At 42.7% G+C, this 58,893-nt stretch overlaps 2 protein-coding genes across 4 annotated transcripts; one reads left to right on the top strand and one right to left on the bottom strand.

The window, feature by feature from the left end:
- Nucleotides 1-30,166: 30,166 nt before the first annotated feature.
- On the bottom strand, nt 30,167-43,373 carry LOC149456475 (uncharacterized). 3 transcript variants are annotated; one of them, XM_089684909.1, is made up of 3 exons: nt 43,284-43,373; nt 36,249-36,346; nt 30,167-33,056 (listed from the first exon to the last, which is right to left on the bottom strand). In XM_089684909.1, exon 3 carries the CDS (start codon nt 33,037-33,039, stop codon nt 30,595-30,597), a length of 2,445 nt encoding a protein of 814 aa, XP_089541035.1. In that variant the 5' UTR covers nt 33,040-33,056; nt 36,249-36,346; nt 43,284-43,373; the 3' UTR covers nt 30,167-30,594. The 3 variants fall into 3 exon arrangements, with proteins under 3 accessions (XP_089541035.1, XP_089541034.1, XP_089541036.1); XM_089684908.1 differs by lacking the exon at nt 36,249-36,346 and having other exon boundaries at nt 43,284-43,358; XM_089684910.1 differs by lacking the exons at nt 36,249-36,346; nt 43,284-43,373 and adding an exon at nt 33,398-34,241.
- Nucleotides 42,615-46,897, top strand: SLC25A5 (solute carrier family 25 member 5). Its single transcript, XM_089684911.1, has 4 exons — nt 42,615-42,802; nt 45,456-45,942; nt 46,027-46,167; nt 46,383-46,897. Exons 1-4 carry the CDS (start codon nt 42,692-42,694, stop codon nt 46,538-46,540), a joined length of 897 nt encoding a protein of 298 aa, XP_089541037.1. The 5' UTR covers nt 42,615-42,691; the 3' UTR covers nt 46,541-46,897.
- Nucleotides 46,898-58,893: the final 11,996 nt, after the last annotated feature.

Raw genomic sequence — 58,893 nt, 5'->3', positions numbered from 1 at the left:
CCAGGACATGAATACAGGACCTGTTAACGTGTTTCACACGATCTCGTGCTTAATCCTTCTTCATCCAGAATGGAAGCACTCTAATACAGGAGGTGTGTTTCTGGCCAGATCACCAGGTGAAAACCGAGGTAAAAAGTCTAAAAAGACAACTAATGCAGCCACCACATCTAATGATTGGTAAGCTGCAATATTTTACAATTTGGGTTTTGGGTTTAATGCTTCTTTAATATGTGCAGCCAATGATCAATCATTTCATTTTTATAGAAAGGGGAACACATCTTAAACCACATGTATTCTTTAGATTATGATCGACTACCTTCTGCAAATATTAGAAATGAGCGCTCAGGTGCAACAGCTCTCAGTAGGATCACAGAAAATTTTCGGCATGCTTGAAAATTTTGTACTGTTGCAGGAGCACTCTACTATGTTGACTGCATGATAAAATGCACCTTCACAAAGTGTTACTAAACCCAGGCCCCTGCATTCACTATATCTGGTCTCCTACGGTACACACAAGAGAGCAGTCTTGTGACTTCTATCAGTGTCCAGCAGAGCACTGGTTAAAGCATGTAGGAGGGGTTTTCATTCTTCCCTGATTGTCCTATGAGGTTGTAAGACCCCTGACCCTCTTCTATCAGCAGATGGATTGGGGACAGCAGAAGAAGGGGAGGATCAGAGAAGACAGGATCAAACTGACTCTTTACACAATGCAGAGGATTAACCCCTTAGGTTCTACAGTGAGTATAACAAACATGCTTTACTGCATATACAGACTGATTTTACTGTTGCGGATTTAGTAACACTTTAAGTAAACGAACATTTATAGATGGAACAGATCTCTCTTCTTATAGAAACAATTGAGAAAACTGCCCGTATGCGACTTTTCTAATGACTAGCCAGTGTAGAACTGTCATTTGCTGTGCATGCCCATACCAGATGGTAGAACTGAGCTGCCTATTTGTAGCTGTTTAAGGTACATATACTGTAGATGTGCACAAGAGGCGTGCACCTTACAACACGGAGTTACGGACACAAGTGCACACAGTCAGGGTTGCTATGTATTTGCCGTTGCCATTATCTTTAGTACTTTTATTAGCCTGGTCATGCTTGGCCAAATTCTTGCAGTGAAACCTAATTCAAATGAAAAAAAAAAATATATGTCCGTTAAGTCTAGGGGTAGAGCAATAAGCTGTAACACTTTATTCCTCGCTTTGGCGTTTCCTGCATGCTGTCTGATGGGTTCCCTGAAGCCTCTTTTCTAAGGCACTCTGGCGAGTGGTTGCACTCTGACATCACCACATGCAATGCAGGTCCAATAGTCCTGCATCGTCCGGAGACGGCGAGTTCCTGTCCACGACCCAGAGTGTCGGAGAGAAGAAGTGAGTGCCAGAAGCCTGCAAGAGCAAGGAATGGGGTGAGTATTACAGCTTATTTCTCTACACTTAATGAGTATTTTACACTTGTAGTGCGTGTTTTTTTGCTTTTTTTAATCCAGGAGTTCAGCTTTAACCTTTTGCCCTCCTGAGGATTTACCCCCCCCCCCCCCTTCCTGATCAGGCTATTTTTTGCGTTACAATGCTGCGTTAGTTTAATGGACAATTGCGCGGTCATGCAACGCTGCACGCAAATTAAATGTACGTCCTTTTTTTTCCCACGAATAGAGCTTTCTTTCGGTGGTATTTGATCGGCTGTGCATTTTTTATTTTTTGCACTATAAAAAAAAAAAAATAGACCGACAATTTTGAGAAAAAAAAAAACAATATTTTTTACTTTTTTTCTACTAAACATTTCTAGTAAAAAATTTAAAAAAATCAAATTTCGTCATAAATTTAGGCCAAAATGTATTCTGCTACATGTCTTTGCTAAAAAAAAAAAATCCCAATACATGTAAATTGGTTTACGTGAAATTTATAGCGTTTACAAATGGCGGTATATACACTGGGATTTTTTTTTTTTTTTTACTAGTAATGGCGGTGATCAGCAACTTATAGCGGGACTGCAGTGGGCATTCTGACACTGACATCCCCAGTGACACCAATACAGTTATCAGTGCTAATAAAAAGCAAAACAAACCTAAAACACTATTTAATTTGTTTTTAACCGCTTGCCGCCCTGCCACTGTGTATATACGTGTGCAGGGCGGCAGTGGAGCGCAAAACCACGTTTAAAAACGGGTTCCGCGCTCCCGACACTTTCGCCGGCAGGGGGCGCGCGCGCGCGCTCCCGCCAACCCGCGGGTGACACTATTTGATCCAGGAGGGATCAATCATTAGATTTCAGCCAGTGATTTCTGGCTGAAATCACATGATCGGTCCCTGTCCTATCCTGTCCTGTGTTGACATACACACAGGGCAGGATATGATGTCATTCTTCTCTGCCTGGACACATTCCGTTCCAGACAGAGAAGAAGACATCCAAAAAGTGAGTACACAAGCACTACACTACAGTTAGAACACTCTAGGACACATTTAACCCTCTGATCGCCCCCCCCCCCCTCCAGTTAACCCTTCACTGCCCTGTCACCAGTGTTACTGATCAGTGAAGCGATTTTTACTAATCAGTGTCGCTGGCGACTTCCGATAGAGTTAGCGCCCCTCCCAGATAGCTCCAGATTGCCCGCCAGTACACCAGTAATCCCGTTTAACCCCTTGCTCGCCCCCCCCCCTCCAGTTAACCCCTTCACTGCCCTGTCACCCAGTGTCACTGATCAGTGAACCAATTTTTACTGATCACTGTATCAGTGTCGCTGGCGACTTCCGATAGAGTTAGCGCCCCTCCCAGATAGCGCCAGTACACCAGTAATCCCGTTTAACCCCTTGATCGCCCCCCCCTCCAGTTAACCCCTTCACTGCCCTGTCACCCAGTGTCACTGATCAGTGAACCAATTTTTACAGATCACTGTATCAGTGTCGCTGGCGACTTCCGATAGAGTTAGCGCCCCTCCCAGATAGCGCCAGATTGCCCGCCAGTACACCAGTAATCCCGTTTAACCCCTTGATCGCCCCCCCCCCCCTCCAGTTAAACCCTTCACTGCCTGTCACCCAGTGTCACTGATCAGTGAACCAATTTTTACTGATCACTGTATCAGTGTCGCTGGCGACTTCCGATAGAGTTAGCGCCCCTCCCAGATAGCGCCAGTTTGCCCACCAGTACACCAGTAATCCCATTTAACCCCTTGATCGCCCCCCCCCTCCAGTTAACCCCTTCACTGCCCTGTCACCCAGTGTCACTGATCAGTGAACCAATTTTTACTGATCACTGTATCAGTGTCGCTGGCGACTTCCGATAGAGTTAGCGCCCCTCCCAGATAGCGCCAGATTGCCCGCCAGTACACCAGTAATCCCGTTTAACCCCTTGATCGCCCCCCCCCCCAGTTAAACCCTTCACTGCCCTGTCACCCAGTGTCACTGATCAGTGAACCAATTTTTACTGATCACTGTATCAGTGTCGCTGGCGACTTCCGATAGAGTTAGCGCCCCTCCCAGATAGCGCCAGTTTGCCCGCCAGTACACCAGTAATCCCGTTTAACCCCTTGATCGCCCCCCCCCTCCAGTTAACCCCTTCACTGCCCTGTCACCCAGTGTCACTGATCAGTGAACCAATTTTTACAGATCACTGTATCAGTGTCGCTGGCGACTTCCGATAGAGTTAGCGCCCCTCCCAGATAGCGCCAGATTGCCCGCCAGTACACCAGTAATCCCGTTTAACCCCTTGATCGCCCCCCCCCCCTCCAGTTAAACCCTTCACTGCCTGTCACCCAGTGTCACTGATCAGTGAACCAATTTTTACTGATCACTGTATCAGTGTCGCTGGCGACTTCCGATAGAGTTAGCGCCCCTCCCAGATAGCGCCAGTTTGCCCACCAGTACACCAGTAATCCCATTTAACCCCTTGATCGCCCCCCCCTCCAGTTAACCCCTTCACTGCCCTGTCACCCAGTGTCACTGATCAGTGAACCAATTTTTACTGATCACTGTATCAGTGTCGCTGGCGACTTCCGATAGAGTTAGCGCCCCTCCCAGATAGCGCCAGATTGCCCGCCAGTACACCAGTAATCCCGTTTAACCCCTTGATCGCCCCCCCCCCCAGTTAAACCCTTCACTGCCCTGTCACCCAGTGTCACTGATCAGTGAACCAATTTTTACTGATCACTGTATCAGTGTCGCTGGCGACTTCCGATAGAGTTAGCGCCCCTCTAAGATAGCGCCAGATTGCCCGCCAGTACACCAGTAATCCCGTTTAACCCCTTGATCACCCCCCCCTCCAGTTAACCCCTTCACTGCCCTGTCACCAGTGTCACTGATCACTGAACCAATTTTTACTGATCACTGTATCAGTGTCGCTGGCGACTTCCGATAGTGTTAGCGCCCCTCCTAGATAGGGCCAGATTGCCCGCCAGTACACCAGTAATCCCGTTTAACCCCTTGATCACCCCCCCCTCCAGTTAACCCCTTCACTGCCCTGTCACCAGTGTCACTGATCAGTGAACCAATTTTTACTGATCACTGTATCAGTGTCGCTGGCGACTTCCGATAGTGTTAGCGCCCCTCCCAGATAGCGCCAGATTGCCCGCTAGTACACCAGTAATCCCATTTAACCCCTTAATCTCCCCCCCCCCCCCCAGTTAACCCATTCACTGCCCTGTCACCAGTGTCACTGATCAGTGAACCGATTTTTACTGATCACTGTATCAGTGTCGCTGGCGACTTCCGATAGAGTTAGCGCCCCTCCCAGATAGCGCCAGATTGCCCGCCAGTACACCAGTAATCCCGTTTAACCCCTTGATCACCCCCCCCCTCCAATTAACCCCTTCACTGCCCTGTCACCAGTGTCACTGATCAGTGAACCAATTTTTACTGATCACTGTATCAGTGTCGCTGGCGACTTCCGATAGTGTTAGCGCCCCTCCCAGATAGCGCCAGTTTGCCCGCTAGTGCACCAGAAATCCCATTTAACCCCTTGATCGCCCCCCCCCCCCCCCAGTTAACCCCTTCACTGCCCTGTCACCAGTGTCATTGATTACAGTGAACAGATATTTACTGATCACTGTATTAGTGTCACTGGTGACTTCCGATAGTGTTAGCGCCCCTCCTAGATAGCGCCAGTTTGCCCGCTAATGCACGGGATTTTTTTTTACCAAGATGTAGCAGAATACATTTTGGCTTAAATTTATGACTAACTTTGAGTTTACGATATATTTTTTATAGCTGAAAGTAGAAAATATTGTTTTTTTTCAAAATTTTTGTGGTTTTTTTGTTTATAGCGCAAAAAATAAAAAGCGCACAGGTGATCAAATACCACCAAAAGAAAGCTCTATTTGTGTGAAAAAAAGGACGTAATTTTCGTTTGGGTGCAGCATTGCATAACCACGCAATTATCATTTGAGTTAGTGCAGCGCTGTATAGCAAAAAAAGGCATAAATTACAGTATCTATACCATAGTTTGTAGACGCTATAACTTTCACACAAAGCAATCAATATACACTTATTGGGATTTTTTTTACCAAAAACATGTAGCAGAATACATTTTGGCTTAAATTTATGACTAACTTTGAGTTTACGATATATTTTTTATAGCTGAAAGTAGAAAATATTGTTGTTTTTTTTCAAAATTTTGGTGTTTTTTTTGTTTATAGCGCAAAAAATAAAAAGCGCACAGGTGATCAAATACCACCAAAAGAAAGCTCTATTTGTGTGAAAAAAAGGACATAAATTTTGTTTGGGTATAGCATTGCATGACCGCGCAATTATCATTTGAATTAGTGCAGCGCCAAACAGCAAAAAAAGGCCTGGTCATTAAGGGGGGTAAATCCTCTGGGGCTCAAGTGGTTAATATTCATTGCAAACCCCCCACCCCATCAATCCATGTCACCATGCTTTATTTTGTTGATAAATCACTTTGAAAAGCTCCCCCTAGCATTTCTGGCCATGATCATCTTGAGTAAGGGTAGATAATTCATGAAGCATTTACTTCCTGGAGTCCATCTGCCCTTAGGTCAGGCATACAGGCAGGAATGTGTGCTTAGCTGAGAAAACCCCTCCTCCCCTCCCTATGGCACCTGGGATGTATTAATGTCATTTGCCTAGACCTGGAAACCAGGGAGCAACTGAAAAAATGTGAAAAAAAAAGAGTTTGAAACAAGTAAATATTATATGCTAACTATAGCTATCCATTTACTAATGCAGCATAAGGATTAAAAATAGTCAATGTTGATTGAGAGATTGAAGTTCCACTTTAGGGTACCCATAGACTTTGCGGATCATTTACCCCTTCCAGCTGATTTCAGCTATTGATCCCATGGTCTATGGAAAGTGGTGATGACACCAGGCACCCCATACTTGGGGAAGGGGGGGGGATAATGCCCTGCTGGGTGTATTCAAGCCATACTTGCCCTTTCTGTTGCATCAGGCTATACAAGTAGGTTCAGCTTACTGGTGGATTGTGCAGGTAGGCCATAGTTGTTTATAAAGTTTGTTGAATTGAAATTTGAGATTGAAACAAAATATGAATGTGAGGATCTGTTTTAAGGCCTGCTATAGACCTATCAGGAACAAAGGCAAGTTAACTAAAGCATATGGAATTTACCAATAATAAAAATATATAAAGATGCAACATCATCTGGTACCTTCACATGCCTTGCAGTGTCTTCTTGAGCACCCCAAAATGCAGTAGTTACCATTTTTGTGCCAGGTTCTTACATAGTTATAGTTAGTCTGGCTGAAAAAAAAACAAAAGTCCATCCAGTTCAACCATTAAAAAAAAAAAAAAAAAGATATAATCCTATACCCACAGTTGATCCAGAGGAAAGCAAAAAAAAACCCCAGCAAAGCATGATCCAATTTGCTCCTGCTGGGAAAAAAAACCCACCGATCACCGCCGCGGATGTCAGTCGCCGGGTCACAGCCGGTCTTTACCGGCTGTTTCCCGGCGATCTACGGCAAACAGTGACAGACAGCACAGCTGCAGTAGCTGTGCTGTCTGTCACTTCCCTGACAGCTCGAGGACGAGCTGATCGAGAAAGAAGAGTTTCTCTCTCTCGATCAGCCTTGTCCCGTCCAGCACACACCCCCGCCCCCTAGTAAAACACTCCCCTCACTCAGATAACCCTTCCCTGCAAAGTAAAGTTAACCCCTTCCTCCTCAGTGCCATTAGTACAGTGTCAGTGTTTTTTTTTTTTTTTTGCACTGATCACTGTATTAGTGTTTTTGGGGATGTCAGTGATGTCAGTGACCCCAAGTCAGTACCCCCCAATGTCAGAATGTCCACCGCAGTCCCGCCATAAGTCGCTGGTTGCTGCCATAATTCACTGATCGCCGCCATTATTAGTATAAAAAAACCCCTAAAAATCCCAGTATCTTTCCCGCCATTTGTAAACGCTATAACTTTCACGTAAACCAATTAATTTACACATATTGGGTTTTTTTTTTTTTATTAGCAAAGACATGTCGCAGAATGCATTTTGGCAGAAATTTATGACTAAATTTGATTTTTGCATTTTTTTTTTTACTGGACATGTTTTATAGCAAAAAGTCCAAAATATTGTTTTTTTTTCCTCCAAAATTGTCAGCCTTTTTTTTTATAGCGCAAAAAATAAAAACCGCACAGGCAATCAAATACCACCAAAAGAAAGCTCAATTGGGGAAAAAAAGGATGTAAATTTCATTTATGTACCGTATTGCATGACTGCGCAATTGTCCGTTAAACTAGCGCAGCGCTGTATAGCAGAAAAATGGCGTAAATTGCAGTATTTATACCATAGTTTGTAGACGCTATAAATTCCACACAAAGCAATCAATATACACTCATTGGGATTTTTTTTACCAAAAACATGTAGCAGAATACATTTTGGCCTAAATTTATAACCAACTTTGAGTTTACTATATATTTTTTATAGCTGAAAGTAAAAAATATTGTTTTTCTTCAAAATTTTTGGCTTTTTTTTGTTTATAGCGTGAAAAATAAAAAGCGCACAGGTGATCAAATTACACTGAAAGAAAGCTCTATTTGTGTGAAAAAAAGGACGTAAATTTTGTTTGGGTGCAGCATTGCATGACCGCGCAATTATCAGTTGAATTAGTGCAGCACCAAGTAGCAAAAAGAGGCCCGGTCATTAAGGGGGGTAAATCCTCTGGAGGTCAAGGTGTTAAAATGCCCCTGTATGGTACATAACCTATTAAATAGGTGGAAGGCTGCTAAAACAGTTGCACAAATAAGTTAACCAATATTCTATTCCAGAAGTTTTTTATTGTTCAAAGTATACTAATGTTTATTGTAAAAAATGTACATGGTAAAATATACTTTCTTTGTTCAAACCAGTTTTGTAAAACTGATCTCTTTGCATCACATTACTTTAATATGAGCTGCTACACCAGACACGTGGTGGTAGATTTATTAAAACTAGTGCACTAAACATCTGGTGCACCTGTGCATGGTAGCCAATCAGCTTCTAACTTCTGCTTGTTCAATTAAGCTTTGGCAATAAAACCTGGAAGCTGATTGGTTTCTATGCAGAGATTTTGCACTCTCCAGTGTTAGTAAATGAACCCCGTAAACTCACACATTCAAGCAGCTGATTTCCATCAGTCACACTATTCCATCATTTAGGGTATTAAGCCATAAATGTTACTTTCACCAAACCACTGCAGGTGAATCAGTGACTGTAATTCAAACACACGCAGCAGGAGAATTTTAGTGAATGTCACATTCACTGCTTTAAAAATATATGCTCTAATCGTGCAGCAGAAAGGACTATTCTCCTCTGCTCAAAGATGTGAATGGCAGTAGCACATCATTAAAGCTGGCTATACACTGTAAGTTTTTTCATGCAGCCAGCTAGCTGAACAAAAAGGGACTAAAAGATTGAGTGGATGGATGAATCCCCACTGCCAGGACATTGTACTCTGACAGCGTCTGGCTCCGCCATTAATAAATGGAAAATTTTCCAATATATCCTTTCCATCAGAAGTCGATTTAAACAATGTTGTCTCCAAATATCACCCAAACTGTCCTCTCCGCTCCTCCCACAACCTTCTGCTCTCTAGCTCCCTTGTCTCCTCCCATGAGCGTCTCCAGGACTTCTCCAGAGCTTCCTCTTGAACTCTCTACACTAATCTATTCTGACTATTGCCTACTCTGCCCACTTTTATGTGATCTCTGAAAACCTATCTCTTCAGGGAAGCCTGATCCTGCCTTCTCTAATAACCAAATCTTTTTCTCCCATCAGTTCATCCCCTACAGTTATTACCATTTTGTACTACTAGCCCCTCCCTCCTAGATTGTAAGCTCCAAGGAGCAGGGCCCTCCTAACCCTCTTGTATTGAACTGTATCATTGCTGTATTGTCTCCCTTTATACTGTAAAGCGCTGAGCAAACTGTTGGCGCTATATAAATCCTGTATAATAATAATAACTTCTGTCAAACGGGAGCCCACACACTAATCGAAATTCGTCTGCTCCTTGCTGGACCGGACAAATTTCAATAAGTGTATGGCCAGCTTAACTCGGCAATTATTTAGGAGAGTTCTTTTTTTCTCATGACCCTACAGTATAATGCTGATCTCTAAATAATCACCCAGTAATTTCCTGAAGTAGCATAAACTGTTAATACTGATAACAAGAGATTTCTTATGACTCTGGAAAATGCCAAAAGAATGGCAACTCTATAAAAGAGGGGGAGTAAACTCATTTTGTGATCTGATTAGTATTTTTTTTTCATGAAATCAGTTTACTAATGACATCACCAACCAGATTTTTTAAGTACCGTAGTTTGGCATCGTTCCACAAGCAGTTTTAAAATGTGACATGTTGGGTATCTATTTACTTGGTGTAACATAATCTTTTACATTTTACCAAACAATTGGATATTATATTGTGTTTGAAGCATTAATTTGCTACACAAATATTGTGTAACATAAAAAATGCAACACCTACCATTTTATTCTGTAGAGCCTCTGCTTAAAAACAGTATATAATGTGTGGGGGTTCTAAGTAATTCTCTAGAAATAAAATGTTGATTTTACATGTATGATAGCAATGTCAGAATTGGCCTGGGGCTGAAGTGGCAAAAGCAAAACTAAACCACCAGAGCAAATTCTGCCCCACCCCTGCCCTTCGGAACCTTTTGCCAAATTGTGCAATTGCTCAGTATATTTGTTTTCACATTATGGCACACTTACTCAGCAAAGTAAAGTCTTCCAGCACTGCAGTGCCTGTGCTCCCTTCCATGGCCAGTGTTCCCATCTTCACCTGGTCTTCCGGGTTTGGAGTCTTCGGCCATCTTAATTTAACGGGCCGGGATGATGTAATTCCTGCACATTACAGTTACTTCAGAATAATGCCAAAACTGTATTGAACTGCACATGCTCAAGTCTGTGTACACCTACGGAAAAAAGTGGCAGCAGGCAGGTTGACGCATTTATGGCACAAGAGGCATACACATTTTTTCCTGTACAATACAGATGCCTGCCTGTCAGCACTTTTTAACAAAAAGATTTAAGTTCCTTTTATCTGTGTGTTTAATTTCTTGGCTGCCATTCAGATTTAAACATGGTAACACGTTAAAGGAAAATGTATGTCTTGTATTCTTTGTCCTCACATTGATTGCATGCAAGAAACAAACTTTGTTTTGTGAGCTATCACTTTCCTCTATTTAGTCACCTAAATGTTTTACTGGCCTATGTTTTAGATCTTATGTCAGCTGTATCAGAGTACTGTATTGTGTCTGCCACAATGGAGTTTAAGTGATACCCTTTATAGATTAACTTAAGACAGAGATTTTTTTTAGCCTTCCTAGCCATTACAACCTACTTCCTGTGCGCCCTGGCTGTCATTGACACACCCCCTAGGGGTTTATCATCACATCGGCCTGGGCTCACAAAACAATACTGGATTGAGCTGCACTGACCTAAATTAAGAAGAACAAACAAAAAAAAACTGTGTATGTGTGCTGGTGGGGGGGGGGGTGTGGGGGGCTGCCAAACAAGGATGGAATGAGAATATCTGTTAAAGTTTTACTAAACCCAGGACCCTGTATTCACTATATCTGGTCTCCCACATTACACAGAACATGAAAATGCAATTATTTTAGTAAATATAAACTGCTAAATACCTTTTAATTATCAGTGGTTAGAGCAGTTTTGTGACTTCTATCAGTGTCCGGCTGAGCACTGGTTAAAGCTTGTAGGAGGAGTTTTCATTCTGCTCTGATTGTCTTTTGAGACTGCATGACCTTTGACCCTCTGGACACTGCTCATTGACCCTGCGCTGATCACATGAACCCTCCCAAAAGAAAAAAGGCTTTCTAGTAATACACACTAAACTGAGCATGTGCAGAGTGACTCTTAGAGCTCTGTAATATCAGCAGATGGATTGTGGACCGTAGAAGAAGAGAAGGATCAGAGAAGATAGGTTCAAACAGCCTTTTTACCTAAGGACTAAGCCCTTAGGTTCCGCAGTGAGTTTAACAAGCATGCGCTAATGTATTTACAGACTGATTTTATTGTTGTGGGTTTAGTAACACTTTAAGGATGAGGGAGGTGGAATTCTGCTTTAAGATTTAGACGATGCCAACTTTCAAAACAAGGTTTGTTAGATTTGTTTCTTTTTAACATGAATGGCACCTTTTACTATCCTAAACCAAAGTTCTGCATTTCTATATTTGTGTCAGTAACTGCATAGCATTAGAGATCCCACTGTGCCCTAATGTCGCGGTATCTTGCTGAGCTGGGATTATGTTTATTACTTTGCGGTTCAGAAAGGAAGCAATAGCATCTGTTTCTACCAAACCGTCCACTCCATCTCAGTAGTGTGACTGGTGAGGATTATTTTTATTCAATGCTATTTTACCACTTTGTTCACTAATATTGTTATATATTTTTTATATATATATGTAAAACTGCACATAAAATGCATTAAAGTCAAAGGCACTGTTCAGATTCATTTGTTTTTTTTTCCCGTTTTGTTTTTTTTCTTTTGTATTTTTTTTTTATACTTCTAATAGAATTTTTGCTACATGTTGACAAACTTTAGAGTTTAATAGAACTGTACAAACAAATTGCAATACGTGTTTTATGTGTAAAAGGAGGCTTACTTTGGAGAAATAGATACAAAACATAGACCTGGGAACTGTAAAAGTAGTGGCACAATTCATCATCATACAAAGCTTTTCACATACCATCTGTTACATCACTGGAATTTCTCTGCAGAGACAACACTGAAGATCAATTGGTGGTAAAGCTGGCACATAGTGGAGCATTATTTACAGAACACTAGTTGTGTGCCATCACAAGACAGGCAGTCTGCTGTTAATTAGGAAGTGCATCAGAATCATGGCTGCAGCACCTGTGAAGTGGGAAGCAGCTATGGCAGTGGGGTGTGGTAAATTGGATGTCTACAGAGGATTCAACTGTGGCTTCCTACTGAGTAAGCTACACAGGTAGCATGTACTAATATTCAATCTTGCATACACCCATGGTAAAAAAATATTGGCACCCCTGCATTTCTGTCAAATAACGCACCACTTCATCCAGAAAATTGTTGCAATGACAAATGTTTAGGCATTCTCATTTTTATTTCTTTTGTTTGTATTGGTATGACTACAAAAAGCCAACTCTGACACATTCCATGTAAAACCCCAAAAATGGACTGGAAAAAATTATTGCCACCTTCTCAAGATTGTAGGAAATAATTTCATTCCAAGTTTGTGATGCTTCTGTAATTTGTAATAAAACTTACCTGTATCAAAGAATGGGTACTGACAATATAGAAATCACACTGGCAACCAGTTAAAATGGAGAAAAATTGTCTCAACCTTTTTGTTGTGTGCCACATGGAGAAGAGAAAGAGCAGCAAAGAATTGTCTGAGGATTTGAGAGCAGACATTGTGGAAAAGCATGGACAATCTCAAGGTTACAAGTCGATCTCCAGAGATCTTAATGTTCCTGTGTCCACTGTGTGCAACATTGTCAAGAAGTTCACAGCCTTGGCACTGCAGCTAATCCTCCTGCACGTGGACGAAAAAGAAAAATTGATCAAAGATTGCAATGGCGGATTGCTCGAATGGTGGATAAAGAACCTCGATCAACTGCCATACAAATTCAAGCTGACCTTCAGGCACAGGATAACACTGTGTCAGCTCACACTATACATTATTATTATACAGGATTTATATAGCGCCAACAGTTTGCGCAGTGCTTTACAATATAAGGGAGACAGTACAATTACAATACATTTCAGGACAGAAGGAATGTGAGGGCCTTGCTCGTGGAGCTTACAATCTAAAGAAAGAGGGAGATGATACAAAAGGTGATAGCTGCGGGGAATGATCTGGTGGAGGTGATTCAAGTACAGTTTTTAGGTGGAGGCAGGGTAGGCTTCCCTGAAGAAGTGGGGCTGACCGGACATGCTGTGGTAGGGAGTTCCAGAGGATAGGAGAGGCTCTGCAGAAGTCCTGGAGGCAAGCGTGGGAGGAGGTGATGAGGGAGCTAGAGAGGAAGATTTCATGGGAGGAGCAGAGTGGGCGATTTGGCCGATATCTGTGGATGAGGTCGGTGATGTAGCTAGGGGCAGTGTTGTGGATGGCTTTGCAAGCTATGGTTAGTATTTTGAATTTTATACGTTGAGTTAGTGGAAGCCAGTGAAGGGATTGGCAGAGAGGGGCAGCAGTCGCTGATCGGTTGGTAAGGTGTATAAATCTAGCAGCAGCATTCATAATAGACTGAAGGGGGAATAGCCTGTGTAACGGTAGACCAGTGAGGAGGGAGTTGCAGTAATCGAGGCGGGATATAACCAAGGCGTGAATAAGTTGTTTTGTGGTGTCATTGGTCAGGAAGGGGTGGATTTTGGAAATGTTCCGGAGGTTGAGGCGGCAGGATTTAGCCAGTGAGTGGATGTGGGGTCCAAAGGAGAGGTCAGAGTCTAGGATTACGCCTAGCACCCTGGCATGAGGGGAAGGACCAATGGTTGTGCTGGTGATCTTAATGGTAAAGTTGTGAGTGGGAGATCGGGGAGGAGGAAATATTACAAGCTCAGTTTTTGAAAATTGAGTTTAAGGTAGTGATGTGACATCCATGCTGATATGTTGCTTAGTAGATTTGTGATACGTGAGGAAATTGAGGGGGTGAGCTGGGGAGTGGAGAGAGAGATCTGGGTGTTATCAGCATAGAGGTGGTATTGGAATCCATGGGAGGTTATCAGTTGGCCCAGGGAGGAGGTATAGAGAGAGAAAAGGAGGGGCCCAAGAATAGAACCTTGGGGTACCCCTACAGAAAGGGGAGGAGGCATTGTATGTGACACTGAAAGTGCACTGAGAAAGGTAAGAGGAGAACCAGGAGAGAGCAGAGTCACGGAGGCCGATGGAGTGGAGTTTACTCGGGAGGAGCGGGTGGTCGACTGTGTCAAAGGCAGCGGAAAGGTCAAGGAGTATGAGTATGGAGTAATGACCATTGGTTTTAGTAGTTAGTAGGTCATTAGTGAGTTTTAGTAGGGCAGTTTCTGTGGAATGTTGTGTTTGGATGCCAGACTGTCGGGGATCAAGAAGGTTGTCGGTGAGGTAGCAGTTCATACGGTTGTGAACAAGGTGCTCGAGAAGCTTGGAGGCAAACGGGAGCAGGGAGAAGGGTCTTAAGTTATTCAGAGAGGTGGGGTCCAGTGAGGGTTTTAGCACCCTACATACATCACCATCTGAATGAAAAGGGATGCTATGGTAGGAGACCCAGGAGGACCCCACTGCAGACACAGAAACATAAAGCCAGATTGGAGTTTGCCAACACTTACCTGAAGAAGCCAAAATCCTTTTGGGAGATTATGCTGTGGACAGACTAAACAAAATTATAGCTTTTTGGAAAAGCCCATCATTCTACTGTTTTTAGAAAAAGCAATGAAGCAATAGGGCCCAGTGTCAGAAAGTTGGCTCTCTGTTAGAGGTCATGGGTCTTACAGCAGGATAATGAACCAAAACACACGTCAAAAAGCCCCCAGAAATGGTTTCGGACAAAGCACTGCAGAGTACTGAACTGGCCAGCAATGAGCCAAGATCTCAATCCCATAGAGCACCTTTGGAGAGATCTCGAAACAGCAGTTGGGAAAAGGAACCCTTCCAATCTGAAATACCTGGAGCAGTTGGTGAAAGAAGAGTGGTCCAAAATTCCAGTAGAGAGGTGTAAGAAACTCATTGGTTACAGGTAGCTATTGATTTCAGTTATTTTTTCCAAGGGGTGCTCTACCAAATATTAAATTGAGGGTGCCAATAATTTTGTTCAGTCCATTTTTGGGTTTTGCATGGAATGTGTCAGATGTGGCTTTTTTTTCTCCACGTTTTTGTGTCATACCAATACAAACAAAAGAAATAAACCTGAGAATGCCAAAACATTTGTAATTGCAACAATTTTCTGGGTGCATTATCTGCCAGAAATGCAGGGGTGCCAATATTTTTGGCCATAACTGGTGCAGGACTACAAAATTCCATTTCCGGATGTACAAAGTACAACTTCCAGGTGGAAAGGTAGAGTTTGCAAGAAGATGATTTCATAGTGTTCAAAAATGTGGGATGACTGAAATCCAACAGGCACCTCTGGCTTAGGACCTAGGCCTCAGAAAGCAAGCCATTAACCTCCTCCCGCCTGCCGTATAGGCAAATGATGGACGGGCAGGAGTTCTCTCGTTCTGGGAGGATGTCATATGACTTCCCCCCACTCTAGCCACGCATGCGCGCCCTTCGCTGGTCAACTATGTCCCTTGGACACAGCTCATCATGGATCGAGGTAAAGAGTCATTGGCCATGGCTCTTTACCATGTGATCGGCTGTTTCCAATCACAGCCCGTCACAAATGTAAACTTGCTGTTACCAGCTTCCTCTCCTCACACATAGATCTTGTGTGAGGAAAGAAATCTTCTAACCGTGAGATACCGTTCTGTACACATCATTGTGCACAAACACAGTCACAGTACCCGCCATCAGTGTACCTGTCACCCATCAGTGCACTTGTCACCCACTTGTGGCCAACCAGTGCCACAATGTTTTATCTATTCCGACTTTGACAAGTGACATATGTTTGCCTTGGAGTATCATTTGTTACAAGCCTATTTGATCTTAGTTCTGGTGAATGCATAGTGGTGAAGGATCTCACGGATGCTTTTTCCCACATTTGGATGTCACTTCACTTTACCAAGGACTGCGATTCATATGGACTGTGTGTGCAGTCATTCATTCCAATGAGCATGTATTTAGTTTATGTGCACTGAATTTGGAAGTCTGATTTGTGTTACATCATTGCATCAAGGACTTTCATTTATATGGATTGTTTGTGCAGCCATCATTATTTACAATTGCACGTATTACAATATTTTTTGCTTGTTTTCACCTTTATCTTATTGATAAGTAGCTTGGGGGTCATTTATGAATGACGTTAATATTTATGGGCGACTGTATCATATTTCACTTTTATTCACCATTTGGTATTCTAGTTTAAGGTTGTATTTGTTATAGTTTTTTTACTTTTGTTTTGATATATTTATTGTGTTATGGAATGGGTTCACCATATGGGCTAGCTGCTCTGTTTTCTTAGCACTTACTATATACTGTTTGAATACTTCGGCTGTGCTGACCATATCCCTGCCTGCTACCTGCACTGACCCAGGACTTTATATGGACCTTGTTCTTGCCTGCTGCCTTCATATCAGCCTGCTGCCTGTACTGACCTGGACTAATGCTCTCCTCAAACCACAGGTAATCTTTTGATTACATTGTTTCCTGATTGTTTGTTTGTTGATTTTTTTGTGTTACACTTGTTGCAATATCGGACATATAATCTGTTCAGACATTGAAAAGGTCTTACACATGTGGTATCCCCATGATCATGAGGAGTAGCAGAATGTATTTTGGGGTGTAATTCTTGGTATGTCCATGCTGTTTGTTAGAAATATCATAAAGATTGACAACTTTGTGTTAAAAAAATAGAATTTCATTTTCTTTCCACATTTTCGAAAAACTTGTGGAAAAAAATGAAATGTTCAAAAGACTAATTATGCCTCACAAAAAATACGTTGGAGTGTTTGCTTTCCAAAATGGGGTCATTTTGGAAAGCAATGGGACCTTCAAATCGTGATAGGTTGTCAGGAAATTAGATGTGTAATTTTTGCCCCTAGAACACCTAAAAGTACTACTTTGATGTTGGGGCTCTCTATGTGGCCAGGCTGTGGAAAAGTCTCACACATGGTATCCCCATACTCAGGAGGAGTAGCAGAATGTATTTTGGGGTGTAATTTGTGGTATGTACATGCTATGTGTTGGAAATATCTTATAAACGGACAACATTGTGTAAAAAAAAAAAAAATACGTTTTCACTTTGTTTCCACATTTTCTGAAAACTTGGGAAAAAAATGACATGTTCAAAAGACTCATTATGCCTCATAGAATATATACGTTGGGGTGTATGCTGCTCAAAATGGGGTCATTTTGTGTGTAATTCCATTGTCCTGGTGCTCCAGGGCCTTCAAAAGTGTAATAGGTAGTCAAAAAATTTAATGTGTAATTTATACCCCTAGGACACTTGACGGTGCTCCTTGCATGGGTGGCCTCCCTATGTGGCTAGGCTGTGAAAAAGTCTCATACATGTGGTATCCCCATACTCAGGAGTAGCAGAATGTGGTTTTGGGGTGTAGTTGCAAGTATGTATATGCCGTGTGAGAGAGATAACCTGTTACTCTTGACAATTTTGTGGAACAAAAAAAATAAAATATTTATTTTTAAAATGCAAAGTGGGAAAAAATTACAACTTCAAAAAACTCACTATGCCTCTTACTAAATACATTGTACTGTTTAATTCCCAAAAAGGGGTCATTTGGGGGGGGGGTTATTTGTACTGTCCAGGCTTGTTATGCAGGCCATAGATGGGGAGAAAACTGGCCGATTTTTCTTTAAAAAAACGAAAAATCGGTTGTTCAAGCAGCCGACGTTACCAGGGGCGGTAAAAAAAATCGGCCGATTTTCATCCCTTCTACAGCCGGCAAAAAGTGTCCCTGCAGAGAGCTCCGCTATTTCTTTGACAGTTCTTTCACATTTATAGAGTCTGCAACAATGTATCTATCTGTATTCGGATACAGATGTTTTTATTCGGAAACAAATAGATAAATTGTTGCAACCGCTATAAATGTCAAAGAACTGTTAAATAAATAGCGGAGCTCTCTGCAGGGACACTTTTTGCTGGACTGGAATTCTTCTTCATCCTCTTCTTCCTCTTCTTCTTCTTCCTCTTCTTCATCCTCTTCTTCTTCTTCCTCTTCTTCATCTTCATCCTCTTCTTCCTCTTCTTCATCCTCTTCTTCTTCTTCTTCATCCTCTTCTTCATCCTCTTCTTCTTCCTCTTCATCCTCTTCTTCATCCTCTTCATCCTCTTCTTCATCCTCTTCTTCTTCTTCTTCCTCTTCTTCTTCTTCCTCCTCTTCTTCTTCTTCCTCTTCTTCTTCTTCTTCTTCCTCTTTATCCTCTTCTTCATCCTCTTCTTCTGCTTCTTCATCCTCTTCTTCTTCTTCATCCTCTTCTTCTTCTTCATCCTCTTCTTCATCTTCTTCTTCTTCCTCTTCTTCTTCATCCTCTTCTTCTTTTTCCTCTTCATCTTCTTCATCCTCTTCTTCTTCATCCTCTTCTTCTTCTTCCTCTTCTTCTTCATCCTCTTCTTCTTCATCCTCTTCTCCTTCCTCTTCTTCCTCCTCTTCTCCTTGCTCTTCTTCTTCATCCTCTTCTTCATCCTCTTCTTCATCCTCTTCTTCATCCTCTTCTAAATCCTCCTTTTCTTCATCCTCTTCTAAATCCTCCTTTTCTTCATCCTCTTCTTCTTCATCCTCTTCTTCTTCATCCTCTTCTTCTTCATCCTCTTCTTCTACTTCCTCTTCTTCTTCTTCCTCTTCTCCTTCCTCTTCTTCATCCTCTTCTCCTTGCTCTTCTTCTTCTTCTTCATCCTCTTCTTCTTCTTCATCCCTTCTTCTTCATCATCCTCTTCTCCTTCCTCTTCTTCTTCATCCTCTTCTTCTTCCTCTTCTCCTTCATCCTCTTCTTCATCCTCTTCTTCCTCTTCTTCTTCATCATCCTCTTCGTCATCCTCTTCTTCTTCTTCCTCTTCTTCTTCCTCTTCTTCTTCATCCTCTTCTTCTTCTTCCTCTTCTCCTTCATCCTCTCCTTCATCCTCTTCTTCTTCTTCATCCTCTTCTTCATCTTCTTCATCCTCTTCTTTTTCATCATCCTCTTCTTCATCTTCTTCATCCTCTTCTTCTTCTTCCTCTTCTTCTTCCTCTTCTTCTTCCTCTTCTTCTTCATCCTCTTCTTCATCCTCTTCTTCTTCATCATCCTCTTCTTCTTCATCATCATCCTCTTCTTCTTCTTCATCCTCTTCTTCTTTTTCTTCTTCTTTTTGTCTTCCTCTTGCAGGTCACGGTAAAAAGATCGGCCGATTTGCCCATAATTGCAGCGAAAATTGGCCGATCTTTTTCCAACTTTACCGATAAAAAAAAATCTGCCAAAATACCGAAAAACGGCCGAACAATTAGCCCACTAACGATCCGAAAATCGGCCGATTTTATTTTCGGCTGAAAAATCAGACAATTTTCGACCCATCTATGGCCTGCATTAGTGTCTCAAGAAATGAGATAGGCCCTAAGTACATCAGGTGTGATCAATTTTCAATGATTGGTGCCATAGCTTGTAGACTCTATAACTTTCACACAGACCAAATAATGCAGATAGATGCAGGTTATTTTTACCAAAGAAATGCAAAAGAAAAATTCCTTATTTGCAAGATTTTACAACAAAAAAGCAGAAAAATGTGGTTTTTTTTTTTCATTTATAGCTCAAAAAAATAAAAAAAACAGTGCTGATTAAATACCACCAAAAGAAAGCTCTATTTGTGTGAAAAAAAGAACAAAAAGTTCATATGGGTACACCGTTGCATGACTGAGTAACTGTCAGTCAAAATATGAGTGCTGAAAGCTGAAAATTGGTCTGGACAGGAAGGGGGTCTAAGTGCTCAGTAGGCAAGTGGTTAAAGTCAACGACTGAGAAACAGGATGGTAGAGAAATTCCTATGATAGAGGATCTTGGTGATTTGGGAGCTGTTAGCTGAGCTTGAGCTGGCAGGGCCCGCTGGTTCATTCCCCTTGTACCAATGATCCACCTTGTATAGCGAGAGATATCCCACTAGGGGTACTCACAACCACTACTGCAGAGCAGGAAAAGTTAAAGTTGTATTAGACCCCCTGCGTTTTTTAGTTTAACACACTGAGTACAACAAAATAAACCTTCCCCAGTAAACTATTTGGTAAAATTCTTACCCCAGCACTTGCAGTTTACAAGTTTCAATGCTGGATAGCTCCTGCTTTCTCAGTGCTTCTTCCCTGAGCTTCCAGTCTTCACAAAAAGAAAACGTTAACAGTGGAGTGTGCACTCTTTAGCAAGTCTGTTATCTTGGAGAGGAGGATAGAGGAGCAAGAGAGTTCCTTACCATTGTAGGCTATGGAGCTGTGTGTTTCTATTAATGCACACAATGTAGAGCTCTAGCCCCTGCATGTAAGGGTGGCTTCAAAGGAGCTACATGTCAAAGGAGCCATCCTGAAACAGGAAACATGGGGCATCAGTTTAAACTGGAACCTAGTCAAGGATTAAAAGATGAAGAGGCTGAATTCTCAGTAAGTGGTTAAAGAATATGTTACTGCATTTCATGATCCTGATATTTTGTACCCTGTACTTGTGTTAAGTATCCAGTTCTCTTTGTATTTCTTCCTTTGTGTGAAATACCTGGTGATCCTGCCAGTCCCTCTGCTTTCCCATTTCAAATTGAAAAACACTAGGCATGCATGCACTTCATTCCCTGCGTGGTCAGTTTTCTGGCAAGACTTCTGACATGCCAAATCCCCCACCACCACCACATACACAGTCGTTCACTGGGAAGATCAGTGTACTGCTGTTTCTCCACCCCAGCTTTCTATTCCACCATATACTGTACATACACGCATTTTGCCTTTAATTTCTGTTTTACACTGAATGCATTATTTTACAAGATAAGGAATCACGTATACTTTAAATAAACTGAAGGTTTAATATCACTTTGTCTTCTGTGGCCAGTCACCATAGGCAGTGCGATCCCAACGCATCCAAGGATTGCTGTGCTGAGACATAAGGCTGGGAGCAGAGGAAAGCCAGTGTGCATGCATAAGTAGCCAAAGTGGTACAAACATGCCCATTGTGTCTGCTTTTATATTCCTATGACAATTGACTATAGTGACTTACAGTATGAACCAAAAAGGATCAAATTCCCAATAACAAAAATGTTGAGCAGTCTACTCCCAGCACAGGGGCTCTGTTTGTATCCACCAAGGGACTGAAGTTGCAGCACACTAAACTCCCAGATAGGACTAAAGCCCTGATTTACCGCACCAGCTTGCAGTCCTCCCAGTCAGTCAAGCATGGATGTTAGGGACCTAGCTGTATCCAGATCTTTGCCCCCACCCCCAGCTTTGCCAGTGTCCAATCTCCTGAAGACCGCTGCATAACCCATGGTTTAAGATGAAGCTCTTGCTTAGTGTAATATATTGTATGATTAAGAGATAGTTTGATGGCATAACTGCATATACTCAAAGTAAAAATGAACATATCAGTGAATTAAATTGTGTTGCCTGAATGGCATGCACAATGACGTCAGATTGTTGGCTGCAACTGACGGATGGGGGTTTATTTACTAAAGCTGGAGAGTCCAAAATCAGACTCCCTTCTGCATAGAAACCAATCAGCTTCCAGGTTTCATTGCCAAAGCTTCATTGAACAAGCTGAGGTTAGAAGCTGATTGGTTTCTAGGCAGAAGGGAGTCTGATTTTGGACTCTCCAGCTTTAGTAAATAAACCCCATGATGTCACAACTGACATCCTCAGGGGACCAGAACGTATGGCAACACAATTTTATTCATTGATGTCTGTTCACTGTTCGTTTCTTTGTGAGTATATACGGTTACTAATAAATTCATGATTTGTTGCAGTATTACATTATGTGGGGCTTTTCCTACCTTCAGTGGAACACTTCCTGATTGGATGCTGTGAGGGTAATTGCTGAAGATCTGATGCGGAATTTGTCACGTTTTTTGCCCAATGTTTAGGGGAGCATGTGACCTCCTACAACTAAGAGGTAATATCTGATAAGAGGTGTGCTATCTAAAGTACTGGTGGGAGGTGACTCTGGTGGTTTCTAAGCTGGCCTTACATTTATACAATTTTCTTATTCAATTTCCTTTAGATTTACCTTCAAATATGTAGTGCAAGGGCCTGGCTGATTGCTTACAAATTTAAAGTTTAGGTTTGACCTCATATTATATGGGTTTTGGGAAATCTAAATGAAAATTATATAAAATGTATAGGGCTGGCCATAGATGGAGTGAAATTCTATATTGCAACCACAGGTTGCTTGATTCCCTCCTCAAAACAGTGTTGACAGGGAAATCTGTTCCATGGAGCCATTTTGTTCTCCCGGTGGGGAAAGCTGTCCCTGCTGAGTGAACACAGTGATTATTGTTAGCGACTATAACAGCCACTAGCAATAATCGCATGTAAAAACCAGCAGGCTGGTTGTACCCAAGTTGATTGATCAATCAACTTGGGTACATTCAGCCTTGCCCATACATGTTTCCATACTCAGCCAAGATTCGATGGCCGGCTATACACTTAGCTTGCTGTACCCAGAAAGTGGATATCTTTACACCATTAAATATTTATAAAAGTTTATTATGAACTTTACCCTGATCACATTTTTCTTTTGGTGTTAATTTGCACATTATTGTGGACTGTGTGCTCTAACTTCTTTTTATGAAATGTTTTCAATGATTCTCATATGATTCACATGGTATATTTGTTTTTGGGTCTTTAACCTCCTTGGCGGTATGATTCTTTCCGATTTTTTGTGCTGAAAGCGGTACCATTTTTTTGCATGGAAATATGTAGTTTTTTATTGTAGGCTGTAAATTTCAGGAATAACTCACTGAAATCTGTCCGAACAAGAGTCTAGTAAACATTCCGGATATGATAAAACTTGAAACACAAAATCATAAATTATAATTTAATAAATAATCATAAAAAATAATATAATAATAAATTTCATTCACTAATATAATCAAACCAAAAACACTGAAATTTGAAATACAGAGGCAAATTCGCACATCACTGAGCAAAGTCGCAAAATCATTTTCAGTGTCTGATGACGAATTTCTCCACAAATCATTATCACTCAATTCTGCAAGTGGTTCTGATTTACTATCGCTGTTCTAAAACCGCTTTTGACGTAAAGGGACGCTTTTTGGACGCCATAGACTTTTCTAAGTTTCCAGGCAGAAAGAACAGTCAAAATGCAGGCAGGGCACAGGACAAAGCAGTAGGGACAAAATATATGTGAAATGCATTGAAACAGCAATGACAGCAAAAATGACATTTTTTAAAAATGTCAAATTTCCCGCTGGTTCCGGCGCCCGTACGTCCCGAAGTCACAGGAACCGGAACACGGAAGCCGGATGCCGAAATCGGCCAGAGGAGATGGCCGGGGACGCTGCAGGGGACACATCGCGGGAGCGAAGGACAAGGTAAGTGCTGCAGGGACCCCCTGAGCAACGCCGCATGGTAAGCCCGAGTGTAGCTCGGGGTTACCGCTCTTGGTATTGAAATTTTACCCCGAGCTACACTCGGGAATACTGCTAGGGAGGTTAAAGGGATAGCATATCACTCTTTTTAGTTTTTAATTCCCATTCAATATGTTTATGGGTATTTGTGTATTCTGCTTTATCTCTTTTTACAAGCGGCTTTAGTCAAGCACAGTTAAAGAATATGTAAACCCAACATTTCATATTCCCGATATGTGCCTGCTGTACCATGTACCTGTATGAAAATGTTTCCTGTTCTTTGTATTGCTTCCTGTGTGTGAAATCCCTGGTGTTCCTGACAGTCCCTTTTGCTTTATTAAAAACTAACCACAAGCATGGTTAGCTTTCTATATGTGCTGAGGACTTAGCCAATGATCAGCCTTGTGTTCAAAGGCTTCCCCCCCTCCCCCGCACAACCATTCACTGGGAAGGCCAGTGGCTGCTTTTTCTCCTCCCCTGGCTCCTTATGCAGCTGAGAACAGAGAGTATGTGATCACTCATAAATAAAGGTGTTTGTAATGTTTTTTATATGTATGCTCACATTTTGCCTTTTATTTCTGTTTTAAATGGAATGGGTTCCTTTACAAGGTGAGGATTCACATATGCTTTAACCACTTGCCCTTTTGAGGATTTACCCCCCTTCCTGACTAGGCCATTTTTTGCGTTACGGCGCTGCATTACTTCAACTGACAATTGCGCAGTCATGCAACGCTGCTCCCAAATGAAATTTCTATCCTTTTTTTCCCACGAATTGAGCTTTCTTTCCGTGGTATTTGAACGCCTGTGCAGGTTTTCTTTTTTGCACTATAAAAAAAAAAAACAATATTTTTTACTTTTTGCTATTAAACATGTCCAGTAAAAAAATCAAATTTCGTCATAAATGTAGGCCAAAATGTATTCTGCTACATGTTTTTGCTGAAAAAAAAAATCCCAATCAGTGTTAATTCATTGGTTTACATGAAAGTTATAGCATTTACAAATGGCGGTATATATACTGGGATTTTTTAGTAATGGTGGCGATAAGCGACTTATAGCGGGACTGCGGCGGACATTCTGACACTGGGGGGAACTAACTTTGTGCCACTGACATCCCCAGTGACACTAATACAGTGATCAGTACTAATGGCACTGGGCAGGAAGGGGTTAACATGAGGGGCAATCAAAGAGTTAACTGTGTACAGGGAGTGATTTACTAGGTGCGGTGTCTGTGTGCTTTACTGTAATCACACTGCTCTGGATGGTTGTGCTGTGGACAGCCATCCAGAGCAGTGTGCCCGAGCTGACAGGGAGAACTGTTAGTAAACAAAACAGTTCTCCTACCCGTTGGAGATCTTCGGAATTCACCGGATGGCAGCAAGTAATTACCGGCTGGGACCTGGTGATTGAAAGCCGCGCCCCGCTACCCGGAAATGCAAAATCACATATATATATATATACACATGATTTTGCACACCCGTTCCATCCTGTAGCAGTATTTCTGCTATAGCTATAGGGCAGTCGGGAAGTTTTTAATATATAATACATAATGTAGATTGAATCCATTATTATGATTATGGAAGAATTGTACACAAATATTGTGTTGCCAGAAACTGAAATTGTTGTCTTTAATATTAAAATATAAAAAAGTCAGTATTGTTTGAGAGATAAATTAATATACAGTTAGGTCCATATATATTTGGACACAGGCACAATTTTAGATTTTTTCAGGTATTTACCAAAACATATTCAAGCTATAGTTATATAATGGATATGGGCTGAAAGTGCACACTCTCAGGTTTAATTTGAGGGTATGTGCATCCAAATTGGAGAGGGTTTAGGAATTACAGCTCTTAAGATTAGCCACCCCCCTTTTTCAAGGGATCAAAAGTAATTGGACAAATGAATATAATCATAAATAAAATGTTAATTTGTAATATTTTGTTGAGAATCCTTTACTGGCAATGACTGCCTGAAGTCTGGAACCCATAGACATTACCAAAGACTGGGTTTCCTCCTTTCTGATGCTTTGCCAGGCTCTAACTGCAGCTGTCTTCGTTTGTGGGTCTTTCTGTCTTTAGTTTTGCCTTTAGCAAGTGAAATGCATGCTCAATTGGGTTGAGATCAGGTGACTGACTCGGCCATTGCAGAATATTCCACTTCTTTTCCTTCAAAAGCTCCTGGGTTGCTTTTGCATTGGATCATTGTCCATCTGTAATGTGAAGTGCCATCCAATCAACTTTGCTGCATTTGGCTGAATCTGGGCTGACAGTATATCTGTAAACACTGCAGAATCCATCCGGCTGCTTCTGTCTTCTGTCACATCATCAATAAACACCTGGAAGCCACGCATGCCCATGCCATCACACTGCCTCCACCATGTTTTACAGATGATGTTGTGTGCTTTGGATCATGAGCTGTTCCAAGCCTCCACACTTTTTTCTTCCCATCATTCTGGTACAGATTAATTTTAGTTTCATCCAAATACAGTAATGCTTTTCCAGAACTGGTCTGGTTTTTTTTAGATGTTTTTTAGCAAAGTCTAATGTGGCTTTTCTGTTCTTCAGGCTTATGAATGGTTGCTGGTGAATGCTCTATATTTGCTTTCATGAAGTCTTCTCTTGATTATAGACTTTGATAATGATACGCCCACCTCCTGGAGAGTGTCCTTCACTTGTCTGGATGTTGTGAATGGGTTTTTCTTTACCATAGAGAAGATTCTGCGATCATCCACCAATGTTTTCTTCCGTGGACATCCATGCCTTTTTATGTTGCTGAGCTCACCAGTGCGTTCTTCTTTCCTCAGAATGTACCAAACTGTTGATTTGGCCACTCCTAATGTTGCTGTTATCTCTCTGATGGATTTGTTTTATTTTTGAAGCCTTACAATGGCCTGTTTCACTAGCATGGACAACTCCTTTGAACAAATGATGTAGGTTCACTAAATGCAAATACCACACTTAGAATTAGCTCCAGACCTTTTACCTGCTTATTGATGAAGAAATAATGAAGGAGTAACCTACACCTGGCCATGAAACAGCTTCTGATTCAATTGTCCAATTACTTTTGGTCTCTTGAAAAAGGGGGATGGCTGCTCTTAAGAGCTGTAATTCCTAAACCCTTCCTCCAATTTGGATGTACATACCCTGAAATTAAACCTGAGAGTGTACACTTTCGGCCCATATGCAATATAGAACTATAGCTTGAATATGTTTTGGTAAATACCTGAAAAAAAACTAAAATTGTGCCTGTGTCCAAATATATATGGACCTAACTGCACATAAATTACATTGCAAGTCAACAAAACTGTTATAAAAATGTTTTAGTAACCCGCTAACAAAAAAGATTTAATTGGGATATTTTGCAATAAAGAAAATATACAATCTTATCATATACATCTGGGCAGGTGCACTTGTGAGCATCATGTAGAGGCAGTGTGATGCACTGTTACAAAGCATCGTGCGGTTTCCTTTTTTTAAAAAAAGTTATTAAAATGTTACAAAATGGCACTTCGTTCAAATCTATGCATGGGTTGCGCTGAATTTATACCTTAACACAGAGTTACTGTACAACAGGGCACATAGAAAATAATTGTTTTTTATGTGCCCTTGCCTTGAACCTGCTTTGATCAACGCACATCACTGGACATTGCATAGACGAGCCACTAAAGCTGCACTCCAAGCAAAATGCTAAATACACATATGGGAGCTGTTTTACTTGCCAAAGGATTTACAGTGAGAAACAGAAGTATTTGAACACCCTGCGATTTTACAAGTTCTCCCACTTAGAAATCATGGAGGGGTCTGAAATTCACATTGTAGGTGCATTCCCACTCTGAGAAACGGAATTTAAAAAAAAATTCAGGAAATCACATTGTATGATTTTTAAAGAATTTATTTGTCTTGCACTGCTGAACATAAGTATTTGAACACCTAAGAAATAGCAAGAATTCTGGCTCTCAAAGACCTGTTACTGTGCCTTTAAAAAGTCCACTTCTACTCCACTCATTAATCTAACTTAGTAGCACCTGTCTGAGCTCTTTAAAGACACCTGTCCACCCCACAGTCAGTCAGACGCCAACTACTACCATGGGCAAGACCAAAGAGCTGTCAAAAGACACCAGAGACAAAATTGTGGACCTCCACAAGGCTGGAAAGGCTACGGGGCAATTGCCAAGCAGCTTGGTAAAAATAGATCAACTGTTGGAGCAATTGTTAGAAAATGTAAGAGGCTAAAGACGACTGTCAGTCTCCCTCGGACTGGGGCTCCATGCAAGATCTCACCTCGTGGGGTATCACTGATGATAAGAAAGGTGAGGAATCAGCCCAGAACTACAAGGGAGGAGCTGGTCAATGACATGAAGAGAGCTGGGACCACAGTTTCAAAGGTCACTGTCGGTAGAACATTACGCCGTCACGGTTTCAAATCATGCATTGCATGGAAGGTTCCCCTGCTCAAGTCATCACATGTCCAGGCCCGTCTAAAGTTTGCCAATGACCATCTGGATGATCCAGAGGAGGCATGGGAGAAAGTCATGTGGTCAGATGAGACCAAAGTAGAACTTTTTGGTCTAAACTTCACTCGTCGTGTTTGGAGGAAAAAGAAGGATGAGTTGCATCCCAAGAACACCATCCCTACTGTGAAGCATGGGGGTGGTAACATCATGCTTTGGGGGTGCTTTTCTGCGAAGGGGACAGGACGACTGCACTGTATTGGGAGGATGAATGGGGCCATTTATTGTGAGATTTTGAGCAACAACCTCCTTCCCTCAGTCAGAGCATTGAAGATGGGTCGTGGATGGGTCTTCCAACATGACAACGACCCGAAGCACACAGCCAGGATAACCAAGGAGTGGCTCCGTAAGAAGCATATCAAGGTTCTGGAGTGGCCTAGCCAGTCTCCAGACCTAAATCCAATAGAACATCTTTGGAGGGAGCTGAAACTCCGTCTTGCTCAGCGACAGCCCCGAACCCTGACAGATCTAGAGATCTGTGTGGATGAGTGGGCCAAAATCCCTATTGCAGTGTGTGCAAACCTGGTCAAGAACTACAGGAAACGTTTGACCTCTGTAATTGCAAACAAAGGCATTTGTACCAAATATTAACACTGATTTTCTCAGGTGTTCAAATACTTATGTTCAGCAGTGCAAGACAAATAAATTCTTTAAAAATCATACAATGTGATTTCCTGAATTTTTTTTTTTAATTCTGTCTCTGAGTGGGAATGCACCTACAATGTGAATTTCAGACTCCTTCATGATTTCTAAGTGGGAGAACTTGCAAAATCGCAGGGTGTTCAAATACTTCTGTTCCTCACTGTATATCTCTGTCTTTCCAGTCCTGAGCTTTACACAGATTACAGAGCACAGCCCTTTCTAGCACGGGCGGGGGGGGCTGATTTTCTTCTACTGCAGTTTGACCTTAACTTATAGGTCTCCACTGAACCCAACCTGTCACTAGTGAGAAGCAGTACAATGATAAGCATGATTCGTGAATACCACCACCCTTGATTGACTTGACGTGCTGCTTTTCCCTCCATCTCTATAAGCACTGCTGAACAAACTGTACAGTAGACTGCATGGGGCTCCTGATGAAATCACGTGACGTAATGCGTAGGGTACGCTGATGACGTCAAGCCGTAAACTGGAAGTGCACATGCCGCCATTTTGGATAAGGGATCTATGCACTTTGATTCAACAATTATACTGTATAGTGATCCTGTAGTGTCCCATGTGGACACTTTTAAATGTCAGTGTATTTTTTACCAGTTTTAATAAAGTGGATTTTATTTGGCTATACTTCACTATATGGAGCATTTTTTTCATATGTCTGTGGAGCATTTTTGGAGATTTTAAGCACTAACGGTGGTGAAGGTTTATGTACCAGTATACCCTCCTGGATTAAAGGGAAAAGCGTAGTTTGACCTGAGTATACGAGTCAAACCTGAAGGCAATAGTGTGTCAGAGGTGGATAAACACTAAGGGGTGACACAGGAACACAGTATATGTGTATGCAGTAATGTGATCACACAAACCCACTTAGAGCACAGTGGATTTAAAGGGACAGTTCACCTGTATTTTGAGACCATAATATTAAGGCATTTGTTGATGGTATATTTGGAACACGGTGCACAGGAGATATACCACAAAAGCACATGTGAAGATATTGGAGTGTTAAAGGGACAGTTCACTATTTTGTATGGTTCATTTGATATTTGCATACACTATTCATTTAGCACTGGTATATGCAGTTTTATGGATACTCATGTATATGTGTTGATATTTATTGTGATATAGCACATATTAATGTCACATAGCACAATTTTCTGTTTTCACTATTCACATATGCACATTGCATTTATTTAACATCATATTTGTATTTATAGTACTGCGCTGCATTTTTTTTTTTTTGATGCACGGGGCTAATACCAAATCAAAGTTTTACTGCTTGCACTTAAAAAATAAATGTAACGATTGCATAGCTTCATTAATGTTCCCCTTTTAAGTCTGCCAGGAATTAAGAATACATGATGTTTCATTGCTACAGTATATTCTATTGTATTTTGGAATATAAAGCATTGTAACACAAGGACAATGATGTACAGTACATAAGTCAGGTAACATAATCACTTATCCAACATTAGTTCGAACATGTTTTAGAGGTAAGAACAGTTACAATGATGAAACTGCAGAAGGTTCAAGTATTTCAATGACTCCTAAGTTAGGGAAGAGTAGAATATAAAGAAAGGAAACCAGTATTCACAAACACAAGAAAAAGATATTGGTGAAGAGAAGGTGGTGAAGAGCAACTTGACGAACTTCCTACAAAAGTGAGCATGGTGGAGCTGCATGTCAGTGCTAGGCTTCAAAAGTGAAAAGCTAGTAATTCCAACATCTCTCCTCATGGCTAAGTGGTCATGTCCTTCAGAACTTCTTCATATTAAGATGTTGATTTAAAACATCAGTTTCTTGCAGCCAATGCCAAGACATCCAAAAGTATGGTTTTCAAAAAATCCTGGCTAGAGGACTCGTACATTTTCTCTACCATCCAAGATTTTTTTCCCTTGCTTGTAAGGTGATGTGAAGTTCCATCTTTGGCACTGACCATTGCCTGGACTTGTTTAATATTGTTATTGTGATCCAGTGCGGCTAGCTGAGTACGTGCCACCATTCCACCCATACAGTAATGTTTGTGCTTTGACTGGTACTTCAGTTTGGTGTTGTGGAACACCTCTAACTCACCAGTGTGGCAAAAGGAAAGTTGCTTAAGATCTTTAATTAGCTTTTTGTTCAAAACAATGTCTTTGAAAACTCCATGTGCCGTTGATCCTGCTTCCAGCCAATCTGTCCCTTGGTCTTCCTCCTCCATGATCCCTGCATGGTGACATTCCTTGTATAAATCACCCGTTTGCCAACAGTGTTGGTTTGTGATGTGATAAACAATGGAAGACCACTGTTCCACAAGCAGAGCAGGATTATGTCTACATACATTTGCTGCCCACCGCAAGTGATTTTTAGTTGCTGCAACCCATTTAGACAATTGAGCACACCTAGCCTTCCGACTTGCTACAGCAATTTTATTCCCAATCAATTTGGCCACATGCCATATATCAAATTGGTGTATGAGGAAACTGTAGTGGTCTTGTAATAATTTCCTGATTGACAAGTGCTGATCTGTGAATACTATTTTTATACTGATGCCTTCATTAAGTAATCTATCTAGCGCAGTTTTAAAAGCCTTGTTCTCTAATGCAACAGCACTACTGCTAGGCTTGACTTGTTCTACCTGAAAATCAATTATTTTTTTTGAGTTGACATCCATAAAACTGTACATACAATAATTTGCAGAGTGACAAGAATCACCAACAATGGCTACTGGTTGCTGACCTAAGGACGCCAAGGTCTCCCTCCGATTTAGCTGCCAGTGGTGGTTAATTGTAGGAAAAACAAACAAGTCTTGATTTTTGTAATGACTTGACTTGCTTATGCCAAAAATATTTAGCAAGCTGAAAAAACTTTCAAATTTTAAAAAATTAGATCCGCTACAAACAATTCCCGCAGATATCAACAGATTGCCAACAGGTTTGCGTCCAATCATGGGCTGACTCCGCCACAGCTGAAAATGATGCCTGTTAGAGCAATAAGCAGTAATAGACATGGCTGATCCAACACGGTACTTTATTATGTCAGTTATATTACCCTGGCAAAATCGATCAGCTTGACATTTGCAGCACTTCAGTAGTTTGTCTAAACATGATTCAAAGACAATCAGCTTCCTTTCAGTTACAAAATTGGTGGGAAGAGATTCATTTGCTAAAAGAATGAAGGAGCTGTCTAGATCATCAGGATCAATGTACAGTTCTTTATTTCCCTGCATGTCATGAAAGACCTGTTCCTCTTCTCTGGCTATTGGCCGGTAGCTTTCATCCAATACAACTCTTTTTGGATTACACATCTCATCAGATTGTGACCTTTCAGTTACTTTCCGCTCATAGTCAGTGGCACCACCACATTGTGAAACACCAGGAGCTGAAAAATCTATTTTTTTCATTGGAGTTACAAAAAACTGTCCCGTAGAACTTGTCTGAGTTTCATTCATATCTATGTTTTTAGGCTGTTGAAAAGATGGGTCTTCCGATAACTTAGGTAAGCTTACAAGATTGCATTGAATGCCAATGGACCGATGTGGGGGTCTCCTGAAGACTTGAAGATTTTTATCTTTCATGCCCATTCGTTTATCAAACTGTGTGTGTTTGTGAGTTTGTCCCGGGAAATATTCAGTGGAAGTATGTATGCTGCGAGTTAATTTTGCTTTATGTGTTTTTTCTACTTTTTCATTTTTGCGGGCAAATGAGGTTGAACTATCCACATCAGGTGTGGACCAGGTTTTGATTTCTTCCACTGCTTGCACCCCAATTAGTTCAATGCAATTTACATACTCATAGCTTAAAGGCAGAAATAGATCAGGCCCTGTACAAGGTTCTTGCATCTGTTCAGAGGATACTGAAACAGCATTGGTCACTACAGTTTCAGAAAGTGTTGTTGTTTGGGAAGAAGAGGCAATTTCAGGACTATCCTCCTCTAGTCTTCTTTTCTTTGCATAAGTATGCTCAGATTCACTTTCTGCATCCAAAAACAAGGAGGGAAGGGCATCCTTTTTCAAAAAATAGCTAGACCCTCTCAATTCATATGAGTCCTGAGTGAAATGTTTAGAACATATTCTATAAGCTCCAGTTTTGTTAGCCAAAATCACTCCAGAAAGACTATACACCGAATCTCCTTCATGACCTATACGAAACAGCCAACGACTGATCATTTCTTGGTCTCGAGGAAAAGAATGCAGCGTATGTTCCTGCTCTTTTTTCTTACTGCCAGACTGGCATCCCCGTACGAAGCAGGATGGCATGATGTTAGCGTTGGATCCTGCAAGAAAAATTACCAAGAAAAAAAAATGTTTTTATTCTCGTTTTATGACCTATTTGAATAGATTGGCAACAAACAATAAAATAAAGAGAATAGAATAGCAATAAAAATGAGCGCTCTTGTGGGTAAGCAGCTGAACACTCAAGGAAACCAAACAAAGCCTTGTGAGAAACATATAAAAATATGTGCAGCGCTAATCAATGAATTGTAGTAAATAATAATAAATGTCCCAAATAACATGAACATAAAATAATGATAGTCTCTAGATGAATATATCATGATCTACAGCTTTCAATCCAGTGGTGGTGCTCCAAATGGTAAGGTAAAAATTGGGCACTCACCAGAAGCGTAATTAAATTACGCAGTGTGTAAATCAACATAGATCCACTTCAACGATAAAGGACCGGACTGGAACTCAGGGTAGGTTCTCCTTCAAGGTGGTATGGGTGTGAGCCCTCAATGGATGTAGGTAGATCCAGCTGGCCAGAGGTCCCTTTAAGGGATAGGTGGGTAAAGATGCCTGTTTACAGGTGCTTCCCTCTCTGGGTCTGGTGGACAGGAAACTGGATCACAGCAGGGCTTTATGGATAATAAAACTCCTCAAGGGAGACCAAGGAGAGTGCCCATAGTGTAGTAATTTTGTCAAAAATTTATTCAGTTAAAAACGATTCCATAAAACAACAGTGACAGTAGCATCAGATATGGGAAAACGACTGACCATCGAGGATCTAATATGGCTGCCGGGCCTTTACGTGGCACCGGCAGCGTGACGTCACAACGTCCTAGGCTCTACTGACGCGTTTTGTGCGCACGCAAATCTTCAGAGGCGTAGGCTAAGTGACGCCATGATCGTAGAGCCGGCTATTTATATGGAAGATGGTGCATGCGCACTGAGTCAACGCCATTTTGCTGGAGTCCGAAAGGTGATAAAAATCTGTGCGCATGCGCAACGCCATTTTGCCATGGGTAAAAGAATCTCACAAAGGGATATATTGCTAGATGCCCGTATTTAAAACTATAAAGGTGCGTTAATATGTGTATATGATGGTAAGTATATTTGAAATGAATATTTTATATTATTTTAGTTTTTAGTTTTAGGAATTTCATCCAATTATTATTAATTATGATGATCTATTCTATTTATTGGATTTTGCACATTCGTGTTATGAATCGGCACATCCCCACTGTCAGTAGAGAGATCTGTGCTTACTAACACAGATCTCTCTCCTGTCACTTGCTCCGACAATCGGCATATATAGAAACCAGTGACATCACGGGTAGGCGAGTGCACGCCCCTTACCAGAAAAAGCAGAATCACGTATATACAGTCATGGCCGAAATTGTTGGCACCCTTGATATTTCTCCAGGAAATCATGTATTTCTCACGAAACGTATTGCATTAACACATGTTTTGCTATACACATGTTTATTCCCTTTGTGTGTATTGGGACAAAACAAAAAAAGGGAGGAAAGAAAGCAAATTCGACATAATGTCACACAAACCTCCAAAAATGGGCTGGACAAAAGTATTGGCACCCTTTCACAACTGCGGATAAATAAGAATGTTACAAGCATGTGATGCTCCTGTAAACTCACCTGGGGCAAGTAACAGGTGTGGGCAATATAGAAATCACACCTGAAAGCAGATAAAAAGGAGAGACGTTCACTTAACCTTTGCATTGTGTGTCTGTCTGTGCCACACTAAGCATGGACAACAGAAAGAGGAGACGAGAACTGTCTGAGGACCTGAGAACCAAAATTGTGGCAAAATATCAACAATCTCAAGGTTACAAGTCCATCTCCAGAGAACTAGATTTGCCTTTGTCCACAGTGCGCAACATTATCAAGAAGTTTGCAACCCATGGCACTGTAGCTAATCTCCCTGGTCGTGGACGGATGAGGAAAATTGATGAAAGATTGCAACGCAGAATAGTCCGGATGGTGGATAAGCAGCCCCAAACATGTTCCAAAGACATTCAAGCTGTCCTGCAGGCTCAGGGAGCATCAGTGTCAGCGCGAACTATCCGTCGACATTTAAATGAAATGAAACGCTATGGCAGGAGACCCAGGAGGACCCCACTGCTGACACAGAGACATAAAAAAGCAAGACTACAGTTTGCCAAAATGTACTTGAGTAAGCCAAAAGCCTTCTGGGAAAACGTCTTGTGGACAGATGAGACCAAGATAGAGCTTTTCGGTAAAGCACATCATTCTACTGTTTACCGAAAACGGAATGAGGCCTACAAAGAACAAAACACAGTACCTACGGTAAAATATGGTGGAGGTTCAATGATGTTTTGGGGTTGTTTTGCTGCCTCTGGCACTGGGTGCCTTGACTGTGTGCAAGGCATCATGAAATCTGAGGATTACCAAAGGATTTTGGGTCGCACTGTAGGGCCCAGTGTCAGAAAGCTGGGTTTGCGTCCAAGATCCTGGGTCTTCCAGCAGGACAATGACCCCAAACATACGTCAAAAAGCACTCAGAAATGGATGGCAAAGAAGCGCTGGAGAGTTCTGAAGTGGCCAGCAATGAGCCCAGATCTAAATCCCATTGAACACCTGTGGAGAGATCTTAAAATTGCTGTTGGGAAAAGGTGTCCTTCCAATAAGAGAGACCTGGAGCTGTTTGCAAAGGAAGAGTGGTCCAAAATTCCGGGTGAGAGGTGTCAGAAGCTTATTGATGGTTATAGGAAGCGACTGATTTCAGTTATGTTTTCCAAAGGGTGTGCAACCAAATATTAAGTTAAGGGTGCCAATACTTTTGTCCAGCCCATTTTTGGGGTTTTGTGTGACATTATGTCATATTTGCTTTTCTGCCTCTGTTTTATATTTGTTCCAATACATACAAAGGGAATAAACATGTGTATAGCAAAACATGTGTTAATGCAATACCTTTTTTGTGTGAAATACTTGATTTTCAGGAAAAATATCAAGGGTGCCAACAATTTCGGCCATGACTGTATATATGTAATTCTGTGCAGCCGGCCTGCACTTTAGCAACAGTATTACAGTACAGTGGGTGGTCATCAAGTGGTTAATTGAACAATCTAAAGTTAGAAGCTGATTGGCTACCTTGCAAACTGCACCATATTTTGCACTCTTCAGTTTTAGTAAATCAATCCTAATGCATGCTAAAAAAAATCTCAATAAAAAATAGTGGCAATCCTGAACCTGGAGGGGATGAATTATTACCTGTTCATAAAGGGTGATCCTCACTGATAGCAAGTGTTATTTTCATTTAATGTCAGCAATACACTTGGACAGTACACTTGGGGTGTCTTATATGAAAGCTGCAAAAGACAGACAAATGATACAAGGGATAAAAAAGGTAACACCATGATTTACTAGCCATTGTAGTATCACATAAGATCAAAACGTATAATACTGCAGCGCTACCCGAGATACATCAAATACAACAAATTACATCCAATATGGAGAGTTATATGCAATTTTATATATCTTTTATGTGAGTGTGTTTTTAACCCTTTTTATTGTAATAAATCGCATACACAGAGCACTATTAGTCTTCCTTCCTATTTTATGCCATTCCCATGACTGTAAATTGTGGAAGATGTGTGCTGGAAGTAATTACTGAAGATAGATCTGAATTGTGTGTCCAATACAGAGGTGAGCGGACCAACATAACACTGGGTGAAGTGTATGTTAATATTTAAGGAGGAGGGTCATTACCTATATTATCACAAGATTCTGGCACATTGCACCACAGATTTTTTTGTTTTGTACTTATCATTCACCTTTGGTTATTGCATGGTGTGTGAGGATATTTACGTGTTTCCCCTATAATTTCTGGGGGTCTGTGCTGATTTGTGCACTTTTTATGCAAGTTTTATTCTATGCAAAAATTCAGTATCACAACATTGGATGTAAATTCATGTATAGAGTCATGGCCAAAAATATTGGCACCCCTGCATTTCTGTCAGATAATGCACTTCACCAAAAAAATTGTTGCAATTACAAATGTTTAGGCATTCTCATGTTTATTTCTTTTGTTTGTATTGGTATGACACAAAGAAATGGAGAAACAAAAAGCCAAATCTGACACATTCCACACAAAACCGGACTGGACAAATTTATTGGCACTTTCTCAAAATTGTAAGAAATAATTTCATTCCACGTTTGTGATGCTTCTGTAATTTGTAATCGAACTTACCTGCATCAATTAACAGGTGCTGACAATATTGAAATCACACCTGCAACCAGTTAAAATAGTGAAAAATTGACTAAACCTTTCTGTTGTGTGTCTCTGTGTGCCAAATGGAGCATGTAGTAGAGAAAGAGCAGCAAATAATTGTCTGAGGATTTGAGAACAAAAATTGTGGAAAAGCATGGACAATCTAAAGGTTACAAGTCCATCTCCAGAGATCTTAATGTTCCTGTGTCCACTGTGCGCAACATTGTCAAGAAGTTTACAGCCCATGGCACTGTAGCTAAAGACGAAAGAGAAAAATTGATCAAAGATTGCAATGGCGGATTGTTCGAATGGTGGATAAAGAACCTCAATCAACTGCCAGACGAATTCAAGCAGACCTTCAGGCACAGGATAAAACTGCGTCAGTTCACACTGTACGTCGCCATCTGAATGAAAAGGGACACTATGGTAGGAGGCCCAGGAGGACCCTGCTGACACAAAAACATAAAAATGCCAGCTTGGAGTTTGCCAACACTTCCCTGAGGAAGCCAAAATCCTTTTGGGAGAATATGCTGTGGACACACGAACCAAAATTACAGCTTTTTGTAAAGCCCATCATTCTATTGTTTTCAGAGAAAGCAATGAAACCTTTAAAGAAAAGAATACAATCCCTAGTCAAACATTGTGGAGGTTCACTGATGTTTTGAGGTGGCTTTGCTGCTTCAGGCACTGGATGTCTTGACTGTGTGCATGGCATTGTGAAATCTGAAGACTACCAAAGAATTCTGGGATGCAGTGTAGGGCCCAGTGTCAGAAAGTTGGGTCCCCGTCAGAGGTCATGGGTCTTACAGCAGGACAATGACCCAAAGTACACGTCAAGAAGCATCCAGAAATGGTTTCAGACAAAGAGCTGGAGAGTACTGAACTGGCCAGCAATGAGTCCAGATCTCAATCCCATAGAGCACTTGTGGAGAGATCTCAAAACAGCAGTTAGGAATCCTTCCAATCTGAGAGACCTGGAGCAGTTGGCGAAGGAAGAGTGCTCCAAAAGTTCAGTAGAGAGGTGTACGAAACTCCTTGATGGTTACAGGAAACGATTGATTTCAGTTTTTTTCCAAGGGGTGTGCTACCAAATATTATATTGAGGGTGCCAATAATTTTGTCCAGTCCATTTTTGAGGTTCTGCGTAGAATGTGTCAGATTTGGCTTTTTGTTTCTCCACTTTTTTTGTGTTATACCAATACAAACAAAAGAAATAAACCTGAGAATGCCGAAACATTTGTAATTGCAACAATTTTGTAGGTGAAGTGCATTATCTGACAGAAATGCAGGGGTACCAATATTTTAGGCCATGATTGTATGATATATCTCGGGTAGCGCTGCACTATTTTATGTTTTGATATTGTACAAGGGTGTTGTGGTCTCACTAGTGTATGCTTGCTGCTCACTTTAGGGAGTTTACTGACTACTCTGATTTTTTTTTTTTGTTTGATTCTTTGTGCATCACAGAATAAACTGGTATGCGATTCCACAAATAATGTTTATCAACATTAAAGTGATACTAAAGGTTCAGATTAAAAAAAAACATGTCATACTTGCTCTGTGGAGTGGTTTTGCACAGAGCAGGCCTGATCCTCCTGTTCTTGGGTCCCCTGCTAGCACTCCTGGCTCCTCCCCCCTGTGGGAGCAAGCCTACTTGGGTGCTCCCATAGCAAGCAGCTTGTGTTATTACCAGACACAGATGTGATCAGAAGAATGTAAAGAACATCATATATCTATATTTTTTAATTAGGCTTAGTGATACTTTGACTTGCTGGTAAAGTAAAAACATGTATTTACTTTGTATCAATGGGCAATTTGATAGATGGTGTATACAGCACATACACAGCACATCCAGTACTGTAATAAGTACAACCCCAATTCCAAAAGAGTTGGGACGCTGTGCAAAATCTACATGAAAATAGAATGCAATGGTTTGCAAATCTCATAAACCCAAATTTTATTCACAATAGAAAATCAAAAACATGCTCAACTGTTCTGGGTCTTCTTTGTTGTATTTTTATTTCAAGATGTGCCAAATATTTTTAATTGGTGAAAGGTCTGAACTGCGCGTAAGGCCAGTTAGGCACCCGGACTCTTCTATTACGAAGCCATACTGTTGTCATAGATGCAGTATGTGGTTTAGCATTGTTCTGCTGAAATATGCAAGGTCTTCCTTGAATGTCTGGATGGGAGCATATGCTGCTCTAAAACCTGGATATATTTTTCAGCATTGATGGTGCCTTTTCAGATGTGCAAGCTGCCCTTTCCATACACATTAATGCATCCTCATACCATCAGAGATGCAGGATTTGAACCGAGTGCTGATAACAAGCCGGAAGGTCACTGTCCTCTTTAGTTCAGAGGAAGTGGTGCTTATGGCTGCCAAAAAAAGTCAAATTTCGATTCATCTGACCACAGAACAGCTTTCCACTTTGCAACAGACCATTTTAAATAAGCTTTGGCCCAGAGAAGACAGTGGTGTTTCTAGATCATGTTCAGATATGGCTTCTTCTTTACATGATAGAGCTTTAGTTTGCATTTCTGGCTGGCATGGCGAACTGTGTTCATGGATATTGATTCTGGAAGTATTCCTGAGACCATGCAGTGATGTCCATCGCAGAATCATGCCTGTTTTTTGATGCAGTGTCGTCTTGATGGTTCAAGATCACAGGCATCCAATACTGTATTTCGGCCTTATACAGAGATTTCTCCAGATTCTCAGAAATCTTTTGCTATTATGTACTGTAGATGATATATTTATAGTTTGTACAATGTTACTTTAAGCAACCTTATTCTGAAATTGTTCAACATTTTTTTTAGACGCAGCTTTCCACAGAATGGTGAACCATTGCCAATCTTCTGAGACACGATGACTCTTCAAGATGTTCTTTTTATATCCAATCATGTTATGGACCTGTTGCCTATTACCTAATTAGTTGTAAAATGTTCTTCCATCTCTTCCTTGTTAGTACCATTTTCTTTGCCAACTTTTTGTTGTCCTGTTCCATGTGTTTTTTTTTTTAAGGCGTGCTGCTGTCATCACTTTCAAAATTACTTTAATTTTTTTCTTAAAAGGTTCCCAGTTTAAACATTTAAAGTGAAAGTTTCCTGATAACTTGATAAAAATAATGTTCTTTAGCAAGGAACATACATTCCTAATTATTCTACCAAAAATCAGTGTGCGCTGTAAATTGCCTCCAGCATTCTTGCTGGAGGCTGCCATTTTGCTGAAGCCGAGATCCCCTAAGCAGCAGTAAATCTTTAGGCTGGCAGCGGATTGGTGTCTACACTTTAGGCACAGTACTGAAAAATAGAAAGCAACTGAGCATGGGCAGAGCAGGGTGCGAGGATTTTAAATATTATAGGAACTTATTGTTAATGTTTTACATAACTATATATACCTGCAAAAGGCACCAGTCTGAACTGATCTAGCAGGACTGCATTTTCTGACTAAAATTCCACTTTAATGTGTTTTCTATTTTCTACTGTGAATAAAATATGGGTTTTCGAGATTTGCAAATCATCATTCTGGTTTTAGGTAGATTTTACACAGCTTCCGAACTACTTTGGAATAGCGGTGGTATGTATATACTGGCCCTTACTTTGCCACTCAGCAGGAGGAAAAAAAATGTCCTGACCACATTGGTCGTCCCTGCAAGGACCACAATAAAAGGTCTCCCGTTTGTTTGCTTAGCAGTGACCCATTTGCTTTGATGGCGGACAGCTTGGCCCACTCGCTTTGATGGCGGACAGCTTGGCCCACTTGCTTTGATGGCGGACAGCTTGGCCCACTCACTTTGATGGCAGACAGCTAGGTTTGCCATAGCAGGACGGGGGCTGGACCTGCAGTATTCTATTCTAATAGCAGGTCAGTCCTGTGGGATGTAGGATAAAGCTCATTCACATGGGTAGGAAAAAAAAAGCACTGCCTTTAAATACCCATAGTTCTGTGCACATCTAAATGCAGAACTATAGTAATCAATGAGCCTAGGGCCACAAAAATTTGCAGATCTTAGGCCTGGTTCACACCTATGCGATTTTCTGTATCTGTGAATGTAGATGTGTTTTCTGGTTGCCTGGATCTGTGGAAAAATAGCCATAGCTCAAAGATGCACTAAAAATGCAAAACACAGTGCGTTCTTGATGCATTTTACCTGTTGCCGGCCATGCTATAGCCAAACGACAGCTACAGCATGGTTAGCTAGTTCTAGCAGGGCGGCTGTTGATGTCCTCCCAAATCACCGCACCCTGTCCAGTCCCGGAGCACACTCTGTGATTGCTGTGTCCTTCAGTCACAGATCACAAAGCGAGGTGAAGGGCTAATCTCAGTGGCCCTTTACCATGTGATCAGCTGTAAACACAAACGTCTGTCTTTTCCTTACGTGCTGTGACAATGTGAGGAAAGGAGAGCCGGAACCGGTAATTCTCACAGCCACTTTTACACTGATAATCAGTGCTGCCTGTCAGTGCCTCCTATCAGTGTCCATCTGTGAAGAAAAATTACTTTTGTGAAATTTTTCTGTTACGTGTTGCATGGCCGTGCAATTGTCAAGCGTGACAGCGCTGAAAGCTGAATATGGGTCTGGGCAGGAAGGGGGTGGAAGTGCCCGGTACTGAATTGGTTAACTGCTTGGTGCCTCCTGACACTTTATAGGGTTTGCAACTTTGGGATGCAGGGATTGGGGGTCAGGTGACCTTTCCGTGGGGGGCCGAGAGTGCGCTCTTGGCACGTTTGCTTACATTGGGTACATAAATCTGCCTGCTTCCTCTCGGTGGTGCGCATATTTGCATACTGTCGGTGCCAAGGAGTTAAATGGAAGTTGTGTTTTTGAAAACCGCCCCAAATATGCAGCAATCCAAGAGTTGTACCCCTCTGACCGGTGAGGACTTTGCATGGGTATCACACAGGGCCTCCTGCCAGCTCCATCCTGCATTGTGTGCAGACTCTAGGCCTCGTGTGTGAATGAGGCCTCAATGTCAGGGCGGGACCTCCTAGTACAGAGAAGATACTCCGGTCTATGATATCACCGCCCTCCTCACACAGCTCTGCAGTAATAGTCGGTGCTGGACGACGGGGGGGAATCTATATTAAAGGGAACTCCCGGCTCTCACTGACCCTCACAGTCACCGGATGGAGGGCGCCGGTTGGAGAATCTCTGTACTTCCGTCTCCTAGCAACTCCCTCCTTCCCCCACGTCACCGCTAACCTTCCTCACCTTCTCCCCTCCCCCTTCTTACCTCCCGGTGATGCGCGCGCCGCACAAATGAGACGCTCTGTTCCAAGTCCTACATTCCATCCCCCTGACCCGGCCAATCGCAGGGCTCGCCCCGCCCTCCCCACCACCCGCGCCCTATAAAGCCGGCCATTTCATCGGCAGACTTCCCAGCCCTCGGACGCTCAGTGCTGCAGCAAGAGCCACTCTACCGAACACCAACCGCCATCATGACCGACGCAGCAGTCTCCTTCGCCAAGGACTTCTTGGCCGGTGGTGTGGCCGCTGCTATCTCCAAAACCGCTGTAGCACCAATTGAACGAGTCAAGCTTTTGCTGCAAGTAAGGAATGCCGGGGGGGGACGGGGCATCGCGGGGATGGGAGGGAACGTTGCTGTTCACCCCGGGGTCAGGGTGCCGGTAATCCCGGGAGGAGGGGATGCGGGGCGGAAGGGCGGCCATTGATTGTAATCCGGTGCAGGCCCCGGTAATCCGCAGTGTCCTTGTCCTGCTCACCTATCACTGCCCTGGATTAGTGGGAGGGCGGATCACGTGCCCATCCGATCACTGATTTTATTTAATCTCCGGATCGGCCGACTCCGCCACGTCCCGGCCAAGGTCGCAGCAAGGAGACGGCCTTGTACCCGGTGATCGGGATGTCAGGCCGCTATGGAGGATTGTATGGGGTCATACGTGTGATCGGGGACGTGTCCGCCATTTTTTATTGATTATGCCGCCCTGCACCGGCGTCTAGGACAAAAGGGCACTGCAACGGCCTTCCTCTATGGGGAGGCCGCCATGGCCGGCCTGTGATCGGGGCTACCTGTGCGGAGATCCCGGGGGCCGATCCCTGTCCTTTCCGATGGCCGGCCGGCGATTGTGTAATGATTTCCCGGGATTCTCCCCGCCGCTCCGCCCCTCCCCGCACCACGTGTCACCTGCCGGCACAATGAATGGGGCGCTGGGAGGGGCTCTGACCCGGAAACTCGTGCCCTTCCCCCGCCCCCAATGTGTCATTACTGCCGTCTTTCTTATCGAGGCCCCGGGGGAAGGAGTGTGCTGAGGCCGGGGTGGTGCAATACTGCAGCTGATGGCAGGCAGGAGACTCCTTCATAGACGGCGGCCTCCATCGTCCTGTATTCGGGAGTGAACAATGGCAGTCCCTGCAATACAGGCTGTGTGGTGTGATAGGCCCAAGCCTGGCCATACATTATACAATTTGTCTTTAGAACTTCATGTAATATGGAGTCATGTTGTATGTTAGCAGGCAGGCCTGGGCACTACATAGGTGAAGGCAGTTGTCTAATGTACGGCCGTCCTTAGCCTGGGCTCACATGTGCACTGTAGCATTCACCTTTTAGGCGCACCCCCATTGTCCTCCCTCAGATCACACTTTCATGAGAGCGCATCAGATGCAGTATGCAGGACTTTTCATGAAAATGCGCATTCTAATGGAGGCCCCATGGCATCAGTGCGATCTGGCGCGGCTGCCAATGTTAAATCAATGACACCTGGAAACAGATTGCAAAATGCAATGCGATTGCCTGAAATCGTGAATCAGCTGCTGGAAAAATCAGTCCTGCACCTTTTTGGTGTGGATGCGATTTGAGCCATCGAAAGTGTATGGCTGAAGGCATCACATGTGGTTGGCACAGAAATGCAGTGCGATTCTTGTGTGAATTACATGCGGTGTCCCACGTGAGTATGAACCTAGACTTGGGCTGAAGCTGGGTGTACATGCAGAAGGTTTTGTTCAACCAGCAGGTTGAATGAAAAACAGATTTCCCCATCCATGCACGTGAAGTGGATGCAGGGATTCCCCCCCCCCCCCCCCCCCCCAAGTGTGCAGGAATGTTCCGCCTCCCCCAATCGGAGCATACAGATCAGTGCTGCAGCAGCTGATCAGATGCTGGTCTTCTAGCAGGACCGTTCAATAGAAGCCAATTTAATGTCCAGCTTCTGTTCAACGGACCGGATAATCAGATTGGGCCAATTCTTGCCAAATTTTAATACTTGCATATCTAGCGTAAGTTTACAGGTGCTCCTCTGAAAAGTGGTGGGTTGCTTTATGAGGTATGGCAGGAAGTGAAGAAGTGATCTCCCCCTTTCCCCATACTGCCGGTTTTATCTTCTGAAAATGCCACAACTTTGTACACAGTACAGCCCCATTCACACCAAAAAAACTTGTGTAGTAACGTCTGCCTAACACCTGTACCCTATCTTGATCCAGCAATGTCCATGAGAGCCTCGATTCTCCAGGGACTCCTGATTGGCTGAGGCAGCAGTGGGAGCCAATCAAGAGGGGGCAGGGCCAAGCTGCGGCTCTGTGAATGGACATGCAGAGCCATGGCTTGCTCGGGTGCTTCCATAGCAAGTTGCTTGCTGTAGGTGGGGGATCTGACAGGAGGGAGGGGCCAGGAGCGCAGGTAGGGGACCCAAGAAGAGAATAGCGGCTGCTCTGTGCAATACCACTGCACAGAGCAGGTAAGTATGACTTCGTTTTTTTTTTATCACTTTAAATCTTGCTCTTGCTGTTCATCGGTTCAGAGAGATTCTAGTGCTGTACAGCTGCTTGTCAAAACTAATGTGTACTGCCCTGTGCAGATTACATTGGCGAGATTGTATTGAGCATGCATGCTCAGGCCTGGTGGAGGAGACTGGTTAGCAACTGGGGAGCACCAAGGAGGCCACATATTTCACTGGATTGCAGACTTCTGGGACACTGGGAAATTTGTAACATGACTTTCCACAGCCTGGTCTGCTCCAGTGCATTGAATGAAAGCACGTTAACACACATTGCTTTACCACAGCCTATTCCTTTGTATGGGCCGCCTAATGCATTATGTATGCAATGCTTTTGGCAGCACAACACACAATGGTGTGCATTGGGGGTGTCATTTATTATTTGCCCTTTTGACGTTATTGGCTATTTCTAGGATGTGAGCTTTTCCTATAGTTGGAGTATGTTCTTGATGTTTGTTCTTGTCTCTTCCAGGTCCAACATGCAAGCAAACAAATCACAGCTGACAAGCAATACAAAGGAATCATGGACTGTGTTGTCCGTATCCCCAAAGAACAAGGTTTCTTGTCCTTCTGGCGTGGTAACCTTGCCAATGTGATCAGGTATTTCCCAACCCAGGCCCTCAACTTTGCCTTCAAAGACAAGTACAAGAAGATCTTCCTTGATGGTGTTGACAAGAGGACCCAGTTTTGGCGTTACTTTGCTGGAAACTTGGCATCCGGAGGAGCTGCTGGAGCCACCTCCTTGTGCTTCGTCTACCCACTTGACTTTGCTCGAACCCGTCTAGCCGCTGATGTTGGCAAAGCTGGCGCTGACAGAGAATTCAATGGTCTTGGTGATTGCCTTGTTAAGATTTTCAGATCCGATGGGCTTAGAGGCCTCTACCAAGGTTTCAATGTGTCTGTCCAGGGAATCATTATTTACAGAGCTGCTTATTTTGGAATCTATGACACAGCTAAAGGTGGGTGAACTTGGAAACAGCTGGTTTTGCCGAGTGTGTGTATAGAGTTCTGAGCTTGTAACATAATGGTGTATTTTTCTACAGGCATGCTTCCAGATCCCAAGAACACACACATATTCGTCAGCTGGATGATCGCTCAGACAGTAACAGCAGTGGCCGGCTTTGCCTCTTACCCATTCGACACAGTGCGTCGTCGTATGATGATGCAGTCTGGAAGAAAAGGAGGTAAGCGGTGACTCTTCCCTTCTAAAATGAAAGCTGTGTATACCTAAAGGGATGTCCTGTGAAATTGTAGACCTGCAGTGTAATAACAATGCAAGTTTGGCCTAATACATTATTGATACAAGGACCCTACATGGTTTAGAAGCTCAGATAACATATAGCTAGTCTTGTACCTTGCAGTGTTACAATCATGGATTAAACAAACGTTTCTCTTGCAGCTGAGATCATGTACAGTGGCACAATGGACTGCTGGAGGAAGATTGCAAGAGATGAAGGTAGCAGGGCTTTCTTCAAGGGTGCCTGGTCCAACGTGCTCAGAGGAATGGGTGGTGCTTTTGTCTTGGTCTTGTACGATGAGCTCAAGAAATACATCTAAGTTTATCCCTGTTCAGATGTCTGTGACCTGGCATGCTGTATTATGTAACATACCCTGAATGTTCTGGACTTTCTATTTTTTTTTGTCAAACACACCTTTTTATTTATAAAATGTAACTGGTAATCTTACTGGTTGATATTTGGGGAAAAAAGTTTATTCCATTTCACCAGCTTTCCACATTAACATAAATCATTCCCTTATACCCACTTACTACCAGTGGGGCCTGCATTTGTAGTGCACATCTGACAGTAGGTGGGCTTACTTGATGGGACTCAATTCAACGTTCCTTTATTTTTTATTTCTGTCATTCATGTTTTTAAATAACCTAGGTTGGAGGAAATAAAAAATATGGATCTACCTGTTCTGTGTTCTTTTTATGGCTGTGAATAGCTGAACTGTAAAGCATGTAAACGGGTGTTCTTCCTTCACAGGTGTACCTAAAAGGGTGGTGTTGGACAAGGCATTAAATACCTCTACTACATGGTGCTAACCTACCTGGTTACAAAGATTACATGGCTGGCTTCAAATATATATCTCTATCATATTATGGGCAGCTGGGAACTTGGATGAACAGTTCAGAGGTTATAGGGGGAAACAATTTGCCCTGTAGGTGCTACAAATGGTTGTAAGCAAAATGTGCATCTAGTGATAAAGGAAATACCTGTCTGTAGCATGAAAGGACTTTGTTGGGATATAAATATGAAGACTGCGATTTAGAACTGCCTTTACAGAAACCTTTGATAATGAGCTGTTGTTGGAATAACATTTCATGGTGCTAGTTTCAAAGCAGCTGTCAGTATTGAGTAGCAGTCTAAAGTTAGGTCCACACTAGACTTTTTTTTTTTTTTTCCTTCAAGCCAGCAGGATGAATGAAGAAAATGGAGATCACTGTACTAACCCAAGTTATGATGCAGTCATCTCCCCTTTGTGGCCTGACAGGGACTGCATGCTGCTGGCCTTATGCACGTTTTCCAGCATCCCTGTTTGACAGGAGCCGGTCACGAGACTGACTTCTGTAGGACAGACAGCTGTGCATATCGGCAGAAGTTGGCCAGTTCCTGATAAATCGGTCAATTTACGGCCATGTGTACAAGGCTTTAGAAAACAAAGCATGAATGTATGCTGGGTGTGCCAGTTAAGTAGTGAATGGTTGGAATGACCTCCTTGAGAATAAGCCTTCAAACAAATGTTGGGAAGCCAAGCGTCTTATGCTTAGATCTTGACACAGATTGCAAGAGTTTTTAGCTTCAGTACTTTTGAGTATTAGAAGGAACAAGCATGCTGTCTTCATTGTAGGTGGTTGCCATACTTTTTCACTAGAGATGAAGGGGTGGTCATAAAAGGTGTTGGTGGAGAATACATTACCTGGTCCATGTTGACTGGTATTGTAGGAATATGACAGGCCTTGCATATCTATATTAAATCAGGTTTATAAGCACTCTTATGAAAAGTTCCCTCAAATCCCAGCTCCAAATCTAACACTGCAAATTAGGTGAACTCACATTGTAGCGGCAGTAATCTTCTGATTCCTGCTGTGGCTAGATGTGACCATTATTCATTATCTCTGGTTGCTGGCAGCGGCTCTCTGCACAGCCACTTATTACCTGTGGTGAATGTCTTAATGAATGGGGACAGTGGCCACTCACATCCAAAGCAGGATTGCTGTGTCTACAATTTATTCCAGTGTAAATGTAGCCTAATGCAATATTCATACCCTGTCCTGCTGCCTACACAGTTGGAGGGTTCTGCCTAATAATCAATGAAAGCCCTGTGGGCCTAACTCTTTTACTATTGTAGGATAATGTTTCTACTGCTAAGCTTCTGTTGGAAGGGATTGCTGTCTTTTTTTTTTTTTCTTCTTGTCCTAGTGCCAAGAACTGAAAGGTTGGAGTTATGTTTTAGGTCCTCTTTTACATGATGTATATGTGGGCCTGTGATGGGAAAGTTTTAAAGTATGAACAGCTATCGGGTTGGGTTGTGTACTGCCTGGAGATCCTTGCTTTACCCAAATGCTACTACTGGATGTGAAACTGCTTGGCTGTTGCACTATAGCAGTGAAGATGTTTAAAGGACTGTCACCTAACTTGCTTTAGTGTAGTTTGCTGACAAAAATTGGCATGCTGGCTGTAATAAAGTCATGTGTTCCTGAAAAAAATAATTATGTTGTGTATACAAATAAGTTAAGGTGCAAAACACTTCTTCCCTATTACATTAAGGCTGGGTTCACATAAATGCGGTGCGGCATATCACATGTGATTCACACAGGAAGCACATTGCATTCCTATGCAAATCACATGTAATTTGTGTGCAATGTGATTGGATTCATACATTTTTGAATGGCTCCAATCTCCCCGCACCAAAAAAAGTGCAGGACCCTTTTTTTGGTCTGCACTAGAATCGGATCGCATGGGTATTCACACCTATGCGATCTGATTCTGCACATCGCACTGTTTTGTGGACCAATTTCGGGGTGTTAACATACACACCCACAGCGGTTTGCATGAATGTGGTGCGATTCTGATGCAGTGCAGAATTTGCACAGAAAACGCTGTGAATTCTGCACTGCATCAGTGTGAACCATTGCTCAAAAGGCAGATGCCATGTTTGTACAAATCTAGTGAAGCATCAGACTGCTGTAAATTACAGATGGGCAAATGTCCACCAAACATGACTGTTTGTATCACACAGCAAATCCTTCAAAAATACTGTAGGAGTAAATCAGGTTCCACAAAAGTGTCTGGGATAGACCAGCTGTTTTGTGAAATGTAAAACTCTTTACCCATTTACATGCCAGCAGTCTATTATACATTGCAGTTATTGAGTGTGCAGATAAACATTATGGAAGGCATTTGCAGTTATGCCAAGGGTCAAATCCACTTCATGGATGTTGTGTCTGTGATGGTGTCAGAAATCTGAGATGGATAGACTGCTTGTTAACAAGCAGTCAGTGCATGCCTTTGTGTCAGGGCAGTAAAGCTGAGCCAGTGATAAATGCCAAGCATGCTTGTCGTGTGTGAGATTAATACCAGACCTCTCCCTGCAGAATAACATGTCAGTCAAAGTATGGAATGCTTGCACTGCCTCTAAGTGCTGTCAACAATAACCACAGATCATTTCTTTTTAAAACTGGAAAGGAATATCTCAAAAACAATATAAAGAGAACACATCTACCTCTGTCCCTGTGAAGGAGATTCACCTTAATTGACCTGTCTACGGCTGTCAATGAAAGTAAAAGAAAATCCCAAATTTATGCTGTCTCCAGGAACGTAGTAAAGGGAACTCTTCCAATGAGGACACTAGTTCTGGGGGGGGGCAAAAGGTTTCCGTTAATTTGCCTCTCACTTCCTGTTTTGGCTATGGGACAGGAAGTAAAGGTAAATCTCCCCATTGGGACACAGATTACAGAAACTGGCAGGGGCTATAACCCTCCCCTACTCTTATCCAAAAAAAAAAATGTTTTTTGCCTTTAATTCTACTTTAATCAGTGGCAAATGCAGTACAATACTACTGCTAAGGTACAGTATATACCAAATCTGTATTTTTAATAAGCTTCACGAACTGCCCAGTCACTAGCCTGCTAAGCGTCATGACAATCCTTATGGTTCAGTTTAGTAGTGCAAACACCAATGTGTAGTTCGCAGCTTATATTCAGCTATCACTAGATATTCAGCTAGAAATTACAAATCAAACCAAACTCGCTGAAACAGGAAGTAAGTGGAATCTGGAACAGGGATACAGAAGAAACCTACTTTTTTGGTTCCATTCACACCAATGCGTTTTTTTAGTGCTTTTTTGTAGAAATACACTACAGTCCATTTAACATCGTTTCCTATGGCATATGTTCACATTAATGCTTTTTTGAGCTTGTTGTAAAGGGTCAGGGACTTTTTTTTAGAAGCAAAAAGCAGCATTTTTGCTACAATAGAGTTCAATGGAGTATCTGCTGAAATGCATGGTAGTGCGTTTTTGCTGTGTTATGCATTTTTATTCTGCCCAGCAAAAAAAAAAAGTCCACTTAAAAAAAAAAAGCAGAACAAAACATGTGCAAAAACCACTGCAAAACAAACAAAAAGCAAACTGCATAGGTGTGAACGGAGCCTTGGAGTGGAGAAGGTTTAGAACAACTGCCATTTTTTAAATTGTGACTGTATCCTGGTTGGGCAGTTGCCCTTCACTTCTTGTAATCAATAAAAACCAGGCAGAACTTATAATACCATCATTTTATCCAAAGCCACCAAAATAGTTTTGGCTGAAGTTGGGAATTAAAGTCTGTTTTAATTTTGCCAGCAGGTAAGCTTATAATAAAGCTTTCTTGTACGTAAAATGAATATCTCCTAAATGTGCACCGTTTAGGAGATATTCTCTCCATTTAATCCGGCACATGCTCTCTAAAGGAATGGCATACCCGTGCTGTGTGCCATGGCCTGGGACTCCTGCGTGGGAGTGATGTCATCATGGCCCGGCCTGTCAATGCCGGAGCTCACGAACCTGGAAGGAAGAGGGGTGACGGAAGCCTCTGCCGCAGTGACAGCGTGCCGCTGGAGGGCTTCGTTTTCAGGTAAGTTTTACATAATGTGCTAGTATGCAATGCATACTAGTACACTATATTATCTCGCAGGGGATTTTTTATTTTTTTTTGTTGTCTGTGGCTTAGGCTGGCCATACATTATACTATTTTCTGTCCGATTTCTGCCCAATTTCCTTTAGATTTACCTTCAACTATGTAGCACAAGGGCCGGCCTAATTGGACACAATTGAAAGTGTTGTTTAGGTTTGACCTCCTATTTTATAGTTTTTGGTAAATCTAAAGCAAAATTCTTAAGAAATTTGTATAATGTATGGCCAGCCTTACTTACCGCTTTAATAACCAAACCCGGGTTTCCTGGGGATTTTTAAATGTTTAATTCCTGTTGAGATGAGCACTGAAGGTTACGTTTTCATAACGAAAATCATTTCCTGAAGGCTTTCTAATCCAATATATGAAGGGGAGGTAAGATGCAGCTTGTAGGACACCGTCGATTACAGCAGAGCAGTAAAAGGAAACTTGCTGAAGCCTGTGATTGTGGAAGCGTGAGGCCTACACCTTGCACAGAACGAATGACCTCTAGCAGGCTGCCTCTGCTTCTTATTGGCTGAGAAGGTAACTGCCCAGGAAGTCAGACGTATCTTCTTAACTCCGTATGTGCCAAACTAAAGCAATTGGAAATGGAAACTATGACCTGATATAACAGGAAACTAATCCATGATGATGCAGCCAGATTTTTTGTTTTTCTTTCATGCCTACACACGATTTACCAAACAAGAAGAGGAATAAAAACGTTTCTTATTATCTATATGCAATTATATTTACAAACTAAACAGCATGGATAACTTATTCCAAAAAATACCACTCCTAATATTAGTGATAATTAGCGGCGCATTATATATATGTGTCACTAATCCCTTTTGATGGTCTCTATGTGCAAACTTATTTACACAAATATTAAGAGACATAAATTATATATGACATAAAATTAAATGTGACAAAAAATAAATTATATATGTTATAATAGTGCCCACAAAACACCATAAAATATAAGTTCAATGTAATCAATAATGAATTACAAAAAAAAAAAATTGTCCAAAAAAATCTTCCACAATGTGAATTCTTTGTGACTCCCAGTGCAGAAATAAATATAAATACATGTACAGTAATGCGCATGGTGCATGCATCTTTGTATTTTGTTGCATTTATATGCATTAGTACATGGTGTGAACAAGCCCTAAATTCTGTACTTTCAAAGAGGCAGCTCTTGTACAAGCCATGATTTACACGTGCAAGTGTATCACCTATCCATGCTGTTTATTTTATAGACTGATTTTTAAAGTAGGTTAATCACTAAACCGCGCCAAATGATGCTTTTAAATATTCAATATTATATCCAATCAGCTGCCACTTTAAATTACTATGTAAAACGTATTCCAAAAAATATATTATTTATAAGGCTAGGTGAACACCTATGCAGTTTGCATTTGAACTGTTTCTGCATTGCGTTGCGTTTTTGATGCGTTTTTCGGGGGGCTTTTGTTATTTTTGTTGTACTACATGCTTTTTTTCAGCATTTCCATTAAAATCAATACTGTAGAACCAAAAACACAACTTTTTGCGTTCATAAAAGTCCCTGACCCTTTCCAAAAAATGCTTGGATGAAAACGTGTCCCATAGGAAATCATGTTAAATGGACTGTACTGCGTTTCTGCAAAATGCTTAGATGTGAACCTAGGGTAACACTGGCACAAAAAAAAAAATGAAATATATAAAAAGGTGAACTTGAGTCAGGCATGAAAACCTTTCATTAAGACTAGGTTCGCATCTGTGCGGGCGTGGTTTGCGAAGGCATGGCAGCCTGTTCATTTGAATGGATCCTGAATCCTGAAGCACAAAGAAAAAGTACCTGCACCATTTTAGAAATCATAGTGCACACGAGAAATGCAAGTGCAGTGTGGTTCCCAGTGTGGGAGCGATTTCCAGTGTGTGCGTCGTGATGTTCGCATTATTGACATCCGCACACAGCTCCTGCATTTTGTTTGTGTGGCTGGTTGAGGCTGCAGGAACAGGTGCGTTTCCACAGTGGCAATCACCCACATAGATGTGATCCTAGCCTTATGCAGGCCATAGACGGGTCAAACATTGGCCGATTTATTTTTAAAAAAAAAGAAAAATCAGTCGTTCCATCGGCCGATGTTACCACCAACGTTAAAGAAATCGGCCGATTTTCGACCCATCTATGGCTGGCATTAACCCCATAACTTCTGTCCCTTGCAGAGACAGGGGAGCACACTATACAATGTGACAGCAAAACAAATACATTATTTGGATTACAATGTTTTTATTTGTATACAGGTGGATACATTTGTTGCAACTGGAAGACTTTTTCATAGAAAATATAATAGTGGACTTCTTCTTCCTCTTCCTTCTTCTTCTTCCTTCTTTTTCTTCTCAGATTTTTTTATCGGTAAAACGATCGGCCGATTTGCCCATCATTGCCAGGAAAATTGGCCAATTGTCAAAATCGGCCATAAATTTTTCTTTTTCCTCTTCTTCTCAGGTCACGGCACGACGATCAGCCGATTTTCACGGCAATGATGGGCGAATCAGCCAATCGTCGAAATCGGCCTCAAATTTTCCAACATGACCGATAAAAAAAATGTGCAAAAACCCCGAAAAATGGCTGACCAATTAACCACTAACGGTGCAAAAAGCGGCCAATTTTCGACCCGTCTATGGCCGGCATAAGGGTTTGTTCATACCAGCCTGCAGGCTAAAATGCATGAGTACTGATGTACATTCTGAAGGGCTGAAAGAGGTCACCTTTCATTTTTTTCATTGTTGAAGTGTTAAAAACAATGACACTGAATTCAAGTCTGTGCACTGCAGCCGGTCTTGGTGCAGTGCAATGAGATCCGTATCGTAGAAATGCAGACATGCGGCATTTTATGCTGTGCACTATACCACACCTCAAGGCAGCATTATGAGGGTGCCTTCTATAAGAAATATATTAAATATTAGTTATCAAGCTTGCAGATTGCAAAGTTTTCTAATCTGCACATTTGTTTTAAAGGATAAGTTCACCTTTTGGACAAAAATAGTAAATGCACATTTTTTTGCAGGTAAAAAAATGTGCATTTATTATTTTTGTCTACAGGAGCCTGGCAAGCAGTGCACCAGTGATCAGTGGATTGTTGATGCCATGCAGGTCTCCTGCAAATCGGTCAGAATATCTGCTTGCTGTACAGGTATGTACAGATATTCTGACAGGAAGCTTCCATAAACTACCACAGCGCTCCACAGTGCCGTGGTAGTTCATTGAAAACTACATGCCTACAGCTGCTAAGGCTGCCGGGACTTGCAGTTCATTCATTCATGGCAGTCTGTGAATGAGCGACACAGCCGTGTGGGCAGAGCCCTGCATGGCCACACTGTTTTCAAATCTGACATTATGGGGAAACTTCTCTCCGTACTATTTGTCTTAGGGGGGGTGACACATGTAACATGTTCCAAAGGTGAACTTGTCCCTTAAGCCTGTGTCTCAGAAACTATTAGACACTGAATTATGGATTGTAGCAATCGTACCCACAGAGATGGACGCGGTTCAACCATTTTGCTCCAACCCTCCATTTTGTAGATCTCTCTCCCCCTCTTTGCTCATCCCCCTACCTCGCTGTGGGGTGACATGTGGCCTGAGTGATAGCAGAGGTCACAGGCAACCAAAGCACAGCAGGAAGCTCCGAGCTATAAAACCCCCAATGGATCTGGGTGTGACAGACGCGGGATCGCTGCCACCAATATGCAACGATCCCACGATCGCTGTCACCAATATGTGATGACCGCGGTGTCAGACCCCAGCCCTTCTCACCAAACTTGTGACCGAAGGGCTAGCCAATCTAAAACCGTGATGTCACGTGCGTAACAATGCCATGCCCAGCTGCACCCTGCACACAGATTTTCCAGCTAATTGGACCACAATCGATGTACCGGCAGCCTGAGCGATTGTTACTGGGTCAGGTTAATTACGCAATTAACCCTTCACACTGCCACCACCTCCTTTTTGTACAGAGAAAGAGGAAACTCGACAATATCAGCAATAACACTATGATGGTTGAAATAATCATCTGTACACCACTGTCACCGCAGGCAGGTTATACAGAGGGTTAAACACACATAGTAGCGCTCTTCAGCGGCAGGAATTCGTAATTGCATTAAAGAGCTTTAGAAACAGTTAAACACTTTCAGAAAGAAAGATTTATTACTAAAAGGTCAAAAAGGTGCAATAAAAATATTTACAGAAACAGATGTAGCCAATATATATATAAATATACAGAGAAAAATAGCACAGCAAAGAAAAAACAGAAAGGAGTTAAAAGGGTTAAAGTACTTGCCAATCAGCCTTGGTTTAAGCAGTTTCAAGTCTTATGAGCTCAAAAAAGATTTCTTGTCTCACACTGTCAGTTTCGATGTTAAACGGGAGACTCTTCTTTCGCTCACACACACTCAAAGCATAACAGCATTTTTCTAGGATCTCAGCAGGGTGTCTCCTTACAGCAGAGAACCAATTGCCTTATTTGGGGAGGGGTGTTGGGTGGAGACCTAAGTTATAACCAGAAACTCTCAATGCTTATATTTTGACCCATAACTTTTCCTAGGTACATGTAACATTCCACCCACGGGTAGATTAATATGCAGAATCATCTGCTGAAGATTAACCTGATTATTAACCTGACCCAGTAACAATCACTTCCAGGCTGCCGATTCACAGAGTGTGGTCCATTAGCTGGAAAATCTGTGTGCAGGCTGCAGCTGGGCATGGCATTGTTACGCACGTGACATCGCGGTTTTAGATTGGCTAGTCCTTCGTTCACGAGTTTGGTGAGAAGGTGTCAGGGATCTCTCCGATCCCCACCGCGATGGTCCCGGCGCAGGCGCAGTGCACCGCCCTGTGCAGGGACACGGGCACTAGGTCCGGGCCGGCCGCGGCGTTCGAGTTCGCGCATGCGCAGTAGAAGCCGCGGCCGCCCGCTGGGCACCAATGGCAGCGCAGGGCGGGATATTTAAATGGCCCTGAGCTGTCATTCAGTGCCTTCTGGTCTTCCCTGCATCCTGTGAACCTGTGAACCTGTGAATTGTAAGTTGTGACCCGGATTGTACCTGACCTTGCTGTTTTCTCCTATCCTGACCCTTGCTTTGCCTGACCTCTCTCTTGAATGCCCCTGATTGGATTTGACCTGCTGTTGCTGACCTGGCGTGTGACCCGACCATTCTATGCCCGCTGCCTTGTACCTTGCCGTCCTCTCTGTTACCGACCCAGCCCGTCTGACCTTGCTCATCCATCCCTTGCAGTGGGGTCTTCTGACCTCCTCACATCAGACTCTTCCCCGCGGGAGCCCTTGGCGCATACCACTACCACTGCCGGACGCACCCAGTAGCCACGACCTGGTCTCGGGGGGCTCCAAGTCCATCCCCACCATCAGGGGCCCTGGTGAACAAGCACCCTGGGACTTAGATTCCGTGCGCTGGGGACGCCTATTCAGTGGAGTGCTAGTGGTACCGCCAGGCGGTCCCTTACAGTACCAGAAGGCCATGACTGAGTCTAGAGGAGGGCCCTCGCCGCTTGAGGAGATCTGCAGGCACTTGTCTAATTTGACTCAGGCCGTATCGGCCCTGCAGGATAGATGCCAGCAGATTGAAACCCAATTCCAGACCTGCACTATATCCGTTCCAGCCCCACAGGCCGCGGTCCCCGCACCCCCAGCCGTAGCAGCCCCTGTGCTGGTTTCTGGGGCTTCCGCACCACTCCCGGCGGCCGACCCCCGAGTACCCTTACCGGAACGTTTTCACGGGGACCGCACACGCTTCAGGTCATTCCGTGAGTCCTGTCTTCTTTATTTTGAGTTACAACCCCGGACCTTCGTGACTGAATCCATGAAGGTGGGGTTCGTCATCTCCCTCCTGCAGGGTGAACCCCATGACTGGGCCCACCGATTACGGGGAAAAAATGACCCTCACTTTAGTTCGGTTGACATTTTTTTTGACGCCATGGCCATCCTGTATGATGACCCGCAGCGGGCAGCTTCTGCTGAAGCTACTTTGTACACGCTCCGGCAAGGCCGCCGAGCGGCGGAGGAGTATGCGTCTGAGTTTAGGCGCTGGATGGGGGACACACGCTGGAACGAATTCGCACTCCTGCATCAGTTCCCTATAGGCCTATCAGAAGGTCTGAAGGATGAGCTCGCCCGGGTGGAGGTGCCTGAGACTTTAGAGGACTTAATAGCACTGACCATTAAAATTGACCGTAGACTGCGGGAACGCAGGTTTGAGAGGTCCGGCCAGGGTCAAGGAAATTCCTGGGGGTCTTTTCAAGGTCCCAGTCAAGCACCTAGGCCAAACGTCAAGAACCGGCCACCTGGAGATATCCCTGAACCCATGCAACTCGGCCTGGCACGGCCTAAACTATCTTCAGAGGAATATCAGCGCAGACGATCCCAGAACCTGTGCCTTTACTGTGGTGAAGCTGGCCATATGGTACGATCCTGCCCGCAGAAACTGAGTAAGTGCACCTCTTCTTCCTTATCCATTGGCAATGTTGGTCCATCCCAATACTTAGTGGTGCCCCTTTCCTTTCAGCTTCCAGAAAGGACCGTGGAAGTATCGGCCATAATTGATTCGGGGGCATGCAGCTGCTTCTTGGACATTAATTTTGCTCACCAACAGGGTATTCCTCTCCAATTTAAACGGAAGGGGTTCAATATTTATTTGGCCGACGGTTCCCGAATAAAATCGGGGGTAGTGAACCAGGAAATCCCCTCCATCACCACTGTCATTGCCGGCCAGCACCAGGAACTCCTTCGCCTGGACGCTATAGCTTCACCCCTCTTCCCAGTCATTCTTGGGCTCCCATGGTTACGGGCCCATAACCCCCAGATTGACTGGGAAACCGGAGTAATCTCGTTCCCTTCCCCATACTGTCGGGTATACTGCCGCACTTCGGGCCCGGGGATCCCCCAAATCCTCCTGTGCTCTGAGGGGGAAGCTGAACTAAAACAAGTAATCCCTGCAGTCTACCATGGGTTTCTAGATGTGTTCAGCAAACGGGGAGCCGATTCTCTACCCCCCCACCGCCCTTATGACTGTCCCATTGACCTGTTACCCGGTTCAGAAATTCCTTTTGGGCGAATCTTCCCCCTTTCAGAGCTCGAACTGGGGGCCCTAAAGGAATATCTCGATGACAGTCTCCAGAAGGGGTTCATCCGCCACTCCACTTCACCGGCGGGGGCGGGAATTTTCTTTGTTGAAAAAAAGGACAAAACCTTAAGGCCGTGTATAGATTACAGGGAATTGAACAGGGTCACGATAAAGAACCATTACCCACTGCCGTTAGTGCCAGAGTTGTTCCAAAGTTTAAAAACAGCAGTGGTTTTTACAAAGCTGGATTTGAGGGGGGCGTACAACTTGGTTCGCATAAGGGAGGGGGACGAGTGGAAGACGGCCTTCCGCACCCGCTTTGGCCATTTTGAATATTTGGTCATGCCGTTCGGGTTGTGTAATGCTCCGGCCACGTTTCAACACTTTGTGAATGATATTTTTAGAGACTTTCTGGATGTCTTTGTTATCGTTTATTTAGACGACATTCTGATTTTCTCCCCTTCTTTGGGGGAACACAGAATACATGTAGCAAAGGTATTGGGGCGATTGCGGCAGCATGGGTTGTACGCCAAGGCAGAGAAATGTTGTTTTGAACAATCCAGCATTGCCTTTTTGGGCCTGATTATCTCCACCGCGGGGGTCGCGATGGATCCCCAGAAAGTCGCCGCAATAC

This window comes from Staurois parvus, unplaced genomic scaffold (assembly GCF_062004578.1).
Source record: "Staurois parvus isolate SC_StPar_1 unplaced genomic scaffold, SC_StPar_1.0 ptg000361l, whole genome shotgun sequence".
Taxonomy (NCBI): domain Eukaryota; kingdom Metazoa; phylum Chordata; class Amphibia; order Anura; family Ranidae; genus Staurois; species Staurois parvus.
Note: the sequence above shows the minus strand (reverse complement) of the source record. Positions and strands in the feature narration are given on the sequence as shown.

Excerpts from the sequence above, each read along its gene's own strand:
- LOC149456475 (XM_089684909.1), bottom strand. The coding sequence starts at position 33,039 with ATGCCATCCTGCTTCGTACGGGGATGCCAGTCTGGCAGTAAGAAAAAA.
- SLC25A5 (XM_089684911.1), top strand. The coding sequence starts at position 42,692 with ATGACCGACGCAGCAGTCTCCTTCGCCAAGGACTTCTTGGCCGGTGGT. Across the intron at positions 42,803-45,455 it reads GAGTCAAGCTTTTGCTGCAA|GTCCAACATGCAAGCAAACA; the intron begins GTAAGGAATGCC and ends TGTCTCTTCCAG. Across the intron at positions 45,943-46,026 it reads AATCTATGACACAGCTAAAG|GCATGCTTCCAGATCCCAAG; the intron begins GTGGGTGAACTT and ends ATTTTTCTACAG.